We start from the raw sequence: 68,796 nt of genomic DNA on the forward strand, positions 1-68,796 counted from the left end.
CTGCATCCACAAATAAAGTTTTATGGGGCTCCAGCCACGGCTGTTCGCTTGTGTATTATTTGTGGCTGCTTTCAAGCAAGTAGAATTGAATAGTTACAATCAGAGACTGTATGCCCTGCAAAGCCTCAAATATTAATTAACTGGCCATTTATAGAAAAAATTTGTTGATTCTTGCTCTAAGCTCTCGGGCAGTCCCTGTCTCCAGTACTGCACTTAGTATCCTGTTAGTGGTCAGTGTTCCATGGTGTTTGTATACTGTGCAAACAGTGAGTCCCATTACTTTGTAAGAGTCACATTCAGCCGGATGTGCTGACATGCTCAGTGCAGTGAATATTTGGTCTCTGACAGCAGTTAATGTGTCCTGAGACCGTGTCGACAGTCACTACTGGGAAACCAACCAAGACGAGATGCAAAGGGTGACTGAGAATGAGGCGAAGGAGAAAGGAAGGACTTTGTCCACTCTATCAGGACTAGGATTTCTGAGCTGAAGAGTTGGACTTTCTCCTGAAGGTGACGGGGAGCTATGGCTAGAGTAGGAGCAGAGCCTGGACACAAAGACAGAACTTGTCATGACTTTGGACTTCCCATCCATGTTGTAGACTGAGGTGGCCGGAATTATGAACCTTTCTCGGCCTGGGGTCTGAAAGGAAAAGGTGCTTCGGCTCATGATGGGAGGGTTTCATGGGGGAGGCCAGGGCACAAATAACTGAGCAGGCCCTTCTGTTACCCCACCACCAACGTGAACACCAAGCGGGGAGGCAGCAAGGATCTGGGGCCAACGGTGAGGCCAGGTCACTTTCCCTTGGGCGGGGGTAGGGGAGGGGGACACACTCTGGGATTCTGCAATCTTGTTTGTTATGGTGTACTCACTTATTGCACACTGACTGCATGCTGTGGCCCCACCTTCTCGGAGCTCCCATTACAGAGGGAGGCAGAGAATGGCCGTGAACCACCGATATGTCCTAATTATGAATTCTAGAAGCACAAGAGAAGGGCAGCTGTGGTCAGGGAGGATGAGGGGCTTCTGAAGAGGGGACATTTGAACTTAGATCTGTAGGAGGAGAAGATAGAGGCCTTGTGTGGAGTGAGGGAAGGGCTATCAGGGCAGAAGCAACAGCATGTGCAAAGGCCCGGAGGTGGGACAGAACCTGTTATGATGGAGGCCGTGGGGGCCAGGCCACATGGGACCTCATGGGCTTTGGGGAAGCTGTGCGAGAAATGGGGTCCGAGCCTTTTTTCACAGCCCCATGGCTGCCCTGGACTGGGGCACTGAGAGGCCAGCAAGAAACTCCCGCCGCATCACCTGGATCTTAGAATGTCTCTGGTCCATTTCACAGGTAAACCAGCCTGGCATGGAGCTATGTGAGCTCAGGCCAGAGGGAAGTTTCCAGAACACATGGGCCTATGGGTTGAGTGAAATGTCTTGCCTGCCCTTCTAAACCAGGAGCTCGGCAGGTCCTGAGGGTGATACGCCAGCAGGAGGCACCTGGGAGAGGGATTGGGCCTGGCAGAGGCACCTGGGCCAGCTCCAGAACGGCCGTATGTGAGAAACACGGTCTCGTGTTTCTTCTGGCTGAGTGTTGCTGGGCTCCTGAGAGGCCTCAGCCCTGGCAGCCAGACACAGATGCCCTCAACCCATGGAGTCAGAACTAGGTCAGAGAAAAGGGATAAGGAGGTGGGGTTTTAAAGGATGAGTAGAAGTTTTCCAGTAAGAGAAAGGCATCCTAAGAACATGACATACTGAAGGCCACAGTTTGGCCCCATTTGGCTCCTGTGGCTGAGTGACCCCAGACTGTCCCTGACCCTCAAGTGTTTCTCCCACTTGATGGGACAAGGACAAAGGCTCTGGGATCAGGCCAGCCTAGGTGCGAATCCACGCTTTTTCACTTTCTGGATGATTTTGGGCCAGTGAGGCCATACTGAAATTGGTCTCAGTTTACCAAAGAATAAACTGAGACTTATAGAGGGATGCCACACATCTTAGAGTGCAGAGGGAAGTGTTGACAGCTGAGGCCTATGGTCAGGACTTGGGGCAGGGTAGGGGGCAGCTGACAAGTGGGAGGGGGTGGCGACTCTCCCAAGGCTATTATTCTGAGGCCTGAGAGATGGAGAGTAGGTGAGGGAAGAGCAGCCTGACCAGGGGGCATAACAGGTGCAAAGGCACTGAGGCAGGAATCTATTTGGCAGCCTTGAGGGACAGCAAGGGAGCAGGTGGGGTGGAGGCTAATGAGCAACAGGAAGACGAAAAGAAAGGAGGAAGGGCGGTCACAGGGGCCACGAAGGGCCTAGGGATCAAGAGGAGCCACGGTGTGCTTGGAGCAAGGAAGAGATTAAATCTAGAGTAACCATTGGCAGCTGAATCAGGGAAGACCTAGGGATTCAGAAGCCTAGGGACAGCCCAGCAGCACACACCAGCCCATGTTAGCAAGGGCCTGCAAGAGCCAGCAGAAGTCACTACCCACCTCCAGCAGACACTCATGCCAACACAAAACCCAGACTTGCCGCCAATGCACTGACAAGTGCGTGTCTGCTTCCCGCATTAATTGAGACATGTAAACCCACAGGTGAGTACATATAACACACATGCACACACCTCTGGGCAGCTCCACTGACAGGGCTGACACGCAAACACACATGCACACTCTGGCGGCCCCACCTCTTTCCAGGCCGCCTGCAAACACACTCCTACCAGCACGCGTCACATCACAAGGCTCAGGAAGCGCTGCTGGGGGCTCCCTCGAGAGCTGGCTTCCTGTTTTCAAAGAGGCTGGGAAGTGCTGACAGAATGTTCTGGACAGTCCTGCCCCTCCCTGCCACTGTCTCAGCACCCCGCATCCAGCCTCACAGACTCTGCACCCTAGTACTGATCCTATCCTACAGTGAGGTCAGGTTCCAGATGAGGAAACCGAGGCTCAGAGAGGTGCTGCCACTAGCCCAGGGTCACAAAGGAAGGAAGAGGTGGTGCCCGGAGTCCAGACCCCAAGCTCTAACCTGCCTTCCTCTGGAGCACCATGTCTGTTGTCGGGGGTTCACAAATGGAGAATCACCCCTCCTGCCTAGACCGTGGCTCCCAGGCTCCAGAGGCCACCCACACACAGCCCTAAGCTCTCCTGCCTCATGACTGTAACCTCCCCTTATTCACCATTCCCCCTCTCATCCCACCCATCATGCCCAAAAGAAGGGCCACCAATGTCACCAATATTAATCACAAACATTAATGGAACGTCCTCTGCCAACAAGACAGACCTGGTCCCGCCCTCAGGGGGCTGTGGTGGAGGGAGCACCCAGCCTAGGAGCAAATAAACAAACAAGGCTGTGGCTGCCTTCCCTGTGCTCCAGCCCCACAGAGCCACTGGGAAGGTTGAGAGCATGTCTGGCTTTCTCTTGCCTGCTATGGTTACACGCTAATTCCTCTGCCTGGAATGCCTTTCCCAAACTCCTTGGTGAACTCCTCTTCATCCATCAAAGCCTCAATTCCAATGTCCTCTCCTCCTGGAAGCTGTCCTAGGACCCTCCATTTCCCATCCTTCCCTCTGGCTCCACCCTGACTCCACAGGCTGGGGATGTCTGTGGACTCCACTGCAATGTCTTTGGGACTCTGTTCTGCTGTTCTTGTCATGGTGGCAAGATGGCCCCTATCATCATCTCCAGGGAGCCCCCAAACTCCCAGGATGATTGGCCTAGCCAGAGTCACATGTCTATCCCTGAACCAATTCCTGTGTCTGTGGTGACAAAAGGCTCTAATTTGCCAAATTTGGTCACATGTCCATATCTGGAGCCTGGAAGTGGACCTGACTCTTTATATCCACCCAAAGCAGCCAGGGAGAGCAGGTGTCCCAAGACCCTTTTACCGAGGACTTGGGGGGCCCTGCCTATCTGACTTGGGGGGCCTTGGGCAAGTCACCTGTTCTCTGTGCCTCATTTTTTCCACCTGTGAATAGGGCTCAGCAGGGCTGAGGTGTTGGAGCACAAAGGTGCCCTACCCCGTCCCGGCCTGCTGAGGCTGGGAGGGGTGTGGAAGGAAGGCCTGTTCATGCCACAGCTCCCGTCCTTCATTGTCCTTCTCTGTGAATCCCCTAGACAGCCGCCTAGCCCCAGCGTGGCAGGCACTGATGGCAGCCTGCTGAGTCATCACTTCCTCCTGGGCCCCTTGCCCAGCCTGATGCTTTCAGGGGACTTTCCTGGCCTTCCCTGAACATCAAAAACAAGGTGAGGGACAACTCTCCAACAGGGGTAGTGAGGGCAGAGGTGTATTTGAACAAGTCTGTGCACAACCTGCTGTGAGTTCAATCCCATGTCCTGCTCCCATCTGGAATGTGGCGACCATAACTGCTTCCCACTCTGCACATGAACACCCAGCAAGCCCTCAACCAGGGCTGTGGGTGCCTGGTGATGGGGTGAGTGTGGTCATTACTGGAATACCTATTCAGACAGTTGTTGGCATGCTGGATCCTCATGTGGCTGAGTTCACTGGCCCATTTCTGTTTCTCTGCACGTATGTGTGCATGCGTGTGTTTCTGCATGTGTGTGTGTATGCATCAGGGCATCCTTGCGTGTGGAGCCCTGTCGGCCCAAGATTCACAGAGACCCAGCTTCTTGCTGGAAAAGGTGCATCTGGTAGAGGGAACTCCCTGGGCAAAGGCAGGAGGACTGGGAGATTGTCCTTGCACGGAACAACAGGGGGTGGCACAGGTTCAGGCGGACTGAGGGGATGGGAAGCTCCGTGAGTGAGCGAGCCTGGGCAACTCCTGCAGAGCTGAACTTCAGGAGGAAATGATGTCAATTTTGAACTATTTACCGAGCACCTACTGTGTGTGCCCAGAGTTGGGGACACAGTGGGGCTTTAGGGTAACAGATATTACATTAACAAACAAATAAATATATAAGTCTAGGGTGGGGAAAAGGTCAGGAAGCAAAATGCATCAGGCAAGGGCACAGACCGAGGGGGTGCTCTGGTCTGGAAACTGGGAGGGCATCCTGAGGAAGTAATGTGTGATCCGAGGCCTACAGGGAACATCCAGAGCAGATCTGGGGAGAGGGAGCACCAGGTGAAAGGTACAGCAGGTGCAAAGGCCCTGAGGTAGGGATGAACTGACAGAGGGGCCACATTCAGGAAGATCTAAGCCCAGAGCAGGTAGGGGAGGCATCAGGGGGCAGCACTAGTGGGGAGCAGGGCCATCAGGACGAGCTGTCCTGTAACTGGAGCCCAGCAGGAATGCATCCTCCCTCCCATCCACCCCCAGCACACCCTGCTCAGGACAGAATGTGCCGGGAAGAGAGGCTGGTGGCAGCTTGTGCCTGGTGGCTGGAGCAGGGCGGCCAGCCGGAGGATTCCTGAACAGCAGCCCAGCTGGGCCCCCTGCCAGTGAGAGCGGAAAACAAGCGCAGGCGCCCTGCCTGCCTTTCACCCATTGCCCTGAGCCTGGCCCGGCCAGGGTAAGAAGCAGAGACAGTGAAAGGATCAGAGACAGAGAGACGGTGACCGAGAGAGATGGTGTGCAAGAGACAAGAGACAGAGAAATCAAGAGTGGGAGAAACTGAGACAGCAGTGAGAGACAGAGACAGACCTGGCATTTAACTCTGAACTGGTGCCAGGTCCACAGAATAGGGAAGGAGTCCCCTCCAGTCAATCAATCAGTCAGCAACCCCGCTTCACGCCTGCTATGTGCTGGGGCCAGGGACGCAACCCTAACCCAGCCCCATCCTCAAAGGCTCAGACTAACAAGTGAATATCTAAATAGGAATTTCAGAGAGTAACGAGGGCTACGAACCCTGGGTGAGTTACCTCACTCTGTTGAACTCATTTTCCCCACCTGCAACTCCAGGAGAATGGCAACCTTCTGCCACTCAGGCTGTCTTAATGCCCAGTGTGTGTTCAAACAAATCCTGTACATGCAGGTCCACAGTAGCCCTTGTCACAACTGCCAAAACGTGGAAAGGACTCAAATGTCCATCAGCTGATGACTGGATAAACAAAATGCAGTCTATTCACACAGTGGAATATTATACAGCCATAAAAATGAGTGGAGCAGTGACGCATGCCACAACATAGATGAACCATGGAGACATGATGAGTGAAAGAAGCCCGACCACAGGGTGTGATTCGATTTATATAAAATGTCCAGAACAGGCAAATCCATAGAGACGAAAAGCAGATTAGTGGTCGCCAGGGGCTGGGGAATGGGGAGTGACTGCTAATGGGGATGGGGTCATGGAAATGTTCCGAAGCTAGACAGAGGAGATGGTTGCACAATATTGTGAATGTGCTAAACATTATGGAATTGTCTACTTTAAAATGATAAATGTTATGGTATATGAATTGTACCTCAATAAAAACAAAAAAGCCCAGACTCAGGCAGTACCCTTATGTACCCAAACCCCCTGCACGGCCCAGCCAACCTCTTCTCCATCTGCTGAGGACAGAGGAAACCTCTGTCTATCCTCCATCATTCACACTGCCAGCCATGTAACTGCACCAGGGGAGAGGTGTGGGACATGGGGTTTGGCTCCAGCCCGAGCTCAGCTTTCTTTTTTGTCTCCAAGCCTGTTTCTCCTCCTGTACAATGGGCCCTTTACCCCTCGTCAGCCTGGAATTCAATCCAAGATCCTGACCTAGGAGGGCAGTCAAGGCCACCCCAGCTTCCTCAGCAGCTGGAAGAAGATAAACCAATTAAGCCTAGGCTCTTTCTCCATATTTTTATTTTTAAAAAAATAATTATACAAAAGAGAACAATTTAAGGCTTATTAGAAATGCTGAGTCCCAGGCTGGGACTCTGCAACTGGGGGCTTGTCCAGCTGCCCTTTCCCACTTTGTCCCTCCAGGACGTAGGGGTCTCCAGAAACATACTGGCCCTGCTGTGTCACCCCAGGATGACCTCTGTCCCCAAGGCCTGGTTGAATGCTCTGCTGTCACTATCTTAAAATTCTTAATAATCCTTGAACAAGGATTTCATTTGCAAGTTACATAACTGGCTTTGTCTGTTCCCCTCTGAACCTAGGCCATATAGCACCCAGGCAGCTCTGTGTCTGGAGTACCTGGAGGAGCCCCTAGGAACTTCCAGCCTGGGGTAGGAATCTCTGGCTTTCAGAGGCTTCAAAGACTAGAGCCACTGCACCTGCAGCCCACAGGCCCCACATGGCTCCCATGACCTTCTTCCCCAAATGCCCCATTCCTGGGCCCTCTCGCCTTGCCCTCTGAGCCCCATTTCTAAGATGAACGGGGCAGTCTCCAACCATCACTCAGCTCCGACATTCTCCGACTTCTCTTCCCTCTTGCTTGCCTGCCTGCTGAGCTCCTATTCATACACCAAAGCCTCAGCTAAAATGCCCCTTCCTCTACAAAGTCTTCTCGGCATCCTCTCTGGATTCTCTCAGCCCTGAGACCCTTCCTCTGGTCCCATAAGACTGGAAGTATTTATGTCTGGCTGTGTCTCTTCAGACTGAAAGCCCCTGGGGCACCCAACCCTGCCCACAGGCCAGCACAGACAGCTTGAACGGTCTCTCAGATCCTGCATCTGATGCCTTACGAGGCCCAGTCCAGATAAGTCAGATCCCAGACTGGTTCTCCTTCTGTCCTGTGTGATATCAGAACAGCCCTGCCCTGTTCCAAGACTTGGTTTCCCCAACTTCAGTGCAGTCGGGCTGGTCTGCTCTTGATCCAGCCACTCCCCATGTCCACAGTGGCTGGAAGTATATGGGCAATCTTGTTCCTCAAGGTATCCACTTCCACTCAGCAGGTCATGCAGCGTGGCCTCATGGCCTCCGAGGGGGGGTTTGGATCCTCCTGAGGGAAAAGAACCCATCAAGTCTCAGGGGGCACCAGAGGCTCCGCAAGTTTCCCCCTTGCTAGTCTCCAGTGCAGTCAGCCAAGGGGAACCCCTAGAGCAGACTTGGAATCAAGGCTGGTTCGGGCCCTGAACATATGCATGGAAGTTTCATCATTTAAAATTCCTGTGTCTTCCACCCTTATTTTGGTTCCCAGGGCCTAGAGAGGCATGGGGGCTTCGTGGACCTCAGAACTCACCTCAGAGTACAAGGGCGGTGGGCGGTAGCGAAACTCCTGGATATAGGCAAAGAAGGGGCCTTCGAGGCTCATGTCGAAATCCTGAGGTGGTAGGAAGGGGCTCTGCCCCACTGCTGCCACATCATCTACTACCTCTGAGTACTCAGGAGGGGCTGGAAGTGAGAGCCAAGGGGGTGAGGCTGGTGAGGAGGGAGCCCCAGAACTGGGAACAATGGCCAGGAGCCTGTTTGTGCCAGTTCTGGGCTGCCGGGCTATGTGCTCTCAGCCTGGGATTCTGGGGAACCCGTGGTCACCAACATGATTATTGTAGATGGGAGTGTTGAGGCTGAGGAGGTGGAGTCAGCCTGGCACCGCTTCTGCCCAGCACCCCTCCCTGCCCCGGGATAGCAGGACAGGGTGCTCACCCTCTGGCCGCTCTGGCAGGGCCCCTAGCCCCCAGTCCAGCAGAAAGCTGGCATGGCTGCCCACACTGGACGAGCGGCTGCCGAAAGGGTGCAGGGGAACAGTGCCGATGACCAGCGGCAGCTCCAGGAGCAGCTTGGATGTGCCCGGGATGTCCACGAAGACCTTGAGGAAGAAGCCACAATGGAGGATGCCCAGGCGGCCTCACCATACCTGCCTTCTAAAGAAGGAGGCCCTTCCTGTGCTGGGAGGCCCCAGCTCCAGCCTAGGGAGAACTCTGTCTGGGGACAGAGCAGATGCAGCCCCCCCACAATCTCCTATAATACTCCACCTTGAGGGCATAGTCCACATGCAGCACACGACAGTGCAAGATGGAAGGGCCCACGGGGGGGATCCGAAGTGCCCGGCCCTGCCACAGTGCGTGCCGCCCGGGGCCTACAAGCTCCCCGGAGAGACTGGCCACCACTGCTCGTTTCTGCTTGCGGGCGCCTCGTGCCATGAAGGTCTGCGTCTGGACTACGGCCGCCCGTGGCAGTACCGGGCGCGTGGATCCGTTGTCGATCTCAGCGAAGACAGGGATTACCTCACCTGTGACAGGAAGTGGCAGGGCCTCAATTTCCCCACCTGCGTTCCTGTCACTGGCCCTCTTCCCGATCAGGCCACTCTCGTCTGCTACCTGGTGTGTACCCCTTGCGGTCGATCTTGGCCGAGAGGGAGACGAGGCCATGGTTATTGTACCAGGATCGGGCGACTTTCTCCCGAGCTCCTGCTTGAGGGGCCTGACAGGAAAGGGACATAAACGGGTCACTTTGTGCAAACCACAGACCTGTGGAGCTTGAGTTTCCAAACCACCCCAAGCTGAGGGAGGACTTGGGGAAGGGCTTAGTTTCCTGGTTTCTTTTTAACAATCTCAGAACTATCAGTAAAATGGATCCAGGAATGTGATCCATTTCACAAAGCTAAAAATGAAATGAACAAGCCAAGTGCTTAATATGTAATCAGTGCTCAATAAGCCATTATTGCAAACCCTGGTTCTACCCTGTTACAGACAAGCCATCTGAGGCTCAGAGAGAATGAGACTCTTGCCCCAAGCCACAGAGCAAATTGGCGCAGCTAGGATTTGCACTGTCTCCACTGAACTTTACAGACATTCCCATGCCTCTCCCTGCCAGGACCCAGCAGTAACCCCTACTTTGTGAAGGGATTGAGGGGCCAGTCGGGGTCACCCAGCAGCCAGCCAGGCCCCATCGCACCTCCCGGGGCAGCCAGCCACTCACCAGCAGAGCAGGTGTGTTGATATCCACAGGCTCAATAACAGTAAACACCTTTTTTGCCCGGCGGGCAGGGACCCAGGGCCGGTGCAGGGTGGCCTTGATGCAGTATCGGACACTGCCGTGTTTACCTTCAAATGAGGTCACCAGGGTTCTGGGGATGGAAGGAAGAGGCTTCAGGGACCAAAATACAGAGACTCGCAGGTTGGTGATTCCCAAAGACTTAGAGAGTTTGAAAGACACAGGGACACTCCTGAGGGCTTCCCAGGGGACAGTCTTGGGGATCGGAGGTTCCCAGATACCAAGCAGTGAAGCCTCAAACCTGAAACGGGCTCCCCCACAACCCCAGATGACTCACGGAGGTAGCTGGAAGCTGAATGGGAACTCGTGGCGCCCAGGAGGCAGCGTGGTTGTCTCTCCAGTGTCTGCAGGTAGGAGCAAAAAGGGGTGGTTCAGTGGCAGCGCGAGGCTCCCGGGGCGCGCAGCACGTGGGCTGCGCAGGGGTAACCGGCCGTACCTGGAGCGAGAAACGTGGCACTGTGGCTCAGGACCTCCACGCGCTCGCTGTAGCTCTGCGTGTACGCGGTGCTGGAGCCAGTGCTGCGCGACTCAGTCCAGTGTACGTGGGCGCGGCCCCGCGCGCGCAGCCTCAGGGCGCCTACGCGAGCCGAGCCCGCCAGCTCCAGCAGCACCCGGCCGGCCACGACCTGGCCACCACTAAACACCGGATCGGCGCCCGCGCTCGCGCCGTCCAGCTGTACCACGAACGCCTTCACTTTGTCGAACAACATCGCGCCGGGGATGCGAACACGCCACGAGCGGACCCTGGCTTCGAACTCCCGACGTAGCGGTGAGAGGTGCGGACGCAGCTGTCTCAAGACGCGAAACCACCGCGCTCGCCGGCCGTGCCGGAAACTTCGTGGTCTGCGCCGGCGCCGCCTTTATATAGCAGGGCGGGGCGGGGCAAGACTCAGACCCCGCCTCCATAAGAGAATAAACCAATGGTGTGGAGAGAGGTGTGGCTCCACCCAGGCGTGGCTCCGCCCAGATGTGGAGCACGAGAACGAACTCCCAGATTCCAGGCCCCCTATCCTCCACTCTTGTGAACTCTGGAATGAAACTGAAGCACTGGGGCCCAGAGCCGGTCTCTCGCGGATCCGGGGGATAAAGAGGAGAAACTGAGGCCCGGAGGCGGGGCCTAAGCCTGAGGTCACCCATGAAAGACCATTCTGTTCCCGGGTTTAATCATCAACAGGCCACCACTTGCAGACGTGACTCAGGGCATGTCCAGCCTGAGCTGGAGGGATGTGGAACCGCCTGGCTCAATCGGGTTGCTCTGAGCCTAGGTCGCCCTGGCCTCAGTTTACCCTTCTGGGAAGGGTAATGGGAGAGGGAGGAAGATATAGGTGGGGCCTCCTTCCCTTTGGGCACCTGCTGACCCCCTCCTCTCATTCGAACCCTGCTCAGCTGGGTAACCCCAGACTAGTGACAACATCTTGGAGCCTGAGTTTCCACGTGCAGAGCCGGAAGAAAATCAGTACCCATCTCAGAGGGTTGTGCATGAATCACAGTGTCGCCCCTACTTGACCCCTCCTAGAGCTCGTTCTCGGATCACCAGTCCGTTCCCGACGCACAGCCACTCTGTCGTGCCTAAGCGCTTTAGCCCAAGCTGTTCCTACCACCTGACGTTCCTTTCCCAACTTCAGGTCCTGGCAAACTCCTACTTGACCCCTAGGCCTAGCTCTCGTGCCTACTCCAGATACATCCAGCCCCGGTCTTTTCACAAAGCAGAGCGCTGGGGAAGCTCCAAGCACTCCCAGGTTCAGGGATGAGATGTGCCCTCTGGGCGGGATGACCCCACTCTGGGCTTCAATTTCTCCAAAGAACAGTAGGTGGCGTTTCTAAGGAGGGAGTCGCCTCCCCGCTATCTGCGGGGAGCCTTTGCCCTCTGGTGGCAGCGAGATGCACTGCTACTTGAACCCATCTCTTACCTTGGCCATCCCTTTGAGTCTATCTCAGGCCACTCTGGGTCCCCTTTAGGCCTAGGCACCCCAAGTGGGAGACAGCCATAACTGGACAGTGTCAGCCCATGACAGGGGTCACAGCAAGCTCAAAGGGAAGGACAGAGGCTGTCAACTCAGTGATCAGAACTTGGAGGGCTGCCTGAAGGATGAGGCTCTGGACCTGATAAAAGGAGTTGGGACCTTCTCTCCAGGCCAAGTGGAGCCTAGAGAGAGGACAGGACGCCATAAGCCAGGAGGTGGGGGTTGAGGTGACCCTAGTGGGAAAGAGGAGCTCCTAATGAACAGTGCATTTTACAGATGGATCCCCAGAGGTCCAGAGATGGGCAGAGTCACATAGCAGCTAAGAAAGTTTCACCCTTTCAGTGTCTTAAGGAAGCCACCATTGAGTGGGGAACTGTAGGGTGAGAGCAGCCCCAACTTCCCTTGAGCCTCAGGGGTTAGGGAAGTGCCTCTGGGGCCCCTTCCTGCCACACTCCATGCCTGCTATGCCTCACTTTCCACAGCTGTTCAGGAAAGAGTCTCCCGCACTTAGCGGCTGTTAGGACAAGGCTGCAAGGTCAGGTCTGAGCTGCCTCCTGCTGCACATTTTGTAGATGGGTATAAGGGAGGAGGGGGCCAGGGCTGCCCAAAGAGGCCCACATCCTCTGCAGTTCTTTCTGTGGCCCCTGTTCTGTTCCTGAGGGTGGGGAACTGAGTTTCCCAGCAGTTAAGACACCTGGTCTAATCTGACCCAACCCCAAGTCTTCTCCTCCTCACCTGCAAAGGCCATCAGAACCCCTAACACAGGAAAGAACTCGCCCTTGCAAACACTGTGAGGTAAACTGAGGGAGGGGGCACTGGCAGAGCAAGCTCGGAGTGGGGGGTATTTTGGGGTCCAGAGAAGATCTCCCGGCTCTACCCAGGGATCCCCCCAGACAGGGGGTCTCCACCACACAGACTAAATCAAGAGCGTCCAGACTTTGGCGCAAGGTTTGGGTGGGTAAGGTTCCCAGACCTTGGGAGGGATTCCCAGGAGAGTATTTTTTTTTTGGGGGGGGGGAGGGTAGGTCGGTGGATGTCCCGTTGGGAGAGCCTAGACCCTGGGGAGGAGGTCCCCATTTTTTGAGAAGGATCACCGGATCGCATAGCCCATAAGTTGAAAGGCTCCCCACTCTCGAGGGGTGCGCAGACTTGAGGAGAGGGACACACAGACCTGGGGAGAGGGTGCCAGAGGATCCTGGCTATGGGGTGGGGAGTGAGCTGCTCACCTCCGAGCAGCAGCTGCCGTCGTCGCAGGTACGTCTCGGTGGCCGTGAAGTCGCTGGACACAGCGTTGACACCCACGCTTCGGCCCTCCAGCCAGTGCGTGGCCGCCTCGCCATGCGCAGCCACTTTGAGCGCTCGTACCCGAAGCGGCGCCGCCGCCTCAAGCAGTACCCAGCCGCACAGTCGCTCCCCGCCGCGGTACGCGCCGCCAGGGCCCCGGGCCAGCTCCAGCGCGAAGGTGCGCACGCCTCCCCGGCGCATGGCGCGGGCCTGGGTGCACCGCGGGGACAGCGCGGCCGGGCCGCGCGGTCACCACGCTCACCGCGGGCCTCCGGTGTCTCAGCGCTCGTCCTCGCCGTCGCGGGCACTCCCGCTCTTTCTCCGAGAACTTGTGCAGGCGTCGCGGGCCTCCGCAGACTTCCTGGTCCTCGGCATCCGCCCCCGTGACGTGCCTCGGGGGATGTGCTGCCCTCTTGCCCGAGCTATTGACTTTGCCACCCCCCAGCGCGGGGCGGGCCCTGTTTTTGTAGGGTCGGTGTTGATGAGTCACAGGCGGGCGGGGGCGGATGTGGCTGGCGCAAAGCAGAGGCAGCCACTGGGCTGTGCCTTGTGGTCTCATGTGTCCCCCAACCGGCACCTTAGGCCCCAGGCGCTGCCCCAGCTTCCTATCTCCTCCTGTCCCTGCCACCTCCTGGTTGTTTCCCAAACACATCAAGCTCAGTTCTTGCCTCTTGGCCATTGCACTGGCTGTTCTTTAGCAAGGAACGCCCTTGCTCAGATCCACTCTCCAACCCACCCCCCACCCATGCCCAAATGTCACTTCCTGAGTCCACTAGTCAAACTCTGGCTTTGTTTCTTTCTTTACGGCTCTGCTCACTGTTTGTGGCTGCTATGTGTTTACTGTGGCTTCTCCATAAGACTAGGTGCACCCGAGGGTGAGCCCTGTGCCCTAGTCTCATCACTAGATCTTACGGCTAAGGAAACAGATGCTCCCTTACCAGAGGCAACTAGGTTTCAAATCCAGGTATGATCACAGCCCACCTGCACCTCCCCACACCCTTCTCTCTCTTGCATTCAACCTATCTCCAGGAGCCAGGTGGCCAGTGGCCTTATTAGAGGCTACCAGGGCCTGGGCTCTCCACTGGGCCCAGATTAGTCTCCTCTGGGGCCAGGCCCTCCTCCCTACTCTGCTCAGGGCCGAGGATCTGCCAAGTGCCAGCCACCTCTACCCAACCCTAGCACCCCAAGCCCAAGGACTGGAGGGACCTGTGTTATTCTACTTGGGTCTAGAACCTTCCTTTCCAGCCCACCCCAGAGGGGCCACTTTAACTCCAGGATCGCACCACAACCTCCCCAACTTATACCAGCACCCCGCCATGGAGTGCCCTCCACCTAGTCCAGGTTCTTCACTGTGGCCTATGGGCTCCCAAGTTTGAGTCTTGGCTCACTCCTCTTCACCCTATAGCCCCCAGAGAGGTGGCTTAACATCTCTGATCCTCAGTTTCCCCATCTTACCTTGGTCAGGTTCTGGTGACAAGTCTAATAATTTACATTATATTCCCTGTATATGGTAGGTGCTTAATACATGTGCAATGAACACTGAATGGCCCTCCTTACCCATGGCATCTTCTCCATTGGACCATGCCTCACTGGCAACTGGCCTATGGTGGGTGTGCCAACAAAGTCAGCTGTTCAAAGGGAAGGATGTCTGATTATCAACTGCATCCTAGGCTGGTATTGGGCCATGCCCAGCAGACTACCAAGCTAGGAAAGTGATGGAGACAGGCTCACCTTGACCCCCACATTCATTCTGAGACCCTGGGCTGGGTGTTCACCTCCCGGGTTGTAATTATGAGTATCCCTGCCCCCCCCCCATGCACAATACGCAGCAACTGGGTGGGTCCTGCTTTATTCAGAACTGGCAAGGACCCCTCTCCCTGTTGTTCCGAGCCCACCAGGGGCCTGGGGAAAGTCCGGGGGCCAGGGGACCAGAGGAAGCTCCAGGCTCCTCCAGCTCCAACTAGGGAGGCAGCAGTCACCCCTGCCCTTGTCTGCGGTCCAGCTCTGCCCTCTGCCCAGACAGTCTGGGTGGGGTGGGTCCCCGGCCACTCTGCCCAACTCAGCTCTGGCTCTTTGAACTCCAAGAGGTGCCATTGGACAGGGCTTCCTGGATGGCATGTTGGTGCTGGCCACACGATGGCCAAGACTGTGGGGTCCGGTGGTGTGCAGGGCCATCACCCGCAATCTGAAGGGGTCACGGGCGGCCGCTGGCATGGGGGGTTCCGGGTTGCCCAGTCCGGGGGGCCAGGCCATGGAGGCAGGGGTGGGGGGGGCAGTGGGTGTATGGCTTGGGCAATGAGGCCAGGCAAGGCCTGCAGGGAGGTCCCCAGTGAATCCAGGCGGCTTTCGAGCGCAGCCAGACGGGCCTCAAGGTCCTCGTGCTGAGCGTGCAACTCCGACATGAGGTCGTACATGGCATTCTGTGTCTGCCCAAGACAAAGAGGTGGGAGAGAGAAGAGGCCAAGTTAGACAGGGAGGGACAGACACACAGAGAGATGGCTGTGACTGTGAGGACACCCCCAGCCCTGCAGGTTCTCCTGTTGGCCCCCAGGGGATGGTGAGAGAATAGGTGAGGGGATAGACAGGTCTTGAATGCCAGGCTTGGGTCAGCAGACCTGAGAAAGGCTGAGGGAGGTCCTGGGGCCAGATGGCTGTGGTCAGAGCTGCCCTAAGGGATTTAACTGGCCATGTGGCACATTAGACTGGGAATGGTACAAGGGGTCTGGAGCGACAGGTGACTACCCAAGGATATGACCCAATCACAGGCTGGGAATACGACAGCCATAACAATTACTGTTATGGTAGACGAGGGGGCATCCCCACCACCTCGCTGCTCCCCACAGTGCAGCCAGCAGGAGTTGGTGCTACACTGTCCTAACGGGACCCAGAGCTGGAGGAGAAGGCCGGCCATGCGGAAACAGCTGTCGGTGCAGACGCTACTCTTGCCACCAGGTGGCGCTAGAACATCGTACCCAGTCTAACCCCAGGTCTGCGGGACCAGACCCCGAGGCGGACCGCAGCCTACCACCCATCCCAGGCTTCCGAGGGTTGGACTGAAGGGACAGTGCAGCTGAGGGGGTAAAATACCCCCGACCCCTTGCTCTGTGGGAGAGAGACAGGATGAGGCGCCGATTTCGGTACCCGCAGTCCCTCCTTTCCAGCCTCCACGCCTTTCCTCTGCCGTGCCCCACTTTCCTTCTGTTACTGGTAGGCTGACTCCGCTGAAGGGGAGGGGCGTGCAAGCACCTTGAGACAACTCCTAGGGCCACTGACCTTCACCCGGGCCTGCCTTACAGAACCACAGTCCCCAGGGCAAAAGCATAACATCTGGAGGCATTCAGCCCTGGGATGGTTCATTTTGGCCCTGAGTTTTAAAAAAAAATTTTTTTAAACTTAGGATATACATTTTATTTTTGTCAGAGAGATACAAATTAAATCAGCAACTTTGGAAAGGAAAGCATGAAAATTTAAGAATGGAAAATATTTTAACCTCGTTTAATTAAAAAAATTAGAAACTCATACAATCTCATCTAAAAGACTTTCAAAGCTTTTGTGAAATGTATTTTGAAAGTATACCACCGTGATTACAAGATTTAAATAACTCAAAAATTCAAATTTCAATCATTTATGTTAACAAAGTGTGATGTGGATAATTCAAATTATAATTCCTAGTATCTGAGTTTTTCCCAGGTATTCTATATTTTTGGCTATAATTTCATATGGCACCAAATTAGTTGACCTATGATTTCTATAAGCTCTTAGGGTTAAGTTCTTTCAACTGCCATTTGAATTATTTCTTTTTTCTCTGTACTGTTCTCTTCCAAATTAAATAGGTTAATATTAAATTATTTTGCGATCTCTTGATAATGAGGAAGAGAGTGAATCCAAAATGAGCTGGGTATAAGAAGTAAAATAGGGTAAGACTTAACATCTTCTAAAGATAATATTAAATTAGCCTCAGACTAATTAATTGATTAGGGGGTGGAGACAATAAGCAAAGCTCACACATGAACTATTTATGAAATGCACATCATTGGTCAGGAGCAAATTCAGAATAGTGTGAAAACATTCTAAGAGCTCACCTAACTAAAATCAGGTCAGTTGCCATATCTTTTAATGCAGGGGTCCCCAACCCCCAGGCTGTGGACCAGTACTGGTCCATGGCCCATTAAGAACCAGGCTGCACAGCAGGAGGTGAGTGCCTGGCGGGGGAGCAAGTGAAGCTTCATCTGTATTTGCAGCCGCTCCCCAGCGCTAGCATCACCGCCTCAGCTCCACCTCAGATCATCAGGCATTAGATTCTCATTGGAGCATTGGTCCCTGGTGCCAAAAATGTTGAGGACCACTGTTTTAATCGATGAACAAAAAACGGGAAAGAGTAGGACTTGATATTAGAACCAACAAATAGATCCATTTATAGCACAAACTGATCTTACGGAGCTCTTGCAATCAAGAGCTTTAATTTCCTGAAAGGTGTTTAATTGCTATACTAATTAGCTTTCTGCTGATGCTATAATTTGAATTTATATCCATACCAAAATTACCACATCACCAATTTTGCCCACTAATTACATATTTTTATTAAAGCTATTTTCTTAGATACTGATTTTTTACAAATAAAATCTTTGCCAATATTAAAAGTAGCGTTTCTATACAGACATAGATTCCCAGAGTTCTTCTCACAATCAGAGTCTCTGGTCACAGTGGACTCTTGCAGACAGGGCTGGTATTCCTTGATGGCTTGTCCTGCCTACCCTGCATCCCTTGCTTATGTCACCTGCCTGCCCTATAGGTGCCAGTGCTGTCCCTCCCTCAGCAGGAGCTGGGCCCTGTCTTTTACTGAATGTTACCCCTTTCTCCCCTGGGCACCCAACGAGTCCCTCTTGGCCTGAGGAGCCTCCCCACCTGGACCTTCCCTGCTCACCTTGGCCAGGTCGGCAAGCGTGTTGGCCTGATCATTCAGCTTCCCCTGCTCAATCTTCACACTCCGGAGCCTGGGGACAGGTGCGTGGGTGGGGTTAGGTGATGGCTGCATTGGGGGGGGGGATCCTTCATGCACCTGCCCCACCCAGGATTACCATGTGAGACATGCAGGGGGAGTATGAGGCAGAAGTTGGGGTTAGGACCCCTGTAGTCCATTCCCTCCCCGCATGCAAGAAATAGCAGGGCCTGGAGGCTAGCTCAGCCACACAGCCCAACTCATGATGTCTCAGAAGCTTGGATTCCCAGGCCCAGGTGAAGCCTGCATTGGTCTGCAGAGTGGACACAAGCCCTGTCCACCTCCACAAGCTGCTCTAGGTGTGTGCCCTGTCCCATGACCACCATGCACCCCTGACCCCCAGGAAGAGACTTACTTCTGAGCTCTGACAGGACCCGGCGGAGCAGAGAGAAATCACATAGCAATTTTAATCTCAGTGCTGCTGAGCAGTGCATGCCCAGCCCTGCCCTTCTCCTGCGTGCATGACCCCAGGGTTGAGCTGTGGGTCCTGGACAGCTGAGGGGCTGCTGCCCAGGCTCTAGGGAGGGGCCCGGCCTCCGTGAGGGCAGTGCCAGCCCCTCAGGGATGCGTCTGCCCTCTGGCCCCTCCCTCCATCAGTGTCTACCATCTAGTTCAAGCCAAGACAAATGCAACTGCCTTCATCCTGCAGGCCCACTGTCTGCCAACCTGTGCTGGACACTTGGCCCCAGAGGTGACATTTAGTCCAGAAAACTATGCCCATGATGTTTCCTGAGTGGGAAAATGAGGCTCAGAAGGGCAAAGCCATTGCCTACTAGCACCCTGGAAGGATTTGGACTGTGTCTGCTACTCAGCCTCCGTGTCCTTGGCCTCCAGGTAGCTGACCAAGAGAGTGGGGAATTGGCCAGTATGTGTCCTCGCCCTTCCTCTCCATGCCTTCTATAGCTAAACTTGTCTATGGAAATGGTTCCCAGTAGGACTCTCTCTCTCACTGGTCCAAACTAAATCTGTGTGTGCCCACATGTGATGGATGCTCAGGGAGGCCCCTTGGGGCCCACCATGCTGGGTACTGCCAGGGTCCCTGAGAGGACCTAATCCCCAGCCAGCCCCAGTCCCAAGGGCCTGCTGAAGGGCCCTGACATATCTTCCCTGGGGAAGTCATTCTTGACTTCTCAGGAACCTTCCTGTTATATGGGTTGAACTGTGTCTCCCACAAAAGATATATTGAACCTAACCCCCAGGACTTCAGAATGTGACCTTATTTAGAAATAGGGTCATTGCAGATTTAACCAGGTTAAGATGAATCATTGGTAGAGGGTAGGGGATGGGGGGAGGGGGGAGGTAGACAGGGTAAAGGGGGTCAAATATGTGGTGACAGAAAGAAATCTAACTATGGGAGGTGAACACACAGTGTAAATATATATATGCCTTACTGTTAAAGTGTACAGCTGAAACTTATTGGATTTCATTAACCAACGTCACCATAAAAAATAATTAATTCATTAATTAATTAAAACAACGAGTCACTGGAATGGACCCTAATCCAATATGACTAGTGTCCTTAACAAAAGGGTAAAATTTGGACACAGACATGCACAGAGGGAGGACACAGGGAGAACGCCATATGAAAATGGAGAATTTCAATGATGCATCTAGAAGCCAAGGAACCCCTGAGGCTGCCAGAAGCTAGGAGAGAGGCCTGGAGCAGATCCTCCCCTAGCACCTTCAGAGAGAGCATGGCCTTGCCAACACCTTGATTTTGGTGATCTAGCCTCCAAGACAGTGATCATAAGTTCTGTTGTTTTAAACCACCCACTTCATGGTACTTTGTTACAGCAGTCCTAGGAAATGCATACACTCACCAAACCCAGGCTGTGTTCCCCAATCCATCTTCCCCAAGACCATGTCTTCTCTTTCCCTGGCTGCGCATACAGTGCTCCCACAGTGGGGCCTTTCCAGCTCAAGGACATGCTGACATGGCTGCCTCATGCCTGCAGAGCATACTCATTCCCGCCTCCCTGCCTTTGCCCCAGCTGTGAGCGTTCTTTGGTAGGCCTGCCCACTTCTCAGTTTCCTACCCAAATCCCATCCACCCTCAGGCCCTAGTTCAAACTTGCTTAATTTCATCAGCTGTTCTAACAGGGCCACTATTTTTCTTTGGGGGATGCAGGGATATCTAAGGGTGAGTGATACAGTCCTACCACAGAACAAATGGACACAGATAACTCACAGAGAGGTGCCTTTTCCCTTGCCTCTTCTCAATTCTCACATGCTTACTCCCCTCAAAGAACCTTCTGGAACATGCCATGGGGCAAGGTCCAGGGCAGGGCCATGTCTGTGTCCCCCATGCCAGGCACACTGCCAGTGCAAGAAATACTTGTGGAGTTACAAAATGACCATATCGAGGGTGACAATAACAAAGCCAGTTCCCAAATTTAGAAATACTGTGTGGTGCTCAGGTGCAAGTGAGTCATCTGGTCACCCCAACTGTGTTCGATCTCCACCTCATTCCAAGGGAAGAGGTACATTGCCATCATCTCCACTTTACAGATAATAAAATGAAACTTGGAGAAGCATAGTCACTTGCCCAGGCCCCACAGTTAGGTGGCAGAGACCAGACTGGGACCCAGTGGTAAGTCAACAACTGTGGAAGGGTTAACAAGGAGAATTCTCTGTCCTCAAGAGTCTCAAGGTGTCGTTAGGAGGTAGGGCTAACACCTGGGCACAGTGAAGTTGAGTAAGCTGGATACCAGCTCATCTCCCTGCTTTTTAGGTGATGGTGAAAGCAGAAGCAGAGAACAAGGAGGGTGGGGAATGCCATGTGTTACCAAGCATTTGTTCTGTGCCAGGGACTATGCCAGGCATTTCTGCACATCATCTCATTTAGACCTCTCTGCAGTCCTAGGAAGTAGAGACTCTTATCAGAAATCACCCAGTTATAACAGCAAACACAATAAATGTAAATGGATTAAACTCTAGCTAAAAGACAAGGGCGGTAAGCAGAACAAGGAAACTTTTGGGGTGATGAATGTGTTCAAAATCTTCACCGTGATGATAATTTCATGTGTGCACATTTAACACTGATAAAACTGTACAATTTAAATAGGTGCAGTTGACTCTATGTTGATTATACCTTAATAAAGCTGCTTTATAAAAAGAGGCAAAAATAATTAAACAATCGTGAAATTAAAATCCAGCTGGCTGAGCTGCTTCTCCCATGGCCTGGTCTCTCCCTGGTAAATGGTCACACTCTACCTTCTGGCACCCCAGCCATACCCTGGGCTCTCCCTTCACCCACCCTCCCTACCCCACTGGTGTTCTTTGTGCTGCCTCTCGGCTCTGTGCTCCATGGCTGACTCAGTTACCTTTCCACTGTATGAGTTCAGATCCTAACACTGTTCATCTCACTCTCTGACCCATGAGCCCGAGTCTGGCCTGGGGGCTCTTGGGGCAGGGAGCCATAGTGAATGGGGTTTCCCACAATGTGAGAGATGGGAACTCACGGCTCATACTAAAAAGTGCCTAAAAACACGTTTTTACTATTTTAAATCAGGTACCATGTGACTCGACTATAATTTACATTTGAGTGCCTCATTCCTAGACATGACCACTGAGCACTTGAAATGTGGCTGGTCTGAATAAAAATGAGCTGTAAGTGTAAAATACACGATGGACTTCAAAGATTTAGTACAAAATACCTCATTAATTGTTTTTATGTTAATCAAGTTACGATGATAATATTTTGTGTCTACTAAATAAGCATATTACATTTGACTTGCTTCCTTTTGCTTTGTAAAAAAATGTGGCTACTAGAACATTTAAAATTATGTATGTGGCTCACATGATATTTCTAGTGGATGGTAACTGGCATATCATGGCCTGTGGGCCAGATGTGGCCCGATGCCTGTTTTGGAAAATAAAGTTTTTATTGGAGTATAAACTCATTCATCTTCACTGCCTTCCTGCTAAGACGGCAGAATAGAGTAGTTGCGACAGAGACCATCGGGTCCACAAAGCTTGAAATATTTACTGTCTGGCCCTTTACAGAAAAAGTTGGCCAACTCTGGTTGCACATTGGACTCACCTAAAGAACTTAAGTTTAAACCCAGGCTGCATCCCAGACTGTACTGTAACCGGTGTTGGGTGCCACCTGTGGGATTTTTTAAAGCTCCTCGGATGACTCCAGTGAGCAGCCAAGGATGAGAACTACTTGATTAAATAATCCTCAGGACAAAAAGACAACAGAGGAAATTAAGTAATTTCTAATTATCCTACATGAGCTTATGCAACAGGCCACAAATTTAATTCTGAGCTTTCTGGAAGCCAAAGCGAAAGAGGAAATTGCTTCAATGTCTAAGGGGTAAAATTATTTTGGCTATTCCAGAGAATAAAATATGCTCCCTGTCATTTATGTTGGGTGGGTTGCATAACTTATCAAAGGTGATTTCCTTGGACAAGTGTGTCCATTGTGTGTCCCCCTCTGACCATCCCACCATCCCACCCAACAGAAGCTTCTGACCACCCGGCATGGGAGGGGCCGTGACAAGGCCATGCTGTGCTGTGTGGCCTGGCCCAAGGCCTCCTCCCCGGGGGTCACGGCTGCCTCCGCACCAGGCGGATACAGAAACGTGAGTGGGAAAGGTGCTGGACTTACTGATGGATGGCTTGGAGGAACTTACGCTGGTGTTTCCGAACCCGGGCGTGGTCTGGCTTCTTCACCAGCCTGGTGTGTTTGTAGATGAGCCACGTCTCCCTGAGAACGTTAGCGGCGGCATTTTTTACCTGGGACCAGAGAAAGAACAGTTCCCCATTGTATACATAAGGAAACTGAGGCACAGAGAAGCTGACCTGCCAAAGTCAGACAGCTTATAAGTTACGTCTGGCTGCTTGGCCCCAGAATCCCTGCCTCTCACTGTGCAGCCCACAGCTAGACTGTAACTGGGCACACAGGTATCCACCCATCGCTGTGCACACAGGTATCCACACCCATCGCTGTGCACGGCTCATGGATGTTCCTATAAGTGGCTGAGCCCAGTGCAGTCTTGGCACACACATGGGTGTGCCTGGTGTGTGCAGAAATAAGGTGGGGAGGGTCCGCCCTTGACAACTGGGAAGGGGTAACTGTGATGGGGGCTGGCGCCCTTACCCGCTTGGTGAGCTGCGTGTCCATCATGAAGTTGTGCACATGCTTCTCTGCTTTGGTGAGCTCCAGTTTCCGGGCCACTACGGCCACCACAAGCGCCGTGCAGCCAGCCCCCTGCATGGGGGGAGGGGAAGGGCACATCAGTGTCCACTTCATATGGGTCCCAGGCCACAAGCAGGACATCCTCCCTCCTCCAGGAAGCCTTGGTTCCACCCTTGCCTTTACCCTCCAAGCCCACAGTGTTGGCACAGAATTAGCTTACTGACTTATGACCCCACTTGCTTTATACGTCAAACGTCTGGGGAGTGTGTCCCACAGATTAGCTCATTTGATTCCAGCAACGTGGAGACGTAGGACTACTCTTATCTCCATTGGGCGGAGGGGGAAATTGAGGCTCAGAGATAAGAAAGGGACTAGAAACAGCAGGATCAGCAGGCACAGTCAGGGCCAATGACCACAGAGGTGGGAGGATTTAGAAGCATCTCTGTCATGGCTTCAGGGTATACGTGTTGGGGACAGAGACCAGGCTGGCAGGTAGTTGAGCAGTAACAAGAGTCAGCTGGTGGGTGATAAGGACAATGTGAGGGAAGAGCCAGCAGGTTACCCACAGTGGGGCATTTGCAAGAGGAAGAGGCGAAGTGCAGGTCTCAGGAGGCAGGGAAGTCGGGGGAGGAGTGCCTCCCCATGTGGGCTCCCTGCTGGGTACGACCACCCTCCCCAGGACACCCTAAATGGCAGCCAGACCCTAGCTAGGGAAGGAGGTCAGAGAGGACTCGCCTGCCTTCTCGGGGGCCACCGGGGAAGAGGGCAGGAGTAAGGCCCCAAGGGGTAATGAAGGACAGATAGGTATGGGTAGGGGGCAGCAAAAAGCGACTCAGGAGTGGGAAAGGGGGAGGTTTTATCAGGGAGCCTAGTGTATTCAGGAGGTGTCATCAGCCTCAGGAGTGGCCAGAAGGCAGGTGGCAGGGACAAGTGATGGGGCCAAAAGGTTGTCTCCCCACATGTGCTGCAGGCTGTCCCTGGTGGCTCACCTGCCTGCTGTTTCGTCCTGTGGCTGCTAAGTACAGGATGGAAAGAGACAGAGGTCAGGCCCTGGGAGTCAATGGGAAGGGGGAATAGTTCAGTTTTTCTTAGGGATAGATGGAAACATTTATGGGGAGAGATAGGAAGGGGCCAGGGACACTGTCAGACTGTCCTGGTTGGGTCTGGGAGCCAACATGCCCAGCCTGGCAGGGTGGGCACAAAGTTGAGGGTTCTTGGCCAGAACGAAGATCTTGGGAGCACCCAGGAGCCCCTTCTTAGGAAAAGCCCTGGCAATTGGGGGCAAAGCAACATGCTGGAAACCTGCCTGTGGAATACTATGCAGCAGAGGAAAAGAATGGATGACAGCTCCGCACAACAGCATGGATGCCGTGTTGAGAGAAAAATGCTAAGCGGAAAATGCCGAGCTCAGAGGAGGTCATGCTGAGATGCCTTGAAGGTCAAGAAGGGGAAACACGCGGTTGGTGTGACAGTGGAAGGGAGCGAGTCCATGGGGCAGTGACCGGGAGGGGACACACTTGGGCACAGATGGAACAGAGGGCTAACGGAGCAGCTAAAAGGGATTCAAGCATGACTGTGCATGCATATACTGGGGGCAAGGGTAGGGAGTGAGCTGCAGGCTGGACATGGAACTGATTTTCTGGAAGGAGCTGAATCCCAGAGAAGGGAACACAGCTTTTCCATTTCACTGAAGGTTTTTTGGATTTAAAACCCTCGTCTTATCTTCAGTTTTTGTTTGTTTGTTTGTTTGTTTGTTTGTTTGTTTGTTTGTTCATTTGTAAAGTTCATTTGCTGGGGGAGGGAGCAGGGGACTGTGGCTCATCTTTCTTTGTTGCCCTTTCACTGTCACAAAATAACAGAAGCAAATATGTGTGATGCTATTTCACGAGAGAAGGGCTGTGTTCAGCTGGGCCAGGAAAAGGGTGGCCTTGGTGGGGGCAGGAGGACACGGATCCCAGCTGTGTCCAAATGGGAGGGGATGAGAGGCGAAGAGAGACAGAGCGACTGGGCTTTAGGCTTTGAGAGATGGTGACAACTGGGGACAGTCTACATGCGGTGAAGGGGGCTAGGCTGAGTCCCGGCAAACCAGCCCCTCCCTCTTGGGAGGAAAGGAATTGTGGGGATAGTGTCATGTTTTTCCAAGAACAAACGCTTCTCTCTGTACTGAAAAAAGGAAGGAAACACTCAAGAGAGTGGCCCACGGTGGACCCTGGTGTGGAATCAGATGGCCTATGAGCATTTACTGATTTTTCACAGGTGAGCATGTTATTAACTACGGGGTAGGGAGAGGAGTTCTCTGTGCTTGGGACAATTTATAATCTAAAACATGGAAAAACATTTGTAGGGGAGATGAAAGAAGCTTGAGGAGAAAGAAGGTTCTGGAAGAATGGAACCTGATGATGGAATCAGGGAAAGGAGAAGGCATCAGATGTCTAAAGGTTGCCCTTACGTGTGACAAATTTGAGAAATCTCTGAGGGAGATGGGGTGTTGCCTGGACCCACCCAGTCACACGAGACAAACTTCAAACTATGGGGTCTCAGCGGGGTTGCTCAGGCCACCCCCAAAATCAGGAAAGGATGGGGAATTAAGTGAGTGTCCGAGGCATTCATGGATCTAGGCATTTCATATAAATGAACAGACTCGATCCTTGCGACAAGCAGGGGAAGTGGACACTGGTTATAGCCAGGGAAACTGAGGCATGGAAGCACCAAATCTCTTGCCCTGCATCCAGGGGCTGTGAATTAAGTGGGCTGAGGAGAATAAAGGGGCCACAATGACACTCTGGTCAGAGTGGACCACAGCATCTAGCCAGGCGAGCACACAGGGGGCTGCATATCTGGAAGACCCCAAGAGGAGATGTCCCCAGGTAGCCCGAGGGTGCAAATTCTGCATTACATCAGAGGTAAGCAGGAGGGCCACAGAGGGGCTGGTGGACATGAAGAGGGACTGTGATGTGGTACAACTTGTAATGGGGTGAGTTTCCTGTTGGCAGGGGATGTGCAAGGGCCCTGGCCCTTACCATGATGCCGGTGAGCAGGCACACACCCTTCCCGCAGTAGGTGTGGGGCACCATGTCGCCGTAGCCGATGGAGAGGAAGGTGATGGAGATTAGCCACATGGCCCCCAGGAAGTTGCTGGTCACTTCCTGCTTATCGTGGTACCTGGGGAGAGTGGGGAGGGCCAGTCAGCCCACACCAGTCCCTCTCCCTTCATCACACCCCCTGGGGGCAGTGCCTTGACAGTAGGGAACCGGTCACTCTGGGGGCTCAGAGTGATAAAGGTGTGGTCATGGGAGGGCTGGTCAGCTCCTGAGGCAGCCCCCATGGGGCGGAGGGCACCCACGCCCTCCTCCGAGCCTCCCTTCTAGCCTCATACCTTTGCCCGACCCCCAAGCTGCTGCCCAGGATGTCTGTCCTCCAGGCCCTGGTCATGGGGCAGAGAGGGGTCCAAGTGAGGGTGCATCCACGTGGGTTCACACATGTACACCTTATCCCCTTCCCAAAGACAGACACACAGACAGACACGGACATGGGTGGCCACAGGTGCCAGAAGCATCAGGGAGTGGAGGTGAGGATTCAGGTCAGACACCAGACAGAACTTCCCCAGCCAGCAAGGTCCCAAGGAGGGAGGAAGGCTACTGGGGGAGATGGGAGGCTGGAGGAACACACTCCATGACCTGAGAGAAGAAGGGACGTCAATATGTGAAAGGCAGCACCGGTTGTCCCAATCCTGAGTCTGGGGTTGGTCTACAGGTGAGGAGGGAAGAGGCAGCTCACATGGCACTGGGGGAAGAGCCCCAGCTGGCGGGGAGCGGAGACAGGCCCCAAGGCCCTGCAAAGGACACTATTTTGTCCCCATCACAGCCTGGCCTGGAATCCTGGCCACAATGGGCTATGAACAGGTTAGGTTTTACCTGTGGTCAGCCTAGGCTGTGGGGCTGAGAGGCTGGTTCTCTGGGTCTGGGGGCAACTCAAGGTCCTGCTCCAGCCCAGCACCTAGCCTGCAAAGCCCCTCCAGCTCAGAGGAGCCCTTTCCAACCGACCCCCTCCTTCCTGGACCTGAGGCCATCTGATACCCATGCCAGTGGGTGGAGACCTCCCCTGGAGAGATTCAAGGTCAGAGGTCAACTGAGGTCAACAAAGGAGGTAGGTCCCTGGCTGGGGAGAGTCAGGGGGAGCTGGAGGAGGGCTATTCCAGGCAGAAGGAGCTGGGGTTAGGGGTTCAAGAGGGGGAGGAGGGAGGGGAAGCCCCAATAGTGGGTGGGAGGAATGGAGGCCTTTTCAGCAAGCTTGGTTTTTGAGAGTCTCCACCCTGCTGGGGGGCTTCCAGGTTGCTTGCCAGGTGTGGAGGACCAGGAATTGACCCCCATCTTTCATTGGGGTACCTGAGCCCCAAACTGCCCCAGCCTCCACTTCTTGGGAGACCAGCACCTCCCACCTAGCAGACAAGAGGAGAAAGGGGCCCTCCAACCGTAGGTGGGGGAGCCCTAGGCCCAGCTGCAATTATGGTGGGTGCTGCAGAACCACTCAGGACAATCCAGGTCCAGGGAGTGGGGGGCATGCGGGAGGTGGGGTGGGGGTGGGACAGAACCATGGCGGGGCAGGGGGAGTGAGGGGGTTTCAAGCAGTGTCATAGGCTCAGAATTTAGGATTGGCTGCCCCCCTTACCCTATCCTATTCCACCCAGGGGCTCCTGAAATGACCCAGCCTGGACCTCAGGGATGCTTGATGAGGGGTACCTATCTCTCACTCCTCAGACGCTGATCCTGAGCCCACCCTGAGGGGGTGGGGGATGGGCCGTGAGAACTGGCACTGGAGCACATCATGGGTCCAAAGGGACCCTATGTGACCCCCCCCAGAACTAAGCCTCCATGACAGGAAGAGCTGGGCCCTCACCCCTGTGAGCTCCACTTCAGGCTGAGGTGGAGTCTGTGGAGTAGAGGCTTAAAGGGGTGAGGTCATGGGTCCTCGGGGGCAGGTCCAGCCCAGGGACCCCCAGGAAGTCCAGTCACAGTGCCACCCACCACAGACCCCTCCAGGGCCTTCCCTAACTAGGCAAGAGGCAGGAGACACCCCTCCCGACAAAGTACCCCCATGCCCTGAGAGGCCCAGCAGAGCCCCTCCCTCTTCTGGAGTCCCCAGGCATCTGGAGATGACCAGGAACAGGTCTTTGGAAATGTCTCTTTTTCCCCTGAGAGCCTCAGTTTCCTCATCTGTAAGTTGGATTGATAGCCCACCACCTTCCAAGGCTGTTCAGAACAAATCCTGAATGGGAGGTCCTAAAGGGTGGGCCAGTATTCTTTCACTCCAGACTCTGGACCTGGAAGTCAGCCACCCAAACAAGACACCAGAGCAAAGCCTTTTTTTCCTCTCCAGGCCTTAGACACCAGGCCCCCAAGGATGCCCAGTAGACACAACCTGAGAGTGGCCTGCCTCCCACTGTCCTGGGACTGACTCAATCCCACCTGGCCCTGGGTGCAGAGATGGGCTCTCCCCATGCCCCATGGGCTCTAGCCAGTCCTAGCCACCCCGCCTCACCTCCCCATTCCCTCCCCTCATGGCAGCTAATCTTAAATTCCTGGCTGGCAGCATGGTGGCGGCAGCTCAGTGCACACAGCTCGGCCAAGGGTGGGACTCACATGTTTTCCCTATAGTCCGGCGGGGCGGGCAGAAGGGAGAAGGAGAGCAAGTTAAATTGTGGGGGAGACAAGCGAATGAGAAGTGTCCCTGTTCCTGCTGCCTCCACGGCTTGGGCCAGAGGCCAGAGGTCAGCTGCCCACAGAGTGGAGAGGCGGGGAGAAAAAGGAGTATGAGCTCCCTGGGGGAGGGTGGGAGAGGAAGAGAGGACTGGGGTCCCAGAGGTGTGTGGGTTGGGGTAGGGGCCAGGGGTAGGTGGGGACACAAGGCTGAAGTCAAGGAGTTGAGGGATGGTTACTAAGGCCAGGAACTCAGGAGAGAGGTGAAGGGGATGAAGGAGATGGCTATGGGAGCCCTGGGTCAGTGACGTCAGTGGGTGGGCATGGGGTCACCAGGGTGGAGGTTGGGATCAAGTCACACCTCTCGCATACGCGCACGGTCCAGGCAGCGATGATCCAGGAGGAGATGCTGAAAACGAGCAGCACGGTGCCTGGGCAGATGGTCATGAGCGTTTTCATGACGAAGCGCGTGTTGAAAGTGATCTTGTTGAGCGCCCCGATACTGCGGGACGAGGCGTCGGTGAAGATCTTGCTGTGCAGCAGCATAACGCGCCCCAGCAGGTAAAGGCGTAGGAACATGGGCACGGAGAGCAGCACGTCCACGTCTGCCTCGGCCGCTGCGGGTGCGTACGTGAAGGCCAGCCGTGCCGTCCACGTGAAACGGTAGTGGCCAGGCACAGGGTGGATGGCACACACGGCCAGCTCCAGGGAGATAAGGAGGACACGTTCGCACGTCATGGCGATGCGCCAGTCATCTGCCCCGTTGTCCACCATGAACAGCTGCAGAGGGCCGGTGGGAGGCAGTGAGTCTCTGACATGTACCCAGGCCCCTCAGCAAGGGCCCCCACCCAAAACCCCACCCCCAACCCCGCCCACTCCTCTTTTAGGAGAAACATGGCCTCATAAACAAAACTTCCTAGATCTGGGGGTTGACCACAACTCAAACTAAACATGGGACGGATGGTCCCCCAAAAGTTAAACATAGTGACCAATGACCCAGCAATCCCACTCCTAGGTGGGATTCATAAGAGAAACGAAAACAGGTGTTAGAACAAATCCTTGTACATGTACAACGACAGCAGCACTATTCACAATCACCAGAAGTGGAAACAACCCAAGTGTCCATCAAAGGATGAGCAGATGAACAAAATGCGTCCATCCAGACAGTGGAATATTACTCAGCCATAAGGAGGAATGAAGCACTACGACATGGATGAACCTTGATTATATCATGCTGAGTGAAAGAAGTCACAACATGCCACCAGCCATGGCTGAGGGGGAGATATTGCCACCGCAGTGGGCCTGGTAGGTGGAGCTTTGAGCCAAGAGGATTACTCCTGAGCCTTCGAAACTCATGTAATCTACCTTGCTGGCTCTTAGACTTGATTAGGACCCATTGCTCCTTCTTTTGGATTCTCTCCTTTGGAACTGGGATGTCTGTCCTATGCCTGTCTCACCACTATATTTTGGAAGAAGGTGAATTGTCTGGTTCATAGCTGGAGAAGAATCTTGCCTCAGTCTCACCTAGACCTGATATAGGTGATTTAGACGATATAAATAAGACTTTGGACTTCGAGTTGATGCTGGACAGGATTAACACTTTGGGGGCTACTGGAATGGGGTGAATGCATTTTGCAGAGGAGGACATGAATTGGGGGATGGGCTACAGGGCAGAGTGTTATGGACTGAATCGTGTCCCTTCAAAATTTATATGTTGAAGCCCTAACTCCCAATATGACTGTATTTGGAGACAAGGCCTTTAAAGAGGTGATTAAGGTTAAATGAAGGTATGAGGATGGGGCCCTAATTCTATAGGACTGGTGCCCTTTTAAGAAGAGGAAGAGACACTAAGGATTGACGAACACAGGGAAAAGGCCATGCAAGGACACAGCAAGAAAGTGGCCACCTGCACTTCGAGGAGACAGGCCTCACCAGGAACCAAACCTGTTAGCACCTGGTCTTGGATTTGCAACCTCCAAAACTGTGAGAGAATAAATTTCTGTTGTTTAAGCCATCCTGCTGTGTAAGTTTGTTACAGCAGCCTTAGCAAACTCTTACAGTGCTTTGTTCTTTTTAAAGCTGAATAAGACAATATATGAATAATATGTGAATACAATAATATATGAATAACACAATGAATAACAATCCCACTATATGGATGGGCCACATTTTGTTTCTCCATATACCGGTTAAAGACATCTGAGTTGTTTCCACTTTTTGGCTGCTGTGAATAGGGCTGCTATGAACATCCATGTACAAGTTTTCATGTGAATGTTTTGTTTCTCTTGGATCTATACCTAGGAATAGAATTGCTGGATCATATGGTAACTCCATGTTTAACTACCTAAGGAACTGCCAGACTATTGTCCCCAGAGGCTGTACCCTCAGAACTGCTTCCTTCCAGCTCGGCTGTCACTGTCCCCATCTCTGCTGCCCCCAGCCACATCCAGAGCCCTTTCTGTGAGCCAGATCCCGGATGTCCTCAAAACTTCTGCACATAGTGCAACCCAGGCAGGATTCTTCTGTGCCCATCTCCTGTCAGACTGTCAGGGGTCAGAGGCCAGGGGTGAAGAGGCAGATCTGTCAACTTTTGGTGTCCCTGCAACCTGGCGCCAGACCCAAGTGATGTCTGTCTGCTGTGGGCACATCTGCCTGACACTCCTTGAGCTAGAGTCAGGCCCAAACTGGTTTTGATTAACCCCCAAAACAGAAGAACAAACTCTGTGGCACGTAATAAATCTTTTAAATGCAAGGACCGATTGAATAGGAAAGGAGCCTGGTACTATGAACACTGGTTTTCACCACTGCAAAACTTCAGAAGACCCGAGGGCTGCGAAATGCCCATGGTGCACCAGACCCTAGCTCACACCCCCCACCCCATGCTCTCACTGTCCCTTTTTTTTCCTCAAATAATCAATAAATATTAAAACATAGACACACGTTCAGGAAAATTTGAGGTGGTCTAAATGATGCGTCATCACAGAGATCTTTTTTTTTTTTCTATAAGGAAGCTCTTGGTCCTTTTATGTTTAAGAAACTGGGGTCCCAGGTGGCTGGTGTGGGGGGCGCTAGGGTACAGGGAGGAGGGTATCCTGGCCCAGCCAGGCACTGACCTGGATCTCCCGAGCATGGTAGAGGACAACTAGGCCCAGCAGGATAACCGTGGAGAGGCTGATGAGGCATTTGAGTGCGAATGAGTACAGGGACTCCTGGGCAGAGAGAAAAAAAACAGTAGGAAGATGCTGTGGGGGTGGATAGCCCTCTGACCCCCACACCTGGGCATTTTGCTCAGGAAGCAATGCACCTGTTCTTACTCCTTAGGCCTGAGCTGACAGCAAGATGGGCCTAGCACTTTACAATTTATATGGCCTGGTCTTATGTGGGCCAGTACTTCATAGTTTAAAAGGCCTGACCTCCTAAAGTCCTAGCACATCACAATTTAAAAGGCTTGGCCTCGCATGGGTACAGTACTTCACAGTTTATACGGCCTAGCCTCATACAGTTACAGCACTTCAGAGTTTATGGGTCGACACAGCCCTGATCTATCTCTCTCTGTCCTCACATACCCTCAGGCAGCACAAGAAGACTCACAGCCAGATTTGTAACCCAGCGCCAACTCCTCTGGGTGTGGGGACTCTTTCCCTGCTCCCCGCCCAGACCTTGTCTAAGGCTCCCTGCTGTCCTGGGCCGGTCTTGAGGGGACAGCTCCTGTCCCACCTTTAGCCAGGGTTCAGATTCTAGGTGCTGGTAGGGGAATGGGCTGGACCCTCCACTCCCATCTGTAGCCACCCTGCCATCCCCAGGAGGTAGGCCCAGTGGGAACCCCCCACCTCCAGGACTCCCGGCATCTCCCATGCACCTCTCTTGGGGCCAGTGTGCCCCTCTATACCATACCTAAGGGGCGGTGGGGAGCCAGCTGTGCCCAGTGGGGCCTCCCTGGGATACCAGGGAAAAGGGCTGTGCCTACCTTGGTATAGACCCCCCAGGACAGCTCCGTCTCCGTCACCATGACAACGATGCCAAACATGCCGAAGATGAGGGCATAGTCGCTGAGGCGCTTCCGCTTCTCGAAGAGTGCCCGCCGGTGGCCCAGGCGGTGGCCCACATTGGGAGGCTTCCCTGAGCCCCTCTGCCCACCCACCTCATCTTCCTCATCATCTTCCTCCTCTTCTTGGTCCTGGGGCTGCCCCCGGGAGCTGCCAGGTGAGAGCTGGCCCGGCTCGTTCTTGGCTACCACCACCTGGAAGCCTGGGCTGTGTGGGGGCTGTGGGGGGTGGCCGGCCTCTGGGTCCAGAGGGTCTCGGCCTAAGGCCCCCGGCCCACCGCCCAGTGGCCGCCCCCCACAGCCATTATGGCTGTGGCTGTTCATGACTATGTGGGTGCTGAGGTTGGACTCGCTGCAGGCTGTCTGGGGCCTGACATGGTTCAGTGGCTGGGCTCCCACGCTGACCTGCAGGGGCAAGGGGGATATGGTCACGTCAACTAACCAGAGGGCCAGGGACCATTGCAGCTACTCCAGAACATTCTGAGGTTCAGGAGGCCATGAACCCAGAGCAGCTGACACACATGGGTTTGCCATCCCAGAAACACCCAAGTCAGCCTATGTCCCTCCCCTACTAGAAAACCTCCTGTGGCTCCTCAGTGCCATTACATAAAAATCAAATTCTTCACCGTGGCCAGGAGGCCCTCTGTGGCCCAGCTCCCACACACTTCATCCTTCTCAGTCTCCCCAGAGTCGCTCCCTTCCAGCCACACTGGCTTACCTGTCACTGATCTCAACAAGCTTGGTCCTGCCTCAGGGCTTTTGCACATGCTGTGCCCACTACCTGGAACATTCTCCTACCAGACCTTTGCCTACTGACTCTGTGTCTCCAAGTACCTAGCGCAATGCCTAGTGCATAGCCAACACTCAGTAAACACTTCAGCATGCCTCAAGTGGAATTTGCTGGCAGGTTTGCCTAGGAGGACTAGAGACCTTGTAGGTGTACAGTCAGGAGGTGATTCCGACCCAGGCTCAGCTCCTGCTGACCTTTAGGCTCTTGGACAAGTTAACCTCACTCTATTGAGCTTCCAGTTCCTCCCCTCAAATTGTCCCAAAGCCTGAACACATGCAGGCACAGGGTATGGCTTGGGGGACATTAGGGACTGAGGCTGGGTCTACAGAGACCCTCTTCAGAAGGAGATCTGTGGTCTCCAAACAGATTCTAGGCCCAACATGGCAATCTAGGACTTAACTCTAAGATGCCAGAATTGATTCTATAGGGCCTGTGAGATGTACGGCCCTGTGACCCGTACCATCCTGAGTTTCTCTGCCAGGCCACCAAGGAGCAGACTATCTGATCGTCCAACATGAGATTCTGCCCCTGCATAGTGTTGTCTTGTGTGGCATCATATGGGAGAGCAGGGACCTTAATGAGTCTGTTTTACTGGGTCCTGACTCGCCAGACCCACCCCAGCCTACTCTATCACCCTTGTATGCCACCTGCTGTCACCCTGCCAAAATTTATTGAACATCTACTATGTGCCAGACTCCATCCTTCACACGAATTTCTCTTTAATCCTTGAAATACCCTCAAAAAGGGTACCCTGGGATTTTGCCAGTTTTACAGCTGGGGAAACTGAGGCACCATGCTGTGAAGAAACCATCCCTTATAGTGCAGATTCTGGATCAGGCTGCTTGGTGGGATTCTCCTAACAAGTTAGACAGTGGCAGGCAGTAGACTAAGTGTTGTCCCCTTTGAAAAGGCCAAGCCGGCATGTGCTCGGGGCCTGGGAGAGGGAGCTGTGTGCATAAACAAGACATCTCCCCAGCCCTGAATCTGTGCTCTGGGGGTGACAGATGTGTAAACTGTCATGTCAGGACATGCCAAGATGAGCCATGCTGCTGGGCAGGACATAGGTGACCTTGGCTAGGTTGTCCACCCCATATATCACAGAACCACATCCACGCTGGGTCTGTCCCACCCACTACATGTCCCCAGATGCTGTTGCCAGCATGTATTAGGAGCCCAAGAAACATTCCTTCCATGGCAAGTGACCTCATGAGTCTTAGAACATATCCCTTCTTCACCACTCCCACCCATCACATCAACCAGGCTGTGGCCACCTTCACAGTTTATAGGGCCTCGTCTCCTGCCAGCACAGGACTTCACAATTTACATAGTCTTATCTCATGCAGGCCCAGAACTTCATAGTTTATAAAGCCTGGCTTCCTGTAGGCTGGGCACTTCACTTTTTATAAGGCTGACCTTGGCCCTGATCTTTCCATGTCCTCACAAACACTTGGGTGCCACTCTCTTCCTGGGCTGGAGAGCCTGCTCCCTGGCTGCTAGATGGGTCTGAGATCCACATGAGGTCCACATGCTCAGTGGACCTAGGCCCTCTCCTCGCCTGGGGTACTAGGAAACCCTAGGCACCCCTCCTGAATATACAGGTCCCTGCCCAGGCCTCTTGGGGGGCACAGGCAGGAGAGGTGGGTGGCCTGGCCGACAGGACCAGGAGGGGGTGGGGGTTCTGCAGACAACCTTTGGAAACACACCGATGAAGATGTAATTTGGGGATGTGACTCAGCCACTCAACGCACAAGCCAAATTCAGCCGTGTGTCGGCCATGCTTCTCTTCGCCTGGCAGCTTCATCCTAAGGTGCCCTGGGCAGAGTGGGGGTGGTGAGGACAGGTGGCAGGTGGCTTCCATGAGAGCAGAGGGGTGGAAGGCATTCCTGGGGAATGTAAAGTTAACATGCACCTAGTGCTTACTGTGGGTGGAGCCCTTTATTAGAAGTATTGCATTTAATCCCCATGGCCACTCAGCAAAGCAGATGGCATCCCTGACCCCGTTTCATAAATGGGAGACAAGGCTCAGAGAGGTTCAGTACCTTGCTCAAGGTCACACAGCCAAAAAAGGCAGAGACTAAGTCAATGCCAACTGTGGGGGTGGTGGGTGACTGGACCTGCCTGGCTCCCTCTTGACAAGCCACCATCTAGAGAGGGAGGCAGACTGGCCCTGCCCTTGAGGGGCCTCTGAGCTGGAGGCCCAGGCATGGTGGATGCCCGACCCTTCCTGTGACCTCAGAGGAAACAAAACGACAGTGTGGTTTGCCTGAGATCCCATGAGAGGAGGGGGCAATCTGTTTCTAAAGGCTGAGTGGGACCAGAGAAGATGGGGACAAGAGACCCCTCCCCTTCCCAGATCTCCTTTCTCCTCCCCTACTGCAACCTGGACCTAGAGCTGGGGTCCCTGGGACCTTTAGGGATTCCCAAAGAACCAGGAGCCTCTCTGAAAACTTGGCCAAGATTTGGGTGCCCATGAAAGGGTGTGTTTTTCTGGGTGAGGTCTCCTAAGTCCTCCAAGGAGCTCCCCTAAAAGGTAAGAAACATCTTGTAGGCTGCATGCAATTTGAGGGACCCTGGAATGGCCAAATTGACAAATGTGTCCAATGGGGTATGAGACTTCAGTTCCTTGAAAGCTGGGGTGGGGAGATGAGCAGAACCCCCTTCCACACCATCCTAGGAGACAATGTGGGAAATTTATGGGCCGAGTAGGGCAGGAGACATCCATGAAGCTCTTAAGGAGCTGAGGAAGGTAGGCAGGCAAAGGGAGTGGGGTGCTCTCTCACCCAACAGGAAGATGAAAAAACCCAACCAGACCCCACAGACTCTCCCATGAGCCCATTTATAAATGACAGGTTGGTTGCAGTAGCTGCCCGGAGGGACCTTTTGGCATCCCAGCCAAGACAGTCACTGCCCCTACTCTGCTGCCTTTTCAGTAAAGGGACTTCTTGGTGTCCACCCAGTAGGCTGGGTGGCCAGATTCGTGTGGAAAATCTTAGCATGTCGCTGTGGGTACACCTGCCGTGGTGCCATGCTGTCTTTCAGAGCTGGACCAGGAAAAGGTGTCCCCTGCCCCATCAGTCCCCAAGGCAGAGCACCCTGCGGGGCAAAATGCCCACCCCTCTGCTCCCAGGAATCATAGCCAGAGCAGCACATGGTGGAACTTTCCAGGATGTGTGGGTGAGTGGTAGATGGGTTCTATGTCCCTGTAGAGAGTGAGGAAGAATCCTGGGATCCCCCTATCCCAGTACTTGTGGGGCCCTATCTCTGCAGGGTGGACAGGATTATCTTGCTCGCCTGCCCCATGGACTGCCCAGTGCGGGTGCAGCAAGGTGCAGGCTGACTGACGGATCCCCCAGGCATTCCCAACACCAGCCATCAGGAACCTGCCAGCAGCCAGCAGGGTACAATTAGCCTGCCCTGCCCTCCCCAGGCTGCCTCCACCAGCACCCTCCACACTGCTTCATCTCCATCAGCTCTCCTACTCGGCCCTAGTCTCCAGCTCTCACATTCATGGGCCGCCCTCCAGGACATCAGGACGGTGCCCTGTGCATGGTACCCCGAGCTCTTTGCAGGGAGAGCTGGCCTCCCTGACTCCTGCCGGAGTGCCCCTGACCTCTGGATCCAGAGGCCAGTGCTGAGAGTCTCCTCCCTATCATTCCCAAGTCAGTCCCGGGTCACTGCCTCCACCCTGAGAGCTACCCCCACCGTTATCTATGGAGTTTGGAGACTCACTGCTCTGCCCTTCCCCAAAGGAAACCCAGCACTCTCCCCCTCCGGGATGAGGATCTGAGACTTATTACTTGCCTGGGCAGTGCACAGACACACATCCCCCTCCCCGTGTCCCCTGCCCCAAACCGCGTCCTCCTCCTGGACTTGCCTCCCTTCCCGGGCGCCCGTGCCCATGCCACCCCGTACCTGCAGGACACGACTCGGGTGGGCAGACGACGCTGGAGGGGACAGGGTCCCGCGCGACCAACGACCCCCAGGCGGGGGCTGGGACCGAGGTCGCGGCGGAGGCGGGCAGCCGCGGTGGGGCGCAGGGCCCGGTGGCGGAGGGGCGGGGGGCGGCGGCGGTGGGCGCATACCCCACTGCCCTGTGCACCGACCCGACCCGGGGGGTGGGGGGGCGAGGGGCTAGCGCCCGCCCGGGCCGGGAGAGGAGGGGGCGGTGCGACGCGGGAGGTGCTGCTGATTGGTTGATTCTCGGGTTGGCCCCGCCCCCGCCGACCCCGCAAAGCCCCGCCTACATTTAAAGATCCCACATTTCCCCGTGGCTGCTTCGACCACCCCAGCGCTCAGCGGGTCCTCAAACTTGCCTTCTTGCCCTGCGCGAGGGAGGGGACATTAACCAAGCGACAACTCCTGCCCCTGACAGCCCTCGGGAACTCCTAGCTACCCCCTTCCCAAAATTAGGGCCCCAAATTCCAGCCATCCGGCAACCTTTTTCCGCCACGCGCACTTGCTTAGGGAACAACTTTGCAAAGCAACTGAACACCTTCCCGAAATGACCTCCTCACAAGTCTGCCCCGTGTAGGGGAAGGCTTGGGGTGGAGAAGCAGAATGTTGACAAGTGGAAAGTGCCTAGAAGTTGGGCCAGGGGGCTTCCAGGGGTCGAAGGGCTGCTTGCTGGGGCTACGAGTTCAAGGCCACGTTCTTTGGGACTCGGCACCCACCCCGATCCTAATCCCCCTAACAATACCAGGATAGTAGGACAGCAGGAGACTATTTGGGGGGGTCCCCCAAACCGTGCTTCTTTCCCCTGGCATCGAAGCTGTCCTTGGGCAAATCATTCATCAAACATTAAGGGCAGCCAGGGGGAGCCTTGAGGACCAGGAGGTGGGGAACCCTTTCCTTATCCTACCCTCAGGTGGCCTCACTACCTCAGCCTCACCCTGTCCCCACCCAGCTGAGGGTGATCAAGTTGGGTTCTGTCCTTCCCACCTGGAGGCACCTGAAGGCAGCAGCTCCCCTATCTCTCTTCCAGCCCCACATCTGTTTTCTTCCTGGCCCTGAGCTCTGTACCAGGTCAGGATCTGTTTTGCTTTCTCTGCAGCCCAGAAAATAGTTGGAACAAATGAATGAATAAATGAGTGGACAATTGCTTGGGCAGGGGGTGGTCCTGTGGACGTGTGATGGTGGTAAGGCTGAGCAGGGCCAGGTGACAGCCTAGGGTCAGCAGACTCCTGTCCCCTCCTGTTGAGAGCTTGTTCTTCATTGCAGCCTGTCGGGGACACCCCAAGGAAGGTTTGGCTGTGGTGACAAGTGCCCAGGGCTATGATGATCAAGAAGTGGAGGACTGGGGTCCACTCATGCCCTGCCATGTCAAAGGCACTGGGAGTGGGGTTGTGATGACTCTAAAGGGGTCATTCTCTGCCATGCGTCATCCCCCCTGCATCCCCCTATCCACTCGCCACCTCCACCCAGGCCTCCCATCTCCCCTCAGTTGTTCCCCCTTCCAGGCCTTTGCACTGGCTGTTCCCCTGCCTGGGCCACCAGGGGCTCTTTCTAAAACACTGATGAAACCACCCACATCTCCCTCAGGATCTGGCACACATCCCTGCACCACATTCAATGCCCCGGCCCACATACGGGTTTCTGCCCCACGACAAACGTTCAGACCGTGCCCATGGGCTGAATCTGGACTGCACAGGCTTCTGTGGGGGCCCTTCTGAATTCAAGTCCAACATATAAACATCCAGAAATTCACAAAAGCAATGGCCACTATCCCCAGAGACCCCCTCCAGGCCTCCCGCCCTGCCCAGGCCCCACAAGCTCTGCATCCACCTTCTTGCCCTGGAAAGACCCTCTTTCCAATTTGGGCTCACCTGCCCTGAGATTCAGGGACCCCCTTCAAGGGGCCAATCTTAGGACGGTTGACCTAGTGACTGATCACCTCCAAGTCTGCCCTGCTGCCTGCTTGGACCTCACCCCTCAAGGCTGGTAGTGGTACATGGGGATCAGGGGTGGGGCAATAAGTGGGCGCCCTTGGGTCTCCATTCCTGACAGAGCCCCTCAGCCCATGATTGGCCAGAAAGGATGCAAGGATAGCTGGGTGCTCCAGGACTCACCCCAGGAAATGGCCTCCAGACAAGGCAGGGGAGAAGCTGGTGGCTGAACAGGGAGCCACTCTTCTAGGGGCAGTGGTCCAGGGTATGGGTGCAGGAGAGCTGGGACAACTCACAGGATGAGCGACCCAGAGGCAGCAGCCTGAGCTTTTCCCCAGCTGTTCATCCACAGAAATTTTAGCCCCATCCTGGGTCTAACTGATGGCTGCCTACATGGAAGGCAGATCCTGAGTCCCCTGTGAGTGTAGGATGGCAGAGTGGGGTAGGTAGTCACTCACTCATTCACCCATTCATTCACTCACATATCCACCAAGCTCCTCTGAGTTTGGTGCTGGGGATGCCTAGTCTGAGACAGATACAAACCTGCCCATCTTGGAGCTGAAGTTCCAGAGGAGGGGAACCACCCTCTCCAAATTAGGGACCAGTAAGAATTCTAGACACACAAACTATTGGAAAAAGATCTGATGAAGTCAAAAAACTAGGAATGGGGATGGGGAGACTTTGAGGGCACAGGCCCTGAGGTGGGACCGAGGAGGGCATGTAGGAGGAAGAGAAGGAGACCAGTGGGGCTAGAGGGAAGGGACAAACAGGGTGGGGTGAGTCAGAGGAGGGCAGGGGTCCCACAAGCAGGGCTGTGCATGGGAGGACTCTGAGTAGAGCAGCAGTCATGGAAAATTAAGCCCCATAGTGTTCTGAGAATTCCTGGGATAGGATAGAGAACAGAGGCAGGTGTCCCCGAGGACTTGTTCCTGGGCTCTCCAGATTCAGGGTATCGGAGAAGCTTCCTTCATTCTATCAACATTTATTGAGTGCCTCCTGTATGCAAGGCTTGTAACCTGAGGTGTGGACATTGTGGTGACAAAGGCACAAACCCCCCCTAAATTTACAGTTTCAGGCTAGTGGGCAAAATTAGGTCTTGATCAATAAATACAACTGACCCTTGCAGAGAATCCATGGAGGAAATGAGGCAAGGGAGGAGTGGGGAGGGGCTGCACTTGGTACCCCCTAGTCTCCACATGGATAGCCCACTGAGCCCTCAGTCCCTGCTCTGGAGGAGGAGGCTGGAGCCTGAGGCTGACAGGCAGGCAGAGAATCAGCTCTGTCATAGCACTAAGTCTCCACAAAGCCTCCGAGGTTGGGGAGCCTCTGCCGCACCCATGGGGCTCTTATCCATTCAGCTGGGGAAAGAAGGAGCAAGGGAGCTGCTCCCTAAGGGCTGTCTCCAGAGAGTGAGGCCGCAGAGCCAGGTGGTGGAGACTGGAGGCTGAGCCCTTCTAATCTGATTCAACTCCCCCTTCTGGGGGTGTGACACTAGGCAGGTCACCTAGCCTCTCTGAGCAAGTTCCCTGCCACCAGTGATCAGAGAAAGTGGACAGTGACTCTCTGGCAAGCTCTAGAGAGCACAGTCATTATTATTATCATTATTATACTGTTAGTATTATTTCAAAGGTTGGCACTTTTTCTTAAGTCATCAGTTTTTCTATCCAGCCCTTGAGCCATCCCTTCCCCCAAAGATGACCTGAGTCTGGGATCCACTCACCCTAGGGTACAGGGGTCTTCCTGAGAAGTCACCATTAAAGGGCCTGTCCCCTTCAACCCTGCTGGGTTACCACTTGGAAGCGGGGGTGGGGGGGTTAGAGGGGTGGGTTGAGGTTACCTTTCTTTTCCCCTTGACCTGTAAGGACCAGACATGGGATGCGGGGTAGAGGCAGGGCCCCAGGAGGGTGGGGTGCGGACAGCTCCCAGAGGGCAATGGTCTTACAGCAGATCTGCTCTTTAACAAGTCAGGTCACCTTGTTGTAAGTTTTAAGGAAACTTAATAACAGCGGCGTTGTCTGTCCAGTGGAGCCCTGTTTCCTCCCTCAGGTTCCTCAGTGAGTCCCTGGAGATACCTTCTCCTTTGCCAGGCCCTCCGACTGGAGGCCCCACCTCTTTCTACTGGACACTGCATCCTAAAGGCACTATCTGCCTTTCTCCATGCTATTCCCTGTCACTCCCCCCCACCCCCCATAATCCCTCAATTTCTTCATTATAGGGAGATCTGGGTGGGTAAGGTTGGGATGGGATGGTGTGAAGATGAAGGCGTCAGGGGATCCCTGGCTCGACCATATCTATTCATATCGTTGGCCACCCCCAAATTCTGTCCCTGTCTCTACCAGTGCCCTGGGGCCTATAGCCCCCTCATGGTATTCCCTCTGTTTGTACAGGTTGGTCTTCAGAGTCCCCATATGTGCATATAGTATGACTCCTGGAGGAGGGATTAGAGGGGACACAGAGCAATCCCACAGTTGGGAGGGGTAAGAGGGCACATCTAGAACCCAGAATGGGACTGAAGAGGAAACATAGTCGACTGTGACTGTCCCAGCTGCCCTCTCTCTTGCCAGGGTTCTAGGGTGGAGCCAGCCAGGGGGACTTTGGAGCTGTGACCCTGGGAGGGCAGAGGGCCAAAGTCATCCATCAGGCAGGTGCATCGGAGTGGAGATTATTCTACCAGCTCATGATGTTCTGGCTCACCCATCTGGAAGTCTCCTCCCCCTCACCCCCCCAACCCCCCACCCCCGGGATTTCCTTTGAGGTCTTGAACAGCCTAAGGAGGCTGGGGGTGGGGAAATTGAGGGGAACTAGGGACCTGGAAGCCTGGAGAAGCCAGGCCAGGGGCTTCTCCATTCAGTCCTGCCTGGGGCTCCACGTCCCAGTTCCAGGGCCCCCAGACAGGGCCCTTGTACCTGCAGTTAAAGGCAGAGAACAGAAAATCCTAATGCTGACACTCGGCTGGGTTCTGGGGTTAATCAGCCACAAACCCAGCTCTGCCCCTGCCCAGTTGAGTGACCTTGGGTAAACGCTAACTCTCTCTGGGCCTTGGACTCTCTCCAGTCAATGGGGGTGGGGGAGGAGGAGGGAAGAAGCTTAAGGAAGAGAGCAGAGCTTCAGCTCGGAAGCACAGTAGGCTGGCAGGTAGGGGGTTCCCATCACTCTGCCTGCGGGGCCTGGGAATCCCGCCACACACTGGAAGAGAGAAAAAGGACGGAAGAAGAGGAGGGAGGGGTACGGGGGAGGGGCGTAGAAAGGGGCAATGGGGCCAGTCCCTCCCTCTCCCCTCACCCCCACTGATGGTTGCGTAGGAGCTCCTCAGGTCCTCACCTTCACCCCGCCGGGGGGAATATCTCCGCAGTACAAAACTGCAGAAAAAAGAGCCCCCTCCTCATAGTGGGTATGGGGAGGGGTCCGGAGCTGACTAGGGGCTTGGTGTTGGGGGGATGGAAGGGGTTTCCCTCCCTCCCGCAGCTCCCCCTTTGAATTCCCCGAGTCAGGTACACCCGGACTGATGTGCCCACCACGAAGAAGGGGATCGCCACTGGGACCTCCGCCCTGGACCCCCGAATCCCCCCACTGGCTACTCACCGGCCAGAGACGGCCGCCGCGGCCGGAACCCCGCGCCTGGCCCGAGCGCGAAGGCAAGTGCACAGCAGGGCAAGGGCGTGCGAGCCGGAGGGTGTGCGCGCGCCGCCGCAGAGCGCCCCCTCCTCGCCATCCCCGGCCCCGCCCTGCCAATCCGGAGAGGGCGCCCACCCAGCGCAGGGAGAGTCCACAGTGCAACCCCGCTCCCCGCCACGCTACTGGGGGAGGGTGGGAATCCCCCTCCAGATCTTCAGAAATCTCCTTCCCCGCAGGGGCGTGCCTGCAAACCTCAGAGAATGCTCCAAGAGCTGGGGGGACCGTCTGCCGCCTCTGAACCAAAGCTCTTATTTCACAGATGAGAAACTGAGATCCAGAGAAGGGGAGCCCCTGGCCAGGGCCCAACGCCCCAGCAGCACCAAATACTGCTGTCTCTTTAACTCTGGGGGTCGCTCTCTGGTGTCGGGGAAGGACTAGAATCAGGGAGTGAGGGAAAAGCAATTAAGCATCCCCCACACTGAGACGACTCTGGGGCCTCAGGGGTCTAGTGAGAACCCGGAGGCCTTGGGCAGCTGGTGACGTTGCCGGGGCTGGGAGGTCCCAGTGAAGGAGGGGGAACCCTGGGGCACGGGGTGGGAGGGGGCAGAAAACAAACCATAGAAAACTTCTCTATGTCATTGTTGGGCCGTGAAGTCTCCCCTCTGCTCACACCAATGAGGGACCCCGCTGAGCGCACCAATGAGGGACCCCGCTGAGCGTGCATGGCAGAGGCCTGGGCGGTGGATTGTGAAGGTCACTGCCAAATTAGAACAATGCGGCTCCCAGGGTCTGGGTCACTAGAAGATGAGGGAGGAGCCCGGGGCTCAGCCTGGTCCTGGTCCTGTCCAAGCTGCTCTCTGTGCATCCGTTTCGCTTTAGCAACTGGATAGTGCTCACCTCTGGGGTTCTTCCACTCTGGGGAGTATGTGGGGCTGCCGACTATGTTTTATTGTTCTCCAGCCCCCCACCTCCCACCCCCCCGCCAGAAAGCTTAGCGCCCTCCCTGATCATGGAGTTCTCCCCACACTGCCTCCTACCACAGCCACCCCGCCTAACCTGTCTCTGAACCTTCGCTCACCTTCTGCCTTGGTCTGGGGGAGGGGAGGGGGTTCTTCTTGGGAGCCAGAAGGCTTGTACAAGCCTCCATCCTTTTTAGTTGTCACACACACACCCAGCCTCTTTTCTTTCATTCATTCTAAAAATAGCCCTCCCCATTCGATCACCCCTCCCCGCTGCAGGGAGCATCTCGCGAAAGGTAATGCGCTCCGCAGGCGGGTCCGTGGCCAGGATTCCGCGACGCGGGCGGGGCTAGAGGATGCGGACCGCGGGGGGGGGCGGGGGGGATGACTGGGAGCGCATTCCTTCTTCCCTCTGTGTTTATGAGATGCTGCTCAGAGGGCGCCAACGGGATGACCGTGTGTGGAGGGAAAGAGAACAAAGCCCTCGAGGTGTGTGCATTGTGGAGGCAGAGAGGGGGAGAGCTGACGGTATTGGGGCACTCCACAAAAGAGGGGCCCCACCCAGCACCTTCGTGGGGATGACTCCCCAACAGTGGGGAGAAGCTGAGGCCCGTTCCTTGGTTGGACACAGCGAGGGGCAATCGGGAACCAGCAGTCACAAGGTACACATCATGGAGTGTCTCTATCCTTGAATCCCCACAATTGCCCTGTGTAGCTCCCAGAAGGCCCATCCCAGTCCCATAGCTCATCGCCCCACTGTCTCCCCATAGTCCCTTCTACATGATACAGACACAGAATTCCATCCTCACCCATGTGACTGGTGGGGTTCCTACCCAGAATAACCGACAGCCTTCCTCCTTGAACCAAGAGAAGGACCATGAGTCATCCCCTCCTCAAAGTCCTGTGTAGTCTGGCTTCTACTTCCCTTTGTTCCAGCGGTTCAGCTGTCTCTCTGGACCACCTGCCATGCTCTGACTTTGCCCAGTGTCTGTCCTAACCAGCCCAGCCTCAGGGCCTTTACATCTGCTGTTCCTTTTGCCAGGATCTCCCTTTCTTGGCTCTTCTCACCCCCTACTGTCTTTCAGAGCCTGGTCCAATGTCACTTCCTGTCTAGTCATTCCTTCTCTGGGCACATCACACCAGTTTATTGTCCTTAATCCTGGTGTGGTCTATTCACTTATTCACCTTGTTTCTCAGGGGAATGTGGGGCCTAGTGCAACTTCGGGCCTCGTTGATGACAGCAGGAGGCCACTTTGATCCAGCACCACCCCAGGAGCTACCCAGCTTCAAATAAAGTGACAGCACCACCCAGCTAGCCACCCTGGAAAGCATCCCTAGGACATGGCACAAAAGATCCAGGACCTGCTTCTGCAGGGGCATTGCCTAGGACATCGAAAATGAAAACACCAACATGTTCCCAGCTCCAGGACCACTTAGCCCATTTCCAGAATAATACACCACTGGGAAAAATGATCCACAGGGACCAAGTTCCTGGCCTTGGGTGGAAACCAAGCCCAAGCAGCAAATGTTCAAGTGTTCCCATGGCAAATAAGTATGATGAGCAAAGATGAGAAGAGGGTGGGGAAAGGTGCTGGGGACAGCCCAAGGCCATGGGCTTTGCGGAGGGGGGCAGATGACCTTTCACTGACTATTAGTTTTGCCGTAAAGTTTTATACTACACTTCTGAAACCAAAGAAGACAGAAGGAAAATCGCTTTGTTGGAGGGTACAAAGGCTCAGAGAGGGTATGTGCCCCTGTGGGACAGAAAACACATCTGTTACTGTGAGAAATCAACCACTCCACCTCCCTTACTTGCCTTCATAAAATTACCCTCAAAAGTTTTTCAGAGTACCTACTGTATGCTATGTGCCCAGAGATTGAGAGAGAAGCCTGGCAGGTGGTGGGGGTGGTGGTGGAGGCTGGGAGGTTGTGAGGTGGGGATGTGGGTTGTTCTTGGGGTTACAGACAGGGAGTAGGAAGCCCTGGAGGTTCCAGGTGATGTTGGTTAGAATGAGCAGGGACATGTCACCTATGCAAGGCCAGGACCATAGAGGAGGGTTTGGGGGTGGGAGGGTTATAGGAGAAAGAAGGTCGTGAAGGTGCTTGAGTGCCAAGTCTTTGTGCATTTCACTGCCTGGCCAGGACTCAACCTCAGGCTGGTACTGAAGTCCAGGAGGATGCGATGGCATAGGGAATGGGGTGAAGGTGCGTTGGCATGCAGACCTGTAGGGAACCAGAGAGGCCTGAGACAAAAGCATCATCCACAAGGTCCTCATGGCTTTCAGAAAGGCTAAAAGGACAGGCGATGTAAAAAAAGGGATGGCATGACCAAGATTAGGGCTGCCAGATAAAATATAGGGCATACTGAATGGGACATACTTATAATAATAAAAATTATAATGGTTGTTTATATGAAAGTCAAAGCTAACAGGGAGTCCTGTATTTTTTTTTTCCCCCCTCACTCTGGAAATCCTAAGACTGTATCTTCTGGCCAAGCAAAATCAGGATTTGCTGGGGTGGAGGAAGCTCCAGGTGCCCATCTACTCCCCCAGTCTCCCCTTCGATCAACCCTCCCACAGCAACTCCCCACCCCGTGCCACACTCATAGGCTTCTTTGTCTCCCTCACATTGTCCGTGTTCCTTAACTGCTCCCAAATGTCCCCCAACTCTCCACCCTTTTGCTTTGTTGCCCTCCGCCCCTCTCCCCATCATCCCCATCCTGAGAGTTTCCCACCACCTTCTCCAGTACCAGCCCCTCCACAGCCACAACCCGGGCGCCCGCCTTCTCTTCTCCCCGCACCCTCCCCTGCCGATCCCTTGGGGACAAAAGGGGGAACCCCAGCCAAAGAAGTGGAGCTTCACGCAGGCACAGTGCCTCCCGGCTTCCCCGAGGCCGCCGCCACCCCCGCACACTACAGCTAACGCTCCGGGTTGCCAAGGCTACGACGAGGGACGGAGCGGGAACCTCCGGAAGACCCCAGTCTCGCTCTCTCTCCCATTACCTCCTTAGCGAACCCCACTCCGGTTTAAGCCGGTTTCCCCGCCCCGCCCCCAGTGCATTGCGCGGGCGAGGATTCCCCGGCCCAAGGGCGGGGGGGAGAGGGGGGAGTACGACAGAGATTGACGCATGCGCGCTGGACGCTGCGTTCCCGCCCCACCGCTCGCGCGCGACGGGAAAGCCCTGGCGCTTGGAGAGCACCGTAGCGCAGGCGCAGCGCGCGCTCGGCGTTCCCCCGGCACCACCCCGTCGTCCTGGCAACGGGCGGGGGGGCTAGGAACGCACGGAAATCCCGTCTCACGCCCCTTCCCGCGCACTGCAGCGAAACAGGGGATTCCCTGCTGCTTACGCGCACGCGCGGGTTCGGAATTCCGCGGGGGCGGGGCTTAAGAGAAAGGGGCTTTTCTGCGAAAGGCAACAGACATTAACCAGCATCTTCATGTTTGAGGATTGACAGCAGTCCTCTCAGCTCCTGTCCTGACTTTTATCTTTAGTTTCTAGTCCTCTCCCTACAGGTCTGTAGCAAAGCTTGCCTCGCGCAGCTCTGATACCCTTCCACTCCTGCTCACACCACCAGGGCTCCACAACGCTCTGGGGTGAAGCCCCATTCCTCAGCCTGGCGCCCGAGACCCTGCACGCCAGGCTGGCTTCTTTTCTTGGGTTAATCGCCATTGATCCTAGACCTCCCCTCACCCCTAGCCCCAAAGACCCCAATGTGGCCATGCAGGAGGCTCACTTGCCAAGCCCTTATTCACTATATGCATTTCCCAGGCATCATCTTGTTGATTCTCGAGAAAGCTTAGGGGTAGATACTGTTTTTAGTCCCATTTTGTACAAGAATTAACAAGCTCAGACCACTAAGGCCCTGGCCTAAGTCCCCAGAGGTAAGAGGCAGAGGCCTTCATCTGTGGGGAGCCACCTGGGCTCCTCCACCCCTTATTTGGCTGACATCTTCAGCCCCAATTCTTGGCCCCACCACCACTCCTGCTGTCTCCCCCACAGCTCTGAATGCTTCCTGGATATGTAATACAGGAAGGTGACAAGTTTTCCCATTTGTAAAGGGGATCAATATCCCACCGTGCTCACTGTATGTTGTTTTTTTTTTTTTTTTTTTTAATGACAGCTTCCATTGTTTCAGGCAGCTTCCATTCTGCACTTCGGCTGTACCCAGTTATTAATGGCACCCCTCCCTTGAAGGACAGTTGTGACCTCCAGGACTTTGCATGTGTATCTTCTTTGGCCTTTTTAGTCCCTTGTCTGTGTGAACTCCTAAGCATCCTTCAAGGCCCTCATTCCATGAAGCCTTCTACCTCGCTACCTCTAAGCAGAGCCTGGCCTACTTTGGCCCAGCCCAGATCCCACGCAGAGGGGGATATCTGTGAGGATCTGCATCTGAAATTTGAGATTTGGGAGAACAGCCTTCTTGGCAGGAAAAACCAACAGGCCATAGGCCCTGAGGGGAAACAAGCCTGCCGTGTTGGAGAAGCTGAGACAAAAGGAGGCAGGAGGGGCTGTAGCTGATGGGGGTGGGGGAGGGTGGTGGGAGATAGTAGTGGAAATGGGGTCAGGAGGCAGCAGGGGAAGGCTTATGGGGGCAGGGAGAGTATCACTTGAGCAGGAGCCATAGCAGTGACCTAGTAAGTGCTTGAACCCTGCTCCATACACATGGACCCATCTCCCAGGTGCCCTCCTCTCTACTGACTCCTTGAGACTGACTAAGCTCTAGGAAGCCGGGACTAGGTTCAGATCTCACCCAGCCCTTTCCCAACATGCAAACTCCAAAGGGACACTCATTGCTACCCGATCCAACTGCCTGTTCCAGCCTCCAGGCCCTTGCCTGCCCAGTGCCCTGCCTCTGTGATAGAATCTGACTCATCTCCCACTAAGGCCTTCTCTGAAGAAATTCTCTACCTGGAAGCTTGCTCAGGACTTGACCCAGATGCCTTTCATGTTGGAATAACAGCAGAACAGCCAGCATTTCCTGACCCCAAGTACAGCATATAACCCGATCACTGACTCTGAACCAGAATCTTAGGATGCCAACAACCTGCTTCCACTCTGCTCTGGTTCATCTCCCTTAATGCTGCATGACCTGGAGCCAGAGCCTCAGGCTCTCTGTGCTGCTGTCTTGCAGCAGCCCAGCAGGGTTCCAGGATGGTGGTACAGGTTCCTCACTGGACATGTTGTCCAGCCAGGAAGGGGCTCCCTAGAGCAGGGCACAGCTCCCAGGCAGCTTGCTGCCAACAGGAGCAATGCTGGGAGCACTTGTCATCTCTGTTTGTGGCCTGCATATTCCCCCAACTCCAGCCCTCCTCTCCCCAACACTCATCTGCCCCAGGAGACTTCAAGTGCATACTCTGTCTCACCGACTGCCTTTATTGGGCACTAAGCCCAGGACTGCACAGGGGAAAGGGGTGGTGTCACTCATAGAAGGGGCCCTGGGCAGGAGGCATGGCCAATGATGACGCTTAGCCCCCAGGACACGTGCCCAAGCTCCTGGACCTCTCTGTAACCCTCGGAGCTGACCCACCGAGGGGGTACGGGGTCACGACCCTGACCGACCATGGCGTGGCTCCCCGAGTTTGGGCTCACTTGGGAGTGTTGAAGGGCACAGCTCTCTGATTCATGGGGTTGTCTGGTGAGCGTAGCCACTCTTTCTTGAGTAGCTGCTTCAGCTGTGACAGCCGCATGTTGGGATTCTCTTGCTTGAGCCGCGGCAGCTGTGCCTCTTCAAATGCGGTGAAGGCTGCCCGCATGCGTCGCTCAGGGTGCCTGTCTCCAGCCTCCTCTGCTACACTGCAGGTGGACACTGGCGTCAAGGGGGCCAGAGCATAGCCCCGCCCCCAGAAGCTCAGGCCCCACCCCCCCCAGCCCAGGCCTTACTCCTGAGGCTCATGTCCTGACTTGGGTTCAAAGACCCGCCCCAAAGGCCCAGGCCCAGCTCCAGAGGTCCAATCCCTCTCCCGGAGGCCCAAGCTCCGCCCCAAGGCCTAGGCTCCGCCCCAAGGCCTAGGCTCCATCCCACTACCTAAGCACGGCGATGGCATCCTCGATGGTGCGCGCCTCGATGCTGCCCTCTTCCAGCACGCGACGGTTCACATTTTCCTCCAGCGGCACCTCCAAGTGGCTCTTGGCTTTCTCGACTGGAGTCCGGCAGCCGGCCGGGTGACAAGAGGCATATGCAGAGACAGAGACACATTGGGAGAATGATGGCCGGAGGACAGAAACCAGACTTGAGCTGGGAAGCTCTGCTAGGACCAACCTACTGGGTAGTTTGGTCTTGCCCTCCTGGCACCCAGCCCCCTGCCCTCCTAAGTTTCCTGAAGCCAGGCACACTGAGGAGAGCCACACATGGCTGCTGTCTCCTCAGCCTTGGACACACCATTAATAACCATGGCAACCCTGGAGGGCACAAGCTGATTCAGGTTCAGGGCAAGTACACAGTGTGTGCCTGTGCTGTCCCTCCTCAGAGCAGGCCTGCCATGCCACCGCCACCCACTCTTCACCATGCGGAGCCCAGGCAGCTTCTCCCAAGGTGAGGAGGGGGTCTGGACTCCTCTCCAGGAAAGCAGGCCACTGTCTGTTATTTAGTGGGTAAGAGCGCAGCTCCAGGAGCCCCTCCACACCTGGTTCTGGGGTTTCCTTGTGCTGATGGTCTCGACGGAGCGTCTCCTCAATCTGGGCACGGGTGACCTTGCTGGGCACAGCCACCCGGGGGGCCTTGCCGCCCTTGAGCTTCGAATCCTCCTCCTCAAGCAGGCGCTGGGTCTCCTTCTTTCGCTCCAGCTGCTCCAGGCGCCGCTTTTCCTTCTCCTCCTGGGAGGATGGGACGGTCAGGAATAGATCCCATCCTACCACTATGAGGCCTGGGTTTGAGGCCCTGCTGTGTGCTAGACCCTGTGCTGGGCATAGGGAACATATCTGAGAGCAAGATGGGCCAACTGGTGGCTCCCATCCTACATGATAATGGTAACAACGGGGAAGGCTGGCCAACATGGGTGGGAAGTTGAAGGAAAGAGTGACACCTGGGCCAGAGGAGGAGCCAGCCAGGAGGAGAGCTGGGAGACAGGAGAGTGGTGGGAACAGCAGGTGCAAAGGCCCTGAGATAGGAACCACTTAGCGTGACAGAGGAGCAGCACAGAGACTGGTGTGCCTAGAGTAAGAATGGGAAGTGTGGAGGGAGAAGAGGTTGCGGGGAGGTGCCCAGGAGCCTCAAGGGCATGGGAAGGGGTTTGTATTGGATTCCAAAGGTGATGGGAGCCATGGAGGGTCTGGACCTATTTGCCAGCTGGGGCAGGAGTTTTGCCCTTATGGGTCAAAAGACCTTGGGAAGGCACTGTCCACAGCCAAGATTCACAGGGGCTGGGACTGATTCCACCTTGGCTCCCCAGGGAGGTCCAGAAGCCAAATGGATGAGGGGACATCTAGCCTATAAGACTTGTCTTTGGCCACTGTTACTCCACTGCTCCAGGGGGCACAGCAAGTTTCTTTTCATTTGTAGTGCAGTGTGGCCACTGGCTGGGCCCTGTGCCAAAGGCCCCACTGCCTGCAACTCTGCCATCTGCCTCCCACGCTTCTGGGATGGTCCCTGCCTACAATGCTACCAGGACATTCTCGTGGCTGGCCTAAATGTCCCAGGAAAGGGGTTAACGTGCCTAAGGAAGCCCACTGGGGCTCTATCTTGCCTGCATAGCACGAAAGTGTGTGGAGGGGGTTAAAGGTCAAAGGTGTTTGAATACAGCTTCTGGGCTCCCATTTCTGTGATCTAAGCTTCAGTTTCCTCATCTGGAGAATGGGGATGGCCCCAAGACCCAAGACGAAGGCCTGGGTAGGGCTCTCAGGGCCCAAGTCCTGGGCGGGCTGCTGCCTCTGGGACTGTTGAAAGGCCTCTGGCTTTTCTATCTAGATAATGGATCTTTGGCAGATACCAGTTTTCTCAACTTTTCAATGCTGTCAAATGTTGACAATCAAAAGAAAGTTTAAAGACTTCCATGGACCCAATGGAGCATGGCTGGGGGAATAAAGAGGAAACCAGTGATATTCAATGTCCACTAACAACAAGGCAGGATCTAGTCCTGCACAGAAAGACAACAAGAAAACTCTCAGAAGTGCCTAGGGACTCCATGATCTGGGCGTGCAGAAACCACACATCTCCACTGCTATTTTCCACATCGGTTTTCCAAAGGAGGAAACCTGTTTTCTCTGCCTTGAGTCACCAATGTGTCCCCAAGGATCTGGGCAGGTCTTACCAGCCCAGGAACCAGAAGCAGGAGATTTGGCTATGTGGGTCTCTGGCACCATCTACTGGACCAAGTAAGTCAGCACCAGCCCAGAACCATTCCAAGACACCAATTAAGCAACCCTTGTGTGCCTGGCACTGGGGCCCATCAGGAGCGAGCCAGCCATCCCTGACCTCTTCTGTGTTTTTATAAACTCCTGGGAGACCCTGCAGGACCCAGGTCAGAAATGGGGGACCTATCCTAACATTTGCCAGCCTCAGTACCACTGATGTCTGGGCAGGCTCATTCTTTTCTGATGGCTCATCCTGGGCACTGTGGGGTGATGAAAAGCATGCCTGGCCTCCCCACACCAGATGCCAGGAGCACCCTCCACCCGCCAGTTGTGACAAACAAAAATACTTCCAGATGCTGCCAAGTGTCCTCTGGGTACAGAATCACCCCATGGTGAGAACCCTAGTGTAGCCTGACCCTGGCATCACACAAAAGAGAGAAACAAGCCTATGGAGGGTGGTGGCTGCCTCGCCACTCTGTAAATGTGCTAAGTCTTGGCCACTCTAGGGCCTTTGTACAAGCCTATGCCTCTGCTTCCCTCCTTGCCCTTGCTCCAGGTCTAGTGCCTCCTCGCCCTTTAGGCCAAAGCCCCAGAGTTCTCCTGCCACCTTCTATCAGGTGCCTGCCACAGCCACAGGTGTGTCAGTCCAGAGCCCCCGCACCTTCCGCTGCTCCTTCCTCATGACGTGTTTGTCCTCATCCTTCCAGTAGGCATCCTCCAGCTCCTTCTGCTTCCGGGCATCAGCTGCCGCCTTGGCCTCAGCCCTCCGTGCCCGGGCCGCTGCAGACTTGGTGTTCTCGCCCTGGAACTTCTTGGGCATCCCTCAGCAGGCTGTAGGAGGACAGGGAACAGTGAGTGGGGGGGGCATTCGTCTCTGGCACCCCCAGATGCACACCTGGGCATCCAGGACCCCCTTGAGGCTTCAATGGCCTCATCTGTAAAATGAAGGCTCAAATTCAGTGGTCTCTTTTTAAGGTGAAATTCACATAACACAAAATGAAACATTTAATGTATAATTCAGTGGCATTTCGTACATTCACAATGTTGTGCAACCACTACCTCTAATTCCAGAACATTTCTATCACCCTAAAAGGAGACCCCGTCCCCATTAGTTACTCCCCATCCTCGTTCCCCCAGCCCTTGGCAACCATTAATCTACTTTCTGTCTCTATGGATTTGCCTGTTCTGGCTAGTTCATAAAGATGAAATCATACATGTGGCTTTTTGTATCTGGCTCTGTCACTCAGCATGATGTTTTTGAGGTCAATCCACATTGTATTGTATGTAAGTGCTTCATTCTATTGATGGCTGAATAATATTTCCTTGAGTGGATGGACTACATTTTGTTTATCCATCCATCCACTAATGGAAATCCCCTTTTTGGCTTGTACGAGTCGTGCTGCTGTGGATCCCAGCAGTCCTGTTTCTGTGTGGCCCCTCCCACTTGTCACCTCTGAGGCCTCAGTCCCATAGACCTGAGGCTAAGACCCTCTCACCCTGGGTAAGCAGCTGCTATGAACTACAATGGATGACCCAGCCCCGGCTTGTATAGCTAGGAGATGTTGTAACAATCATAAAGCTGCTGTCCAGCAGGTTCCTGGTCTTTGTGAGTCCCACGCTGGGTGCTGGAGAAATGACAACACACATTAATGGCAGGTGCCACCCTCCCTGTGCACAGCCCTCTGCTAAGCACTTTATAAGGACCACCTCAATCAAATGCCCCAAAGCCTTACATGTGAGAACTGCCTTTATTCCAAGGTGGAGAAGAAGAGGTACCTAGCTAGGTCATGTGGGGCTTAGCCTGGAATTTCACCTCCAAAGCCTGCCTTTCAGGTGAGGAAGGGAAGGCCATGCAGCAGAGAAATTAACAGCATCCCTTCCAAGTGCTGACTGAGGACCAAGGGCTGTGTGGCCCGGGGCACATGCCTTATGTGCCTGTTTTCCTCATCTGGGAAGTGGACTGATGTGCCTCCCTCCTGGGTCATTCTCTTCCCTCTGAACAACTCCAGCTCAGCCCCTTTCTGAACCTTGGAGAAACAGGCCCAGCACCCAAGAATGAAAGGGAGAGAATGCAGGGCCATCCTGACTCCAATTATCTAGCTGTGTGACTGGTTGGGGAGGGAGCTGCCATTTCTGAGCCCCATCAGAAACTCTAATATCAGCTCCAATTTGCAGCAGTTGTGCGCACTGGGCTAAGTGCTCCACACGCAACATATTAGAGAATTCTCACAACCCTGGTGGGTGGCAGCTGAGCTGATGGATGGGTCGGACGCAGCCCTGTGAGGAAGAAGGAGTAAGACTTCTGGGTGGAAGGCACAGCACATACAAAGGCCCTGAGGCAAGAATGAGGCCATGCTCAGGCACCAGGAAGCTGTTAGGCAGCTCTGAGCAGGGCAGGAACACCTTCTAAATAGGTTGTTCCAAAGTCCTCTCCAAGTATCATATGGGCAAGCACCAAACACTGAGAGAATTACGATACACCGGGCAAGGCAAGAGTTTTGGAGTCAAACGGAGCTGATGCTCCATGCCAGGTGCATTCTAAACCATTTCATCCCCCAGCACCAGCAAAAGCATCTTCTGCTAAGCACATTATATGGACCAACTCAGTCAAATGCTCCAAAGCCTTAAGCGGGGTGGGGGTGGGGGGAGCTGTCCTTACTCCCATTCTAAGGTAGGGAAGCCAAGGTACCTGGCTGGGTCCATTTTATAGATGAGAAATCTGAAGCTCTGAGCCACACAGATGGTTAGTGGAGGGGACTTGATTCCAACCCAGGCCCAGCCCAGTCAACTCCAGACTCTTAACCATTGCTTCACCCCTGGCTCCTCAAAAAACATCAATGCACATCAGGACTCTGAAGCCTCTAGGGCCCCTCATTCGGCACTGAGAGGCAGCCCCTCCAGACTGAGACTGGAGAGTGAGCCCCATGGGGAAGAACAAAGTGGGGATCAGTGGACCCAGCAGACTTTGGGTTGAGTCCTGGCTCTATATTCGTGGCTGATGTGCTCCCCTCCAGCCAGTTTCCTTGTCTGAGATGTGGGGTAATTCCAGTCCCTCCCCACACAAAAGCTGCAGGGCAGGGGGTGGTGCAGATATGCCAGGCTGATCCCACACTTCTCCCAGGTGCTCACTGGCCCTCTAAATCCAGCATTCATTACTGAGCATCTACAATGTACCCAACAGAAACTCCCTCCCAGGTTCCCCAGGAAAGCACCAAGAAGTGGAAGTCACCGTCCAAGTTATACATGAGGAACTGTCTTATCTCCTGCTCCATCTGCCCCTTACTCATTTGGCAGCAGCCACACCAGCCTCCTTGCCATTCTTCAAATATCCCAAGGAAGTTCTCACCTCAGGGCCTTTGCACTTTCTATGCCTTCCACCTGACTGCTCTTCGTTCCTCTTTTTATCCCGTTAACTCCTATTTAAAGTTCAGGGCCCAGTTGCCGCCTCCAGGAAGTCTTCCCTGAGGCATCCCCTGACTCTCGGACTACAAACTTCTCTTTGAGGCACTTATCTGGGTGGCTTTATGTTCATTTATGATTGTTTGACAAATATCCGTCTTCCTCACAGGGCTGGGAGCCCTGTGAGGGCAGGGCTGAGACTGCCTTGGTCACTTCTGTATCCCCAATGTCCTCATTCATTTGCTCAATATATGTTCTGAGCAAATGAATGAACAAGCACTGATTTCCAGGGTTCTCCCAGTATTTACTTCCTGCTCTGTGTTGTGTCTAAATTTAGCTTCTCACTGTTTTTCCCACTCACCTGCCCTCCAGCCCCTGTTCTTGCTATGCCCTCACCTAATACACCATCCCCTGTCCTCTCCTCCTGTGAAAACTTGCCCACTCACAGAGACTTTCTCCCAGCATCCCCTTCTCCCATGCCCCACTGCTCAGGAACCCCACCTCCATCCCAAAGCCTGAAAGGGCTTTTTTGACCCCTTCTTAAGGCTGTGATCCTAGAACTGAATGTTTGTGTCCCTCCAAAATTCCTTTGTTGACACCCTAACCTTCACTGTGACTGTATCTGGAGACAGGGCTGGTGAGGAGGTGATAAAGATTAAATGAGGTTATAGTGTTGGCCACTAATCTAATAGGGCTGGTGCCCCTATCAAAGCAAAAGACACCAGAACTTGATCTCTTCACTATGTGAGGACATGGTAAGAAGACAGCCGTCTGCAAGTCAGGAAGAGCCTGCACCAGGAACTGAACTGGCTGGCACCTTGATATTGGACTTCTTGCCTCCAGAAATGTGAGGAAATAAATGTCTGTTGTTTAAGCTGCCATCTGTAGGATTTTGTTATGGCAGCCCCAGCAGACTAAGACAGACAGCTTTTCTTCTGTGTGTGGTAAACAGTTACTCACTCACATACTTTGTCATTCAGGAAACATGTATTAAGCACCTAGTACAAGTGGGACACTGGAGTAAGAGGCAGAGCGGATGGGCTTCCTGCCCAAATGGATTCCCGGGTTTTCTGGGAGATAAATAAAAGTGATTACTTGAGATCAGAGCTGTGAAAGGGACATGCAGGGTACTGGAGAAGCCAGGAGGGAGCTTCTTAACCAGCCTAGTGTGTGTGTGTGGTGGGGTGGGAGTGGGAGGGTGAGACAACAAAGAACAGGCCCAAAGGAGAAGGGAGACCCAAGCCTCTAGGGATGTGAGGAAAGCAGGTTAGGAAGAGGGATGTGTATTCCAGAGTAATGGGAGGGTACAGAGGGCGTTAAGAGCCAGGGGGAGCGGATCTGCAGGTCAGAGCTTCTAGTGCTGAGGAAGTGAATTCTAGGGGTAAGACATAAGCAGAGGTCCAGGGAGTGGTTCTGCCTGGACAAGGGTACACTTAGAAGGGAATCACAACCCACAAGGTTGCTTGGATTTGAATGTAAGAAAGACAATAGACGGAGCTCAACGCCGTCCCCTCTAAGAAGCCCTCCTGCTCTCCCTTCTGGGCTCCCCCAGCCTGTCGTCTTTTTCTCCAGCCTTAATGCTAATGCCAGAGGCCGGGAGCATCCATAACAGCTCTGTCACCTCCCGAGCCTGGAAGCTGCTCAGGTGCCGGGCCGGAACTGGGTGGCCTCGAACACAATGCTGTCCCTCTCAGTCTCAGTTGCGCGCTCTGGGAAATGGGGACAGGGCCCGCGACAGCTATCGAGACTGACCGCCGGAAGTGCCCCGCACCCCACCTCCAGCCCTCCTGGGGGGTGGTCCCAGGCCGAGCCGCCCGCCGGGCCCACCCGCACCCCGCCCCCCGAACCCCGGCTCCGCCCGCGCCGCGGCCGCTCCTACCTCCTTCCCCCAGCGCCGGCCAGGTCGCTCTTGCGTGATGTCACCGCGGGGCTTGCGTGCTGAGCTCCCGGAGGTGCGCGCTGATTACGTCTCGGCGCCGTCGTCATCTTGGTAAGGGAAATGCTTGTTCGGTCTCTGACACATGCGAATGTCATCAGCCATTTCTTTTTCTAGTCAATTAGTGTATATTTTATAAAACCTCAACCAGGGCGCTCACTTCACATTGGAGAGTCGGGAGGAGCGGGTAGAAGCGACAATCTAGAACATCGCCTTTACCAAGATGGCCACTGCCCGGAGGCAAGATGGTAGTCCCGGCTTCACGCGTGGTCCAGCGGCATCAGTCGGAAGTTGCCCCGCCGCCAGAGCGCGCCAGAGCCCGCGGTTCGCACGCGATAAGCAGACCAGCTACCGCGGGAGGAATTATTTTGATCCCTTCGCTATTGCTTTGTGTTTTGCCGCGCTCTCTCTCCTAGCCCACGTTCTTGGACTCTCGCTTGCGAAGCTGGGGAGGGAAGAGACAGGAGAAAGAGGCAGAAAAATTAACACCCTCTGCTTTTTCCAGGTGGGGAAGGTGAGACTCAAAAAGACTCAAAGAGGAATTGAATATGGCCAATCTGTAACCGCGAGCAGCTCAAATTTCTCGCCGGCCCCTCCTCCTGGATTGCTGTCCTTCCCTCCTCCTTTGCAATATTTTCTCTATTAAAGGATGGTTACACTGAGCCTGGCTGTGGGGAGAAGCAGGGTGTGAATTTGGGGGACAGTTCAGGCAAGACGACTTGACCAGAGTCCATTTTCTGAAAGGCAATCCCAATGACACTGTTGAGACCTAAGTCAGTCCGTGGATCTCCCTTGCTTTAAAGTGTTCGTGGGTCCCCATTGCTCTGCTCCTCCCACCTCCTTAACTCTCCTCCCTCCTCAGCTCCAGCCACACACCATCCCTTCTCCAAATTGTTAGGCACAATCCTATCTCAGGGAGTTCTCCCGTACGGTTCCCTCTGCTCCCACCAAGCATTACCCTGGCCAGTTCCTTCATGTCCTCTTAGGCCTTGGCTCAAATATCCTTCACCTGCCTTCTTTTTTATTTGCCATAGTATCAACTCGCTTTATCCATTTAGTGACATGTTTGTTTTCTATCTCTCCGATAGCTATGACGTCTGAAGTATGGGGCCTGTGCACCAAGAATGGTGTTTGTCATGGAGAAGAATAGATTTAGCATAAACATTTGTTGTTTACTATCAAGGTGAGGTGTGTGGAGCTGCCAAAGGCAATACCTAGTTAATCTAGACAAGAACCAGATTTAAAATGCATAAAAAATTTAAAGAGAGACTTGTCGCACCTCCCTGGGGACAGGAATCGTGTCACCTCATATTGATATAACTGAGGTTAAGAGAATCATTCCAGAAGAAGCTAAATCTCCTACAGAGTGACTTCTGCTGCCTCCCAGGCACACCTGCTAGGAGCGTGGCACCAATCCTGAGGACTCAGCTTCTATCATTCTGATATTCTGTAGCTCTTAGTCATTCAGATTTCCAAGTACATATCGAGGGTTTCTGTGCACCTGTGCTGGAAACACAGCGGCAAATGAGAGACACAGTCCATGGTCACATGGGGCTCACAGTAAGGAAGTTGAATAAAAAATTATGATGCTAGCAGTGGCCAGATGCACCCTGTGTTAGTGAGTTAAGAATCAAAGAGGTCTTCTCAGAGAAGAGTTGTGTGAAGGAAGGAGGGAAGGGTGTTCTGGGCAGAAGGAAGAGCATGTGTAAAAACTAGATAGTGAGTGTACAGCGAGAAAGGCAAAAACAGGCCCTGACTGTGGTCAGATGGGCGTTGGCCTCGTGTCCACAGTTGAGCTGTGGTGTCCTCCTGTTGAACATAATTTCGTAGAACATCAACATCAGACAAGGCCACTCTGACCAGGATGGAGTGAGACAAAAGTAAGAATCTGCCACAAAAATGCTGATCACACACAAAAATAGAATTATCTAAGCCCCCAAAGATGTCCACATCCTGGACCTTGGATTCTAATGGCTTATGTTATATGGCAGAAAGGATTGTGCAGATATAATTAAGGTTATGGAGTTTAAAATAGGGTATCCTGGATTTTCCTGCCAGGGCTGGTCTAATCACATAGCTCTTAAAAGCAGAGAACTTTCTCTAGCTGCAGGCAGAATAGATGAGAAAAGTGATAAGCCCACCATTGCTGGCTGTGACAGTAGGGAGCCAGAGACTTCCCTCCCACCCTGCAGCTGGATTCTTCCAGCAATAGGAATGAACTAATCTGCCAACACCTTAATTTCATACAGAAGGAAATCAAAGTAAGCCTCTGTTGTTTTAAGCCACCCAGTTTGTGGAACTATAATACAGCATAATACAGTAGAAACTAATACAGTAGTTTTTCTTCTATAAGCCCCTCCTACTAGGTACATGTCTCTCACCTGCTTAACCCGAAACTTCATCTTGTAAAAACTGGATCTTGATCTCAGGTCAACAAAATGACCTTCCGTTGAGGTTATTACAACCCCATCAGCAAGCTCAGCCCATCAAGAGTGGAAACAAATGTTGGGATTCTTCTCACCATACTAACCAACATATTCCCCTTAGAGACACCCCCGACTGCTTTGCAGAAACTGTTTAACTTCGTTCAGAAAATCTCACCCTTTAAGGGACCAATGTTTGGCTCACTCCCACTGCAGTAAACAATACTTGTGTTCCCATTTGAGTCTGTGCCTTTCTATAGTACTGCTTCTTTTGAAGACACAGGTTTTGCTCTGAAAGTGCCGTAAACCCCTTTAAACTCATTTGCCAGTATTGGTTTCCTCATAGCCAGACATGGGAGAGTCTGTGCTATGGCAAACTCTTCCTGCTTCCTGCTACACTATGCAATACTGCAGGTCCAGTTAAAGAGTCTGCGACCAGAAAAAAAAAGGAAAACGCCACCTGGAACTCCAGAATGGACCCCCAGCTGGATTTGGGGCATGTTTTCTTTGCCTGGATTGAGTTATCTAGTCTCCTGGCTTTGAGACCTTTGAGGTGAGACCTTCAAAATGATCCCCTACCTCCCAGTATTCACGCCTTTGTGTAATCCTCTTCCCTTGGACTTAGGCTGGACTTAACCGACTTACTTGTAATGAATATCACACAACAGAAGCAATGAGATGGCACTTCCAAGATTAGGCTTAAAGGACTATAGTTTTCTACCCCCAACTTCCTAGCTTCCTTTGCAGGTAGGGGTGGCCATGTTTGCAAGTATGCTGTGGGGGTTTTCAGGAAAGATTTTTCCATTTCGATGAAAGGGAAATGTAACTGGCTTCTCGTTCTTTCTGCCTTCAGTATGGATGTGATGCCTGGAGGTGCAGCAGCCATTTTGCAATCAGAAGGCAACAAGCCTGGGGATAAAGAAAACACACTAAAGATAGTAGAGCCAAAAAGAAAAAGTCTGTAGCATCACTGAACAGGTGAAGGGACACCGGTAGCTGTAGCTGTCTAGTTCTGGATTTCTTATTACATAAGAAAAATACATCCGTGTGTTTAAGCTTAAAAAAAAAAAAAAAGAAAAAGATTGTGGCTACTGTCCTGGATGTTCTCTGTTGGATCACTCTTGCTAGTGGATGCAGGTGGAATGTCATGAGGCAGCCCTATAGAGCAAGTGAACATAGAATCGGATCTTTCAACAGCATTCGAGACTTGAGCTGACCACAGCCCTAGCCCAAATCTCAACTGTGGCCTCAAAAGACACCTTAAGCCGCACTTATCCAGCTAAGCCACTCTCACATTCCTGAACCACAGAAATCATGATATAAATGTTTGTTGTTTTCAGCTGCTAAGTTTTGGGATCATTTTTTATTCAGCAGTGTAGAGCTAATATAGGGCCTATTATAAGGACTAATAAAGAATTTATTTCTGGGAGTTGCTCTGGTGCAGTTGGCTAACATAGCCTGTCCAAAGTCTTAAATTCTGCTGCAGAGCCAGTTTGATCTAATATCCAACAACTACAACCAAAAGGGCAGGAGGAACTAACTCCATCCTACAGCACTTTCAGGACAGCCTCTTGACCAGCAGTATTGAAAATGTTTGGGAGCCTCAAGATAGCAATCGAAATAGGTGTCCCACTTAGTTTTGCTAACTTTAGAACCATGGCTGTCCAATTTAGTTTTGAGAAAAGTAAGTTTGGGGAGAGTGGTAATTCCCCATAATGGCCATTGGTGTTCTAAATTACTTTTGGTCAAGTCAATCCATTTAGTGAGAAATGCACATGAAGAGATACTGCAGTTTTTAAACATAAAACCAGCCAGGGTCCCTGAAGGTGGGGCTGGGGTTGCCCTTAAAACATTTAGATGACTGAGATTCTTTTTCTCAGAGGTTTTAATTTGACAGCAAAAGAAAAACTCCATGCACTTTGAATATGAACAGCCTGATTCCAAAGAAGTCTGGCCAAATGCTAAAAGAGTACTCCCAAAAGGACAAAGCCTTTATAAAAACAAGAACAGATCCCAAATAAAGTCGAAGAGCTCAAAACGCAAAGAGAGTGGAGCGTGAATCCAGGAGAAAACTTACCCTCAAACTCCAGGGTTGGTGAGAAAGCAGTGAGCTCAATGGGCTCATTAGGTACCAGCACCTTTTTACTCACCAGCCTTGCAGTTGTCAGGGGTCTTCTCTGGATCCCACTCATGACACCAAGTAATGTTATCCTAAAAAGTAAAACAGTTAGTCATTTTACCAGCAAAATGGACTTATTTGGGAATAGCAGAAAATTATAATTCAAGACAAATAAGCTATAGCAGAAACTGTAGGCAAGTCCAACAAGCCAAGGAGAGGATTGTTACTTTACAAGTTAATAGGAGGAAGTTGGGAGGGGTTATTGGGAATGAAAGTCCTTTGGAGGTCAATGGAAGTTCAGGGCGGTGATGGTTTCTCGTTGGCTAAGTTGCTGGACAAGAAAGGAAGCTTTTCTTTCGCCTGTTGGAGTAATAAAATAGTATCGACTTGCAGAGTACATCTCTTCCTGTCGAAGTCCCTAAATGACAGTCTTTCCTGTTAGAGTCTGTAACTGAGATCAAGTGATAGTGCTTGATCTGGCTCCTGGCTCTATTTTTAAAAGAGGTTTCTCTTTATTAATTTTCACACATTTTTAACCATGTTAAGTGCTCAATTCAATGGCATTAAGTACATTCACACTATTGAACAACCATCCTCACTATCTATTTCCAGAACTTTTTATCTTTCCATACTGAAACAATGTCCTCATTAAAAACTAACTCCCCATCCTCCTCCCCCAGCCCCTAGCACCCACCATTCAGCTTTCTGTCTCGTGATGCATCTGACTCCTCTAGGGACCTTGTATACGTGGAATCATACAGTATTTGTCCTTTTGTGACTGACTTATTTCACTGAGCAAAATGTCCTCAAGGTTCATCCATGTTGAAGCATGTGTCAGAATTTCCTTCCTTTTAAAGGCTGAATAATATTCCACTGTATGGATATACACATTTTATTCATCCATTCACCTGTCAGTGGACACTCGGGTCCCTTCCACCTTTTGACTATTCTAATAATGCTGCTATGAACATGGGTGTGCAGAAATCTTTTCAATATTCACCTTCAGTTCTTTGTGGTGTAAACCCAGAAATGTATTGCTGGAGCATATGGTATTTCTGTGTTTGATTTTCTGAGCACGCCCATTCTCTTTTCTATAGTGGCTGGGATTCTTTTTTTTTTATTAAATTATTTTATTTATTTGTTATTGTTTATTGAGGTGAAATTCACATGGTATTAAATTAACCAATTAAAGTGTACATTTCGGTCATTTAGTACATCCATGACGTGCGACCGTCACATCTGTGTAGTTCCAGAACATTTCCGTTACCTCAAAAGGAGACTCTGTCCCCATTAAGAGTCACCCCCTATTCCCCTTCCCCCTGCCCCTGACAACCAGTAATCTACTTTCTGTCTCTGTGGATTTGGACATTTCATATCAAGAGAGTCGCACACTATGTGGCCTTTTGTGTCTGGCTTCCTTCACTGAGCAGGATGTTTTCAAGGTTTTCCATGTCGTAGCATGTCAGTACTTCATTCCTTTCTATAGTGAGGGCTGGAGAATCTGAGTCTATGGCCCACGTTCTGGGCAGTGTGTGTTCTCTTACAGCAGGATTCCTGACCCTGAATCTCAGGCTCGGAGAGAAGACCTCAGGCCCAGCCACGTGCAGCCCCAGACGTGTGCCTCTCCTCCTCTGCCCCAGCTGTGGGCTCTGACCCTGACTAAAGGGCATGGGGCCTCTACAGACATCTAGTCTTGAAAACAAATGTTTGAGCAAGGACTAAATTTCAGCAAACACCCAGCGCTTTCATGCAGATGGTGGTAGCTGGGTGGGCTGGGGTGGAGACCAGACGTTAATGTGTGACCGGATCCCTCAGGGACACACAGCTGCTGTTTGCTTTCTGGAGTTGACCCTTTTCCCCAATATATGTAATACATGGGCTCCCTGCAACCCTAACACACCTTGGGTGTGTTTTTACTTTGCCCATTAATCTGGCGCCTCTTTCCCTACATCAAACATGGGCCTCCAGCAGCAACACTAGGCTAGGGTCTCTCAGAACTAGAGGTCACCCTGGCAATGCCTCCCATCAAATGTAGTGCTTTTACAGCACCCAGAACCATTCACTTCCTTGAATACACATCCATTTTCATGGACTAGAAACTGAAGCTCAAGTGACAGAGCTGCTCAGGTTTAGCTGGTGAACTGCAATGTTACAATTTGAACTCTGCTCTGCTAGGCTCTAAGTCCAGAATCCTTGCCATCTTATTGAGTGTGGGCAGAAGGAAGGAACTGGGGAGGAGGAGCAGGATATCGGAGTTGGCTTCATGTTACCAGATGGATTTTCTGAAGGCAATAGGGAGCTATGGAGGGTGTGTGAGCCGAAGAGGACGACTGGGTGTTAGATCCTTCAGGAGTTTGGGGGTGGGGTAGAGGCCAGAGTGCTGGATGGGGCTGATTCAGTCTGAATGAACAGGATCTGGGGACTCACAGATGTGGGGAGTGGACAAAAGAGAGGCTTGTCCAGGTGTCTAGCTTCATTCAAACCTCCACATTTCCTAATATCTTTGAATCCACACCCCTCCAACACTGTTCATATCTCTCTCATGATTGTGTTGATGTTTTTCTTGATTTCATCATACATAGGAGCTGGAAGGGGCTGTGGATTTTCATAATAAGCTTCCAGGGCAATCTGGTTCTTTAAACTTAATATTGTGTGATAAAAAGGTAACAAAAAAAGCCAAATTTTTAAAAATCAAAAGGTGAATAAGATTCATAATTATGACCCAGGAAACATTTTTATGATTTGCTTTTGAAGGAAAAAAATATTTCAGAGCAATGTGAATAATCATTTTTTTTTAAAAAAAGAAAAAATATTTTTCCCTCTCTAGATCTTTTTTCTTTTTTCATAATGTGGAGGCTCTCTGTTCCTGACCTACTCTTTGCATGACCCATTGCCAGGTGAGGATTTGGAGAAGGTGATGTGGATGACACAGAGAGGGGCAGTGACTGGCTGCAAGTTGCACAGATTTTCATTGGGATCCTATATGGGTGGATGGGACAATGTGAGGTGAGCTGCCTCTAGAGGAGCTACTGGTTTAAGGGGTCCCCAAATCCCAGCTCCAGTCTGAGACCTGGCCACAAAGAAGGTAGGATGTAGGGTGGGTCCCTCATCCCTGCTGTGCCCCTAGGTGTACTTGGAGCCAGCCAAGCCTGAAGCTGACACAAATTGTGAACCTGGGGAGGAGGCAGGTGGGGTGGTACCAATGGAAACTTACCTGCTTCCCACCATGTCCTGTCTTCTGCTCAATCTGGCTCTTTGACAATTCTCCTGCAGTATCAGAACCAACAAGAATTTGTGGCCTCTGTCTTGGCTTTAGCTATGGATTCCAAGATCAGCAGGGGAGACTGGACAAGCCTACAGCCCTGGGGTGTGTGTGAGGGTGAGCTGCGTGGCCCCTCCCCCCATTTAGGAGAATGAGTCAACAGGACTGGGGGATGGGGTGTAGAGAGTGAGTGGAATCAGAAGGCATGGATGCTGCCCAGGGTGTAGGGTGGGCTGGCAGAGTCACCTGGAGGAGAAGCAGTACTGGGAGTGGAGCTGGGGAGCTGCTGAGTTGAAGTCACCTGGTTGAGCTCATGCAGACATTCTGATCAGACCCTCCCCCACACCCTGTGGGAATCAGCTCAACTGCAGGGTAAGGACATACCAGAAAGGGGTCAGGAGCCTGGGCTCATGCAAAAATGCTAAATAAAATATCAGCAAATTGAGTTCAGCTGCACTTTAAAGAACAACAGACCAGAGGAATGCAGAGTTTTATGCCAAGGAGGCAGGGGAAGTTTAGCGTAAGAAAGTTTCCTTTCTTCAATGAAAAGATGAAAAGAGAAAAATACCAAATGATCATTTCACCATGGAAAAACATTGAATAACATTTAGCAACCACTCTTGATTTTTTAAAACGTTCTTAGTAAATGGGAAATAGGAAGAAATTAGTCTGATCAAAAATTGTGATTAGAAAGGAACTGTCTGCATTGTGTTGGATGGTGTAACAAGAGATAACATATTCCAAGATGGGGCAAGGATGCCTACGATCATAGCTAATATTCAATGCTTGGTATTAAAGTTTTTCGCCAATGCAATAAGGTAAGAAAAAGAATTGACGCCACAGAAAATCAGTTGAAAATCAAAAATAGAAATCAAAAAGAATAAACAAACAAACGAACGAAATGGATAGAACTGATTTAGAAGTTGAACAGTGTAGGTGGAACACAAGAGATTGTTAGGGTAGTAATGTCGCATATATGGCATTGTGCATTTGTCAAAACCCAAAGAAGGTACAACACAGAGTGAATTCTAATGTAAACTGTGGACTTCGGCTAATTACAACATATTAGTATTCACTAATCAGTTATAATAAATTTATCACACTGATAAAAGATGTTAATAATAGAGGAAACTGGGGAGTGGGGGAGAGAGAGATCTATAGAAGCTCTCTGAGATTTCTGCTCAATCTTTCTGTTATACCGAAACTGCTCTAAAAATGTATATTAATAAAAAAATAAATCAAAATAATTACAAAAAAGTGCTTGCTACTGAGTCATTGCTCAATAAACATCAACACTTCTAATATGAGTGAACCACTTGGCACATAGTATGTGCTCATAAATGTCAACCATTTCAAAATATTCTTCTTTTGATTATAAAATAAATCACTTTAAAAATTAAATAATACTATAGAAAAGGATATACCATCATACATATATCATCTACTCTATTTGGGCATAGAGTAGAGATGCTGAACTGGGGGTGACTGACACACACACCCTGACACTGACCATTGACACCTTTGTTTGTCACAACTGTAAGGAAGGGGAGAATGCTACTGGCATCTAGTAGGTGGAGGCCAGGGATGTTGTTCAACACCCTACAATCTACAGAACAGCCTCCACGATAGAGATTTATCCAGCCCAAAATGTCAACAGTGCCAAGGCTGAGAAATTCTGGCATGAACTCTTTTGTTTGTTTGTTTTTTTAATCTAAGTGAGACCTGACTGTAGATATCACTGGGTAACTTGGTTTTTCTCCCTGTCCCCTGGAGTCCTGGGCAGCACCTGCACCCATGATCTTATTTTTTTACATAAATTTATTTATTTATTTTAATTAGTTTCAAGTATATGCAGTACATTGGTTAGACATTTATATAATTTATAAAATGATTCCTCTAATTGCTCCTAATCTCCTCTGGTTTTCCACCGAGCCAATAGATTAATGCTGACTGCATTCCCTATGCTGTGTTCCCATGATCTTTTTATTAACAGCTTGGTTTTCTGTCCCCTGAAAGCACTAAGTCTTATGTTCCAGGCTCTCAAGAAAGACACATGGATTGATTTTTTTTTTTTTTTAAACCTCCAGCCCTTGGCTTTTCTGAATCTCAATGTGTTCCCTGTACATACAAGCCCATTTTTTTTGGCCGGGGTCAGGCAGCATCATTCAAATGCTCAGAGTCCCTGGTCTTGAATGATGCTGAAAGGTGTTAATATAAAGCTACGGGGATAAAAACTGGGTAGTGATTGCATAGGCATAGACCAGTGGCTCTCACCCAGGGGCAGTTTCATCCCCAGGGGACATTGGGAAATGTCTGGAGACATTTTTGGTTGTCATGACTCGAGTGGCGGGGGGAGTGCAAGTGGAATTAAGTGAGTAGAGGTCTAAGAACAAGGATGTCTGCATTTTTTCATTTCTATCAATATAGAATTGGAAGTTCTAGCCAAAGCAATTAGGCATGAAAAAGAAATAAAAGGCATCCAAATTGGACAGCCAGGGTGGGACCAAGCAGAACAACAGAAATTTCACAGATACTACTCAGAACAGTGTGCAATTTAAAACTTATGAATTGTTTATTTCTGGAATCTTCCATGGAACATTTCAAACCTTAGTTGACCATGGATAACTGAAATCTTGGAAAGTGAAACTGCAAATAAGAGGGGTCTACTATATTAGTTTCCTGTTGCTCCCATAGTTTAAAACAATAAAAATTTATTCTCTCACAGTTCTAGAGTCCAGAAAGCTGAAATCAAGATTTTGGTAATGTCTGACTGGACTCAGTGGGTGACCTCACCTCAGGCAATCTTCTGAGCCTCAGTTTTTTTCCTCCAAAAAGCGGGTTCACTTAATGGATGAGATGAGGAAAGTGTCCAGGCTCAGAAGGAAAGCTAAAACGTTATTTCTCCTTCCTCCTCCCCACCACGCTCCTCTGAAGGTTCTAGGAGAGGATCCTACCTTGCCTCTTCCAGCTTCTGGTGACCCAAAGCATTCTGTGGCTTGTGGCCATATTACTCCAATCTCTGCCTCCATGTCCACACGGCTTTCTCCCTATGTGTCTGTGTCTCTGGGTCTCTCCTCCTCTTCTTATAAGGACACAGTCTTTGGATTCAGGGCCCATCCTAACCCAGTATGAATTTTCTTAAATATACCTTCCAAGACCCTATTTTTAAATAAGCTCACATTCTGAGGTTTGGGGTGGACATGAATTTTTGTG

At 52.8% G+C, this 68,796-nt stretch overlaps 3 protein-coding genes across 6 annotated transcripts; all 3 read right to left on the minus strand.

The window, feature by feature from the left end:
• Positions 1–6,682: 6,682 nt before the first annotated feature.
• Positions 6,683–13,461, minus strand: ARRDC2 (arrestin domain containing 2). Of its 3 annotated transcripts, none has more exons than XM_011366812.2 (9): positions 12,968–13,092; positions 10,214–10,635; positions 10,055–10,121; positions 9,703–9,850; positions 9,102–9,204; positions 8,757–9,013; positions 8,428–8,590; positions 8,024–8,175; positions 6,683–7,783 (listed from the first exon to the last, which is right to left on the minus strand). In XM_011366812.2, the coding sequence occupies exons 2-9, from the start codon at positions 10,485–10,487 to the stop codon at positions 7,730–7,732; spliced, it is 1,218 nt and encodes a 405-aa protein (XP_011365114.1). In that variant the 5' UTR covers positions 10,488–10,635; positions 12,968–13,092; the 3' UTR covers positions 6,683–7,729. The 3 variants fall into 3 exon arrangements, with proteins under 3 accessions (XP_011365114.1, XP_011365113.1, XP_011365115.1); XM_011366811.2 differs by having other exon boundaries at positions 10,214–10,677; positions 12,968–13,071; XM_011366813.2 differs by lacking the exon at positions 10,214–10,635 and having other exon boundaries at positions 12,968–13,461.
• A 1,561-nt stretch (positions 13,462–15,022) lies between these two features.
• KCNN1 (potassium calcium-activated channel subfamily N member 1) lies at positions 15,023–37,791 on the minus strand. Of its 2 annotated transcripts, none has more exons than XM_023534558.1 (10): positions 37,611–37,791; positions 32,831–33,313; positions 31,977–32,072; positions 29,225–29,643; positions 26,188–26,329; positions 23,129–23,239; positions 22,662–22,764; positions 20,811–20,883; positions 17,950–18,019; positions 15,023–15,451 (listed from the first exon to the last, which is right to left on the minus strand). In XM_023534558.1, the coding sequence occupies exons 1-10, from the start codon at positions 37,776–37,778 to the stop codon at positions 15,200–15,202; spliced, it is 1,917 nt and encodes a 638-aa protein (XP_023390326.1). In that variant the 5' UTR covers positions 37,779–37,791; the 3' UTR covers positions 15,023–15,199. The 2 variants fall into 2 exon arrangements, with proteins under 2 accessions (XP_023390326.1, XP_023390327.1); XM_023534559.1 differs by lacking the exon at positions 37,611–37,791 and adding an exon at positions 35,447–35,487.
• An 11,714-nt stretch (positions 37,792–49,505) lies between these two features.
• CCDC124 (coiled-coil domain containing 124) lies at positions 49,506–57,845 on the minus strand. Its single transcript, XM_011366815.2, has 5 exons — positions 57,723–57,845; positions 53,106–53,275; positions 50,779–50,968; positions 50,181–50,295; positions 49,506–49,948 (listed from the first exon to the last, which is right to left on the minus strand). Exons 2-5 carry the CDS (start codon positions 53,262–53,264, stop codon positions 49,741–49,743), a joined length of 672 nt encoding a protein of 223 aa, XP_011365117.1. The 5' UTR covers positions 53,265–53,275; positions 57,723–57,845; the 3' UTR covers positions 49,506–49,740.
• Positions 57,846–68,796: the final 10,951 nt, after the last annotated feature.

Source organism: Pteropus vampyrus, unplaced genomic scaffold (assembly GCF_000151845.1).
Source record: "Pteropus vampyrus isolate Shadow unplaced genomic scaffold, Pvam_2.0 Scaffold126, whole genome shotgun sequence".
In the NCBI taxonomy this organism is placed as follows: Eukaryota; Metazoa; Chordata; class Mammalia; order Chiroptera; family Pteropodidae; genus Pteropus; species Pteropus vampyrus.

Excerpts from the sequence above, each read along its gene's own strand:
- ARRDC2 (XM_011366812.2), bottom strand. The coding sequence starts at position 10,487 with ATGTTGTTCGACAAAGTGAAGGCGTTCGTGGTACAGCTGGACGGCGCG. Across the intron at positions 9,851-10,054 it reads TTCAGCTTCCAGCTACCTCC|AACCCTGGTGACCTCATTTG; the intron begins GTGAGTCATCTG and ends TTCCATCCCCAG. Across the intron at positions 9,014-9,101 it reads CCGCAAGGGGTACACACCAG|GTGAGGTAATCCCTGTCTTC; the intron begins GTAGCAGACGAG and ends TTCCTGTCACAG.
- KCNN1 (XM_023534558.1), bottom strand. The coding sequence starts at position 37,778 with ATGCGCCCACCGCCGCCGCCCCCCGCCCCTCCGCCACCGGGCCCTGCG. Across the intron at positions 29,644-31,976 it reads ACCATGCTCGGGAGATCCAG|CTGTTCATGGTGGACAACGG; the intron begins GTCAGTGCCTGG and ends GGCCCTCTGCAG. Across the intron at positions 26,330-29,224 it reads ACCGTGCGCGTATGCGAGAG|GTACCACGATAAGCAGGAAG; the intron begins GTGTGACTTGAT and ends CACTCTCCCCAG.
- CCDC124 (XM_011366815.2), bottom strand. The coding sequence starts at position 53,264 with ATGCCCAAGAAGTTCCAGGGCGAGAACACCAAGTCTGCAGCGGCCCGG. Across the intron at positions 50,969-53,105 it reads TGAGGAAGGAGCAGCGGAAG|GAGGAGAAGGAAAAGCGGCG; the intron begins GTGCGGGGGCTC and ends CCATCCTCCCAG. Across the intron at positions 49,949-50,180 it reads GATGCCATCGCCGTGCTTAG|TGTAGCAGAGGAGGCTGGAG; the intron begins GTAGTGGGATGG and ends GTCCACCTGCAG.